Consider the following 72,089-nt stretch of genomic DNA (forward strand, 5'->3'; position numbering starts at 1 on the left):
ATGATAATTTATCATTAAATAAAAACATCAATATTATCGAATACCATTAACTTGATACTAATATAACAAAAGTACATCGTCCACTCATAGTTGAACTCAACGCGCTTTCATATTTTAAAAACGGTCAATAATAGAATCATTGCTTATATTTACAAATACTTCCTTCTCAAAGTAACAAAGTAAACAATAATTTAAGAATGCATCACTAATACTACTAAGCAATTCATCTTTGATCTACTTCATGGATGGGAATGCTCTTTCTACTGTTGCAGTTGCGACAGGTAAAATTAAAGTCAATTTCACAAGCAAATAAACAAGTGAATAAGTCTCCACAAGATATGCCTCAACTAATGCTTTTGCCAAATCACCAATTCCTTTTAAATCAGAGAACCTAGGGTCACCATGTTGCATGTGCCATATGAAAGTGTCAAGTTGGCAACTAAGATCTCGAAGTTTCAATTCAGCAAACTCATCGGGATAATACTTAGCCAATGCCATTATTCTTTCCTTATCAAAATTAGAAAGTGAGTTAGCCAGATTCAAGCTAACCATACCAAGAAGCAAGTTACTACTCACAATATCAAAATGACTATTAAGCTCCAGAAGTTGCAAATCAATTATAGCATAAAAAAGCTCAACACATAAGTGATGTGAATAAGTAACACTAAAAGGCCTATGCTTCGACTTTCCAGGAATATAGAATTCTTCCATCTTAGGCACCAAATTATCATGTTTTGCATAAAATGAAGATACTTCATCCATCAATGATTCCCATCCTTCATTCCCATCCTTCATCTCTCATTTATTGCAACCTTTCCTTTGTGATATCAAGAAATACCATGGCACTGACAATATTTTACTCTTTCTTCTGTAAAGCTTTGCTCAACTCGTTTAACATTATAAACACTTTCAACATTAAGTGAAGCAAAAAAACAAATTTAAATGCTTTAATTTGACTCAAAAATGCTTCTGCTTGCAACCTATCATTAACATCACCTTCACATTCAATCACCCTAAGCACATGAACAATAGAAGAAACTAAAACAACAAAGTTATCCAATATTTTACAATGTGATCCCCAACGAATGTCACCTGGCCTTTGAAGCCCTCGCTCTTGATTTAATCCTTTCTCACTTTGAACTTCACCACTCTCTAGCAATTGCTCCAACAATTCTACTTGATGTTTCCGAAATTGATCTTTACACTTAAAAGAAATTCCAATAACATTCAACACGCTAGTAACTATAGCAAAGAAAGTTTTTACCTCCTTGTATTTTTTAGTAACAGCTACAAACGTCAACTATAATTGATAAGCAAAACAATGAACGAAATATGCCGACGGAGTTTCTTGCAAAATTAAAGCTTTAAAACTATTTCTCTACATATTACTAGCTCCATCATAGCCTTGTCCACGTATTTTGGATGGACTTAATGAGTGTTTCATTAGCGAAGAAAGTACGGCTTCTTTCAACGACATGGCAGATGTATCACTAACGCGAACAAGACCAATAAATGGCTCGTTCACTTGGCTTTTTTTGTCAACATACCGTAAAGCAAGGGACATTTGTTCATGGCGTGAAATTGTCACGACCCGGAATTTCCACCCTCGGGACCGTGATGGCGTCCAACGTTATAATAGTTTTTAGCCATTTTTAACAAATCAAATTAACTAATACCAATTAAACTATAGTAACAGAAATAGAACTGAAATAGAGTGTGAAAAGCCATAAGAACCGCAATATCTAGATACAATCCCAGAACTGGTGTCACAAGTGCACGAGCGACTAGAATAATACAGATAATGGTCTGAATGAAAGTAAAACTATCTGAAATGAAATAAATAGCTAGGATAAGGTAGAAGGGGACTTCAGGGCTGCGAACGCTGAGCAGTTGTACCTCAAGTCTCCAATCCGGCAATCAATCCGAGCAATCTACTGACCTCCGCTAGGACCGACTCTAAAATCTGTACAACATGACCCAAAATCTCACACGTCGTGATGACGCCCATCTCGATACTAGGCAAGCCGACAACATCAATAACCCACAATATCTTTTAAATACTGAAAATATCACAATTAAGTTTAAGAGAAAATCTCACAATTACTAGGTAAAACATATTCCCAAAATTCGATGTCACTGAGTACATGAGCATCTATACATTACAAGTCTGAAAAACCTGATCTATAATAATCCGAGACCAAATACAATAAAAAAGGATAGGGAAGGAGAGACAAGGTTTGTGAAATATAGCAGCTACCTCTGAATCTCCGAAAAAATAAACTCTGTGAAAGAATCAACACCCACTGTGTCCGGGATCACCTGGATCTGCACACAAAGTGCAGGGTGTAGTATGAGTACAACCAACTCAATAAGTAACAATAATAAATAAGGAAGTGAAAGTAGTGACGAGCTTCTCAGCTAAATCCAAATACAGTACTTTCCAACATAAAAGGGTAGGCATGCTCTCAAGTTCAACATTTAAAATTTCATAAAAATTTCATATCAAATTTGACTGAAACAAAAAATAATGTTATTCTAAAATTTCCAAAATAGTGATATATGACAGTGAAATGCAGCAAATAATGAAATCAATGCATCCTCTCAGAGTAACAGTCACTCAGTCCTCCCATTCACTCCAACCTCACAGTCACTCTTTCCTTACAGTCACTCATCACTCAGCACTAGCACTCAGCACTCGCACTCGACACTCGCACTCAGTACTCGGTCCTCGGCACTCGCGCTCAGTAGGTACCTGCGCTCACTGGGGGTGTGTACAGACTCCGGAGGGGCTCCTTCAGCCCAAGCGCTATAACAAGCCAATCATGGCATAAATCAATGAAACATGTTGCGGCGTGTAGCCCGATCCCATAAATATCCTCACAATTAGGCCTTCGGCCTCATTCAATCATCTACCTCTCCAGTATCTCGGGCTCAAGATGTCATAAAAATCAGCCCAAAATGATAATATGATATACCAATAAATAGCAACAGAGACTGAGATATGATATGAAATGAATAAACATGACTAAGTATGAAATTATAATTTGAACATATAATTCAACCACAGAAAATGACCCTAGTGAGTACCAATAATAACATCATTTGTCTAAGCATGATTTTTAATACGAGTCTCAGCTCAATTTTCTCTAACACGAAGATAATGTACAGATATCAACAGATAATTAAACTACACAGTTCCATGGAATTTGACCAAGTCATAATTCCTACGGTGCATGCCCACACGCCCGTCGCCTAGCATGTGCATCACCTCAAAACCAATTACATAACACGTAATTCGGATTTCATACCCTCAAGACCAAATTTAGAACTGTTACTTACCTCAAACCGTGTAATTCTTTATTCTGTTGTGCCCTTGCCACTAGAATTGGTCTCCGAAAGCCTCGTATCTAGCCACAATTAATTTGATTTAGTCAATACCAATTATTGTAATTAATTCCATAAGAAAATACTAATTTTCCAATTAAAATCCAAAATTAACTCAAAATTTGTCCATGGGACCCACGTCTCGGAACCCGACAAAAGTTATAAAATATGAACGCTCATCCAACCACGAGTCTAACCATATAAATTTTACAAAATTCCGACATCAACTCGACCCTCAAATCTTCAATTAAAATCTATGAAGATTTCTACCATTTTCAACTCAATCTTTACCCATTTGAACTCAACAATCTTTCCACAAACCTTATTGGTATGTGTATGTATAAATAATACTCTAACACCCTAGAATCATACTCTTAATCACCCATCTTTGCCCAAACTCGAAATTAAAGACTAGGGGTTAGAACCTTACCTCTTGGGTGAAGATCTTGTGATATTTTCTTGTTGGATTTCAAAGCTTGAACAAGATCTTGATGAACAAAGCACTTGACCTTCTTCCTCTCTCTAGAACACTCTCCCTTCTCTCTAAAAATGTTAGATTTTTACTCCAAAATGAGCTTCAAGGGCTATAAATCGAAGTTAGGTCGGGTCAAAACCTTTGTACTAATTGATCTACCTGGGCACCACAAAACCTTAATTTCCTTAGCAAAAATTCTCCGGGGTCGTTACACATAAGTCAACATATGGTCAACCTTTTCAACTTAAATTCTAAATCTTGGAACTGGGTGTTCCAAATCATTTCAAAGCCTCACCGGACCCGAATCAATTACCCCCGACAAGTCACATAACAAATATAAAGCATAAATTGAGCAGTAAATGGGGGAACAAGGTTGTAATACTCAAAACGACCGGCCGGGTCGTTACACAGACCCCATGTACTATGTAAGTACTGAGTCTAACCTCTACGAAGTAGTGACGAGGCTAAGGCAGGTCACTTACAATAACTTGTACGCAGTATAATAACAATAACAGGAAGGGAATACAGGAAAGTAAGGCAGTTAATTTATGAAAATAAACTCAATCCTCGGAATCGGTAAAACCAGAAACACCACTACTCAGAATCTCGTATGAAAGCATCGAAAGCTAACACTGTACAACAATGAATACAAAACACACAATCCGTTGCGGTGCGCAACTCGATCCCATACAAACACAATCCTCCCTTATTTCACCCATTACGGCGTGCAACCCAATTCCACTGTACAAACACAATCCTCCCTTATTTCACCATATCAATATCAATAATAACATATAAAATCCGTTGCGACGCGCAACACGATCCCACCATATAATTAGAATCAATATCTTATTCCTCCCTTATTTTACCATATCAAAATTACATATAAAATCCGTTGCGACGTGCAACCCGATCCCACCATATCAATATCAATCCTCCATTATTCCACCTGTTGCGGCGTGCAGCCCGATCTATAAGCAAAAATCAATAAATGTAATCAACTCAACAATTCAAATCACATGAATCTCTATGATTAAAGAATATGAAAGCAAAGCCATAAAGGAACCTCGTACTAAATCAAGAAATGCTACAATTAATACTAAGCAACAAGACAAGCCAAATATATGACAATTAAAGTGTACGAGTAAGACAATTAAGGCAAGTAGCAATTAATCATGGAAGCATGAAAGAAACAAACATTTTAATATGATAGAAATAAGTAAGAAGTATCAAGTTAAGACATAGGAGGCAATTAAAGCACGTAACAATTAAGACATGAAATAAAATAATTAATGAAATGAGGGAAAGCATGAAAACATGTATTTTGATGGCGTATATATATCCGTCACCTCACATATATGCTTCTACACATGTAATTCACATAGCACATAGCTCAAGGGTTTATAATTCCCTCAAATCAATGTTAGACCCAACACTTACCTCGCTCCGCAAGCAAATCAAAGCTCATCCAGGGCCTTTCCTCTAAAATCCGCCTCCAAACCAATCGACTCAATAACATCAAATAATGCTAGGGAAATCAATTACAATACATAACGTTAAGATCTTTACACTTTTCTTAAAAAGTCAAAAAAAGTTAACCCCGGGCTCGCTTGGTCAAAACCCGAGATTCGGACCAAAACCCATTTACCCATTCACCCCCCGAGCCCGATTATGTAATTAGTTTCAAAATCCGATCTCAATTTGAGGTCTAAATCCCAAATTTATAAAACCCCCCAATTCTTCCCAAATTCTTAATTTTCTACCATGAAAGAACATAAATTAAGGTTAGAGATTAACGGGTGTTGATGAAAATGGAAGAAGATGGTGAAAAATGGGTGAAATCCCGTGTTTGGGATATTTTAACTCACTGGCATCAGGCCTTCATCGCGTTCGCAAAGGGCCCGGCATGATCGCGAAGCACTGTAGCCCAAATGGCCTTCGCGTTTGCGAGATGTGCTCCGCGTTAACGATGGTTCTTCCCTCCCCCCCCCCGACCAATGCGTTCGCGACCCAGGAATCGCGTTCGCGTAGCACACCAGCCCAGCCTTCCCAGAGTCCCACAAACATTCACGTTCGCGTGTGGGTGGTCGCATTCGCAAAGGGTAAGCCCATCAATGATTCGCATTCGCAACCTATTTTCCGCATTCGTGTAGGGTAAATCCCTTCCTAGCCCAGGTTGCTCTTCACGATCGCAAAGAAGAAAGCACCAGATGACAGCAGAAGCCCAAAAGGCAGATATTTTCCTAAGTTCAAATCATCCGTAGCCTATCTGAAACTCACTCGAGCCCTCGGGGCTCCAAACCAAACATGCACACAAGTCCAAAAACATCATAAGAACTCGCTCGCGTGATCAAAACATCAAAATAACACCTAGAACTGCGAATCAGACACCAAACCGAATGAAATTTTTAATGAAACTTAAGAACATGTAAGTTTTCAATCGGACGTCCGAATCACGTCAAATCAACTCCGTTTTGTACCAAATTTTGCAGATAAGTCATAAATAATTACTGCACTTATACCAAGTTCCGGAACTGAAATCCGAACCCGGTAGCAAAAGTTAACTCACGGTTAAACTTAGGAATCCTTTAAACCTTTAAACTTCTAGTTTTCAACAAATTAAGTTTGATCAAGCTAGGGACTTTCGAATTCGATTCTGGTTGATAGGTTAGTTTGATGTAAGGTGTGAGCCTCTTCAGTTGCAGTGAAAGTTCCCGACTCTCTAGTTTTATCCCCCCTTTACGCCAATGTTCTAATGACGATACGGATCCACCGAGAGCGTCAAAACACTGATCCGCGTTCGTTTACACAAAACGTTGACCGTAGTCAACTCAAATGAGTTTTAAGGCACGATTTCAGATTTTCATCAAATTTGCTCATAACAACTTTCCGGAAAGAGGACACAGACTGCGCATGCAAATCGAGGAAGGCTAAACAGAGCTATTCGGGGTCTCAGAATACAAAAATGAAGGGTAAAACTATAAATGACCTATCGGGTCATCACATTCTCCACCTTTAAAATGAACATTCGTCCTTGATCAGACATAGAAAGGTACTTGGACTGGTGAAAAGGTGTGGATATCTACTTTGCATGTCTGACTCGGACTCCCACGTGGCCGCCTTGATTGGCTGACCTCTCCACTAAACTCAAACTGAAGGATATCTCTTAGAACATAACTGTCGGACTTGCCGAGCTAGAATAGCCATCGGCTCCTCCTCATAAGTCAAATCCCTGTCCAATTGGACTGAGCTGAAATCTAACATATGGGACGGATCACCGTGATACTTCCGGAGCATGGACACATGGAAAACTGTATGGACTGCTGACAAACTAGGTGGCAATGCGAGCCAATAGGCCACCTCACCCACTCTCTCGAGAATCTCAAAGGGTCTAATATACCTAGGGCTCAACATGCCCTTCTTTTCGAACCTCATCACACCATTCATATGTGAACCCGGAGCAATGCCCTCTCTCCAACCATGAATGCAACATCACAAACTCTACGGTTGATATAAATCTTCTGCCTAGACTGAGCGGTGCGAAGTCGATCCTGAATAATTTTGACCTTATCCAAGGCATCCTGAACCAAATATATACCCAACAACCGAGCCTCCCCCGGCTCGAACCATCCAACTGGCGAACGACACCGCCTCCCGTATAATACCTCATAGGGAGCCATCTGAATACTCGATTGGTAGCTGTTGTTGTAGGCAAACTCCGCATGCGGCAAGAAATGATCCCAAGAACCCCCGAAATCCATAACGCAAGCGCGAAGCGTATCCTCCAATATTTGAATAGTGCGCTCGGTCTGTCTATCCGTCTGGGGGTGAAATGATGTACTCAACTCAACCCACATGCCCAAATCACGTTGTATGACCCACCAGAAGTGTGAGGTGAACTGCATACCTCGATCAGAAATGATAGACACGGGCACACCGTGAAGATGGATGATCTCACAGATGTAGATCTCAGTTAACCGCTCTGAAGAATAGGCAATTGCCACTGGAATGAAATATGTCGACTTGGTCAACCTATTCACAATGACCCATATTGCTCCGAACTTCTTCTAAGTTCGTGGGAGTCCAACAACAAAATCCATGGTGATATGCTCCAACTTCTACTCAGGAATCTCTAGCCTCTGAAGCAAACCACCAGGCCTCTGATGCTCGTACTTTACTTGCTGACAATTTAGACACCGAGCTACATATACAACTATATCCTTCTTCATCCTCCTCTACCAATAATGCTGCCACAAGTCCTGATACATCTTGGCAGCACCCGGATGAATAGAATACTGGGAACTGTGGGCCTCCTCAAGAATCAACTCATGAAACCCATCCACATTGGGCACACAAGTACGACCATGCATCCTCAAAACCCCATCATCTCCAACAGTAACTTGCTTGGCACCACCGAGTCGGATCGTGTCCTTAAGGACAAGAAAATGGGGATCATCATCTAACGCTCTCTGATGCGCTCATACAAGAAAGACCGAGCAGTTATGCAAGTTAGAACACGATTGTGCTTTGAAACATCTAACCTCATGAATTGATTGATCAAAGCCTGAACATCTACATCAAGCGGCCTCTTACCAACTGGAATATACGCAAGACTACCCATACTCACTACCTTTCTACTCAAGGCATCTACCACCACATTGACTTTCCAGGATGATACAAAATGGTGATATCATAGTCTTTCAACAGCTCCAACCACCTCATCTACCTCAAGTTGAGATCCTTTTTCTTGAACAAATAATGTAGACTCCAAAGATCCGTGAATACCTCACACGACACGCCGTAAAGATAGTGCCTCCAAATCTTCAGCGCATGAACAATGGCTGCCAACTCTAAGTCATGAACAAGTTAATTCTTCTCGTGAACCTTCAACTGCCGAGACGCGTATGCAACCATCCGGCCATCCTGCATCAATACTGCACCAAGCCCAATACGATATGCATCACAATACACCGTGTAAGATCCTGAACCTGTGGGCAACACCAACACTGGCGCCGTAGTCAAAGTTATCTTGAGCTTCTAAAAGATCAATTCACACTCATCCGACCATCTGAATGGGGCACCCTTCTAGTTAATCTAGTCAATGGGTCAGCTATGGATGTAAACCCCTCCATGAACCGGCGATAATAACCCGCCAAACCCAGGAAACTCCGGATCTCTCTAGTTGAAGTAGGTCTAGGCCTGTTCTAAACTACCTCAATCTTCTTAGGATCTACCTTTATGCCCTCTGCTAATACAACATGCCCTAAAAAGGCGACTGAGTCTAACCAAAACTCACACTTTGAAAACTTGGCATATAATTGGCTATCTCTTAGAGTCTAAAGTATAATCCGAAGATGTTGCTCATGCGCCCCTCGACTGCGGGAGTAGATCAAGATATCATCAATGAATACAATCACAAAAGAATCCAAAAAGGGTTTGAACACCCGGTTCATCAAATCCATAAATATGTTCGGGGCATTTGTCAACCCAAATGACATTACTAGGAACTCATAAGCCCATACCGAGTCTGAAAAGCTGTCTTAGGGACATCGGATGCCCTAATCTTCAACTGATGGTAACCAGACCTCAAATCTTCCAAAACTACTTGGCACCCTGAAGCTGATCAAATAAGTCATCAATCCTCGGCAACGGATACTTGTTCTTGATAGCTTGTTTAACTGCCGATAGTCTATACACATCCTCATCGACCCATATTACTTCTTCACGAATAACACGGGCACACCCCAGGGCGAGACACTAGGTCTAATGAAGCCCTTATCAAGCAAATCTTGAAAATGTTCCTTCAACTCCTTCAACTCCGGCGGGGCCATAGGATATGGTGGAATAGAAATGGGCTGAGTGCTCGGAACCAAATCAATACAGAAGTCAATATCTCTGTCGGGTAGCATCCCCGACAGATTTATAGGAAACACCTCTGGAAACTCATGTACAACAGGTACTGAATCGATGGAAGGAACCTCCTCACTAGAATCACAGACATAGGCCAAATAAGCTAAACATCCCTTCTCGACCATACGTCGAACCTTCACATAAGAAATAACCCAGCTGGTACAATGGCCAGGAGTCACCCTCAACTCTAATCGAGGCAACCCTGGCATGGCTAAGGTCACCATCTTAGCATGACAGTCCAACATAGTATGATAAGGTGACATCCAACCCATACCCAAGATAACATCAAAATCTACCATATCAAGAAGTAGAAGATCTACGCTAGTCTCAAGACTAGCGATAGACACGATCTACAATAATAGAATCTCCCATAAATGTGGGCACGTACACATGAGCACTCAAAGAATCACGAGGCACAACCAGATATGAAGCAAAATAGGATGACACGTAGGAATAAGTACAACCCGGATCAAATAGAAATGAAACATATATATGGCAAACTAGAACAATACATGTGATAACGGCGTCAGATGACTCGGCCTCAGGCCTAGCTGGGAAAGCATAACATCGGGGCTAAACCCTACCACTCTGAACTACGTCTCTGGGGCAACCTCTAGATGGCTGGCCTCCACCTCTAACAGCCTGACCTCCACCTCTGGCTGCCTGACCCCTGCCTCTAGCTGGCTGAGTGGACATTAGAACAACCGGTGCCGGAACCATGGCATGAGAACTCTACTGTGGCATGCCACCTAACAATCTCGGACAGAACCTCCTGATGTTCTAGTACCTCCACACTCAAAACACCCATCCTGCTGTTGTGGAGGTTGAAGCTGACCCGAACGGGCCGGATAACCACGGTGATAGCTCTGAATTAGAGGCGCACTGGTAGAAGTTGTTGGTGCGCTATAGGTTGGCTGCCCAAAATGAGGTACATAAGGACCACGACTCCCTAAAGCACTGTGAGATGCTTGAAGCGCTTACTGAAATGTCCTGGGAGGATGGCCCCTACCAAAGGTACCCCGGCCTCCAGATGAGGCACCACTGAAACTACAAGAATGACGAGGCCTCTTATCTGACACCGGCCCCCTCTCTTGAGCACGAACCATCTCGATCCGTCTAGCAATATCTATGACCATTTGGAAAGAAATATCACTCCTGGTTTCCTTGGCCATCTGTAGCTTGATAGTGTAAGTTAGTTCATCAATAAATCTCCTCACTCTAAACCTCTTAGTAGGAAGCAAGATAATGGCATGGCGAGCTAGATCTACAAATCGAGTCTCGTACTGGTAACAGTCATACTACCCTACTGAAGACACTCAAACTGTCTGCGGTACTCCTCTCTCAGAGTGACAGGAATAAACATCTCTAGAAATTTCTGTGAGAACTTATCCAAAGTAAGTGCAGGCGACCCAGCTGGTCTAGTCAACATATAATCTCTCCACCACCTCTTGGCGGAACCAGTCATCTGAAATGCTGCAAAATTGACCCCATTGGTCTCAACTATACCCATGTTTCGCAGCACCTCATGCCAACAGTCTAGATAATCCTGTGGGTCCTCAGAAGATGCACCACTGAAGTGAATAGGGAAGAGCTTGGTAAACTTGTCCAACCTCAACAAAGCCTCAGAAGACATAGCGGGCCTATCACCGACCTGTGCCACAACAACCGGCTGAACCACGCCAACTGGCGGGGCTACTGGAGTCTGATACTAGGGAGCCACCTGCTCTGGGGTGTGAGTAACGGGAGTATGTGCTCCTCCCCCAGCCCGAGTAACGGCTGGTGCCACCGGGAAGGTACCGGTCTGAGGCTCCACTGCAGGTGTTGCTGCTCGAGCTCTAGGCTGAGCTCTGTCTCTACCTCGGCCTCGACCTCTGCCCCTGGTAGTAGCTGCCACATGGGGCTCCGGCTCCTGTCCTACCGTAGATGCAGTGCGTGTTCTCGCAATCTGCGAGAGAACAAGAATAGAATGGTTCAATCATCAATGATAGAATAAAATCGCACGATGGAAAAATAAAGAAGTGAAATTTTTCTTAAACTCCATAGCCTCTGGAAGATAAGTACAGACATCTCCGTACCGATCCTCCAAACACAACTAAGCTTGATCGTGACTCGTGAGACCTAGGCAACCTAGTGCTCTGATACCAAATTATCACCACCCCAAATTTCCACCCTCAAGATCGTGATAGCGCCTAATATTTTACTTGCTAGGCAAGCCAACGTAAGAATAGTTTTTAGTCATTTTTAACAAATCAAATTAACTAATACCAATTAAACTATAATAACTAAAATAGAACTGAAATAGAGTGTGAAAAGCCATAGCAACCGCAATATCTAGATACAATCCAGAACTGGTGTCACAAGTGCACGAGCGACTAGAATATTACAGATAATGGTAAGAATGAAAGTAAAACTATCTGAAATGAAATAAATAGCTAGGATAAGGTAGAAGGGGACTTCAGGGCTTCTAACGCCGAGCAGTTGTACCTCAAGTCTCCAATCCGGCAATCAATCCGACCAATCTACTGACTGCCGCTAGGACCGACTCTAAAATCTGTACAAGAAATGCAAAGTGTAGTATGAGTACAACTAACCCCGTGTATTATGTAAGTACCGAGCCTAACCTCGACGAAGTAGTATCGAGGCTAAGACGGGTCACTTACAATAACCTGTACGCAGTATAATAATATAATAACAGGAAGGGAATACATGAAAGTAAGGCAGTTAACTTATGAAAATAAACTCAATCCTCGGAAGCGGTAAAACCATAAACATCGGTACTCAGAATCTCGTATGAAAGCATTGAAAGCTAACACAATACAACAATGAATACAAAACACACAATATGTTACGGCGCACAACCCGATCCCACCGTACAAATACAATACTCCCTTATTTTAGCATATCGATATCAATAATAAAATGTGAAATCAGTTGCGGCGCGCAACCCGATCCCACCATATAATTAGAATCAAAATCATATTCCTCCCTTATTTCACCATATCAAAATCACATATAAAATCTGTTACGGCGTGCAACCCGATTCCACCATATCAATATCAATCCTACCTTATTCCACCTGTTGCGACATGCAGCCCGATCCATAATTAAAAATCAATAAATGTAACCAACTCAACAATTCAAATCACAAGAATATCTATGATTAAAGAATATGAAAGCAAAGCCATAAAGGAACCTCGTACCAAATCAAGAAATGCTATAATTACTACTAAGCAATAAGACAAGCCAAATATATGACAGTTAAAGTGTACGAGTAAGACAATTAAGGCAAGTAACAATTAATCATGGAAGTATGGAAGAAACGAATATTTTAATATGAGATAAATAAGAAACAAGTAGCCAGTTAAGGCATATGAGGCAATTAAAGCATGTAATAGTTAAGACATGGAATAAAATAATTAATAAAATATGGGAAAGCATGAAAACGGGTATTTTGACGGCGTATATACACTCGCTACCTCGCATATATGCCACTACACATGTAATTCTCTCAAATCAAGGTTAGGCCCAATACTTACTTCGCTCCGCAAGCAAATCAAAGCTCAACCGGGGCCTTTCCTCTAAACTCCGCCTCCAAATCAATCAAATCTAACCAAAATAGACTTAATAACGTAAAATAATGATAGAGAAATTAATTATAATACATAAAGTTAAGATCTTTACACTTTTTCCAAAAAGTCAACAAAAGTCAACCCCATGCTCGCTTGGTCAAAACCCCAGATTCGGACCAAACCCATTTACCCATTCACTCTCGAGCCCGATTATGTAATTAGTTTCAAAATTCGACCTCAATTTGAGGTCTAAATCCCAAATTTATAAATACCCTCAATTCTTTCCAAATTCCTAATTTTCTACCATGAAAGAACATAGATTAAGGTTAGAAATTAATGGGTGTTGATGGAAATGAAAGAAAATAAGTTAAAGTACACTTACCTATGAAAGGGTAATGATATTTCTCTTCCAAATCGCCTCTAGGCCGAGCTCTAATGAGAAGATGGTGAAATATGGGTGAAATCCTGTGTTTGGGATATTTTAAATCACTGGCGTCAGGCCTTCATCGCGTTTGCGAAAGGCCCGACGCGATCGCGAAGCACTGTGGGCCAAATGGCCTTCGCGTTCGCGAGATGTGCTCCGCGTTCGTGATGGTTTTTCCCCCATTACCATCGCGTTCGCGACCCAGGGATCGTGTTCGTGTAGCACACCTGCCTAGCCTTCCCATAGTCCTACAAATCTTCGCGTTCGTGTGTGGGTGGTCGTGTTCGCGAAGGGTAAACCCCCAGAGCTTCGCGTTCGCGACCTATTTCCCACGTTCACATAGGGTAAATCCCTATTCAGCCTAGGTTGTACTTCGCAATCGCGAGAGTGTCTTCGCGATCGCGAAGAAGAAAGCACCATATGATAGCAGAAGTTCAAAAGCCAGAAATTTTCCTAAGTTCAAATCATCTGTAGCCTATCTGAAACTCACCTGAGCTCTCGGGGCTCCAAACCAAACATGCACACAAGTTCAAAAATATCATACAAACTCGCTCGCGCGATCAAAATACCAAAATAACACCTAGAACTATCAATCGGACACCAAAACGAATGGAGTGTTTAATAAAACTTAAGAACATGTAATTTTTCAATCGGATGTCCGAATCACGTCAAATCAACTCCGTTTTGCACCAAATTTTGCAGATAAGTCATAAATACTGTACTAAACTTATACCAAGATCCGGAACTGAATTCTGAACCTGGTAGTACAAAGTCAACTCACGGTCAAACTTAGAAATCCTTTAAACCTTTAAACTTCCAATTTTCAATAAATTACGTTAGATCAAGCTAAGGACTTCTGAATTCGATTCTGGGTATACGCCCAAGTTCTAAATCACGATACAAACCCACCGGGACCGTCAAAATACTGATCCGGGTCCATTATACAAAATGTTGACCGTAGTCAACAGAAATAAGTTTTAAGGCACGATTTCATATTTTCATCAATTTTGCTCATAACAACTTTCCGAAAAGAGGACACGGACTGCACACCAAATCGAGGAAGACTAAACGGAGCTATTCATGATTTCAGAATACATAAATGAAGAGTAAAATTATAAATGACCTAACGGGTCATCACAGAAATATTCTTGGACTCATCAACTAATATCCCAAAATAATCTCCATCCAAGTCATCAATTATAGCTTTCACGGTTTCTTGTGCATAAGCACTCACAATATCCTTTTGAATTTTTGGCGAAGTTATCATATAATTTCTTATAGCATGTTTTAATATAACTCTATCTACATGTGGAAGCCTAATTCTAAGACATTCCAAAAGCCCTAGAAAAAGGCCTTTATTTTTTGAAGATTTACTTTCATCATGACCTCTAAAAGACAATCCGAAGTCCAAAAGAAACCTTGCAACATCGATTGAGGCATTTAAACAAATTCGATATTCACTTTTTTGTTTCTCAGATTGCCTTTCTAAAGCAGCTTGAATTGATTGAGATTGATTTGACAAGTCTAGTATATTTTTGAAACACTTATGGTGGAGGCTATTTTACTTCACCAATATGTAGAGCAAGTGTTTCGGGACCTTTTTCCAAGCCTTAAAGCCGGTTTTTGTGAAAGAGTCACACATGCTTCCATGAATGTAATCATTTTTGAATAAATAACAACATTAATAAATTGCGGCATCTTTCTTCACACTATACTCTAACCATCTAGAATGCGAATTTTTAAACCAACCCGGACTAAATTGTCGCATCTTCTTCCCGAATAAAGTTTTAGGAAATTTATAATTAACTAGTTGGCAAGGCACTCTTTGGATGTAGTGTTTTCTCACTTCATCCCGTATCTGGAGCTATATCTATCAATGTGTATTCTCTTTCCATGATCAGGATTAAGTGATTTCACATCAAACTTCTCTACAAGATGGGGGGAATTGTCTTTAAAACTAGAACTTGATTGAGAAGAATTAAACCTCGTCAAAAATATGTCCATCTTAGTTCACATCAACAAAACTTCCTACAAAGCAACAATTCCAAGCAAAATAATATTTTAATCTAATTAATCACACTCCTTGTATTAATACTAGAATAGAAATAACACATAATAGAGGAATCACACCCCTTGTATCAAGAATAAAGCAAAGAGAATATTTCTAATAGGGGAATCACGTCCCTTCCATCAAGAACAGAACAAAAAAATATTTCTAATAGGAGAATCACACCCCTTCCATCAAGATTAAAGCAAATAAAATATTTCTAATAGGAGAATCATACCCCTTCTATCACGAACACAAGCAAATATAATATTTCTAATAGGGGAATCACACCCCTTCTATCACGAACACAAGCAAATATAATATTTCTAATAGAGGAATCACACCTTTATATTTTAATATAAGTCATAACTATATTATTATTATCTTAAAGATAGAAGGAACACTTACCAATTCATGAAAAGGTATCCTTGAAATCCGAATACAGCTTGGTTTCAAATCATTCACTTCACTGATATATTATTTCAAATAGCATTAGCACAAAATCTTCAAATACCTAAGAAATTAATTTATTAAGATAAAAGAATTAGCATACCAACTAAAGATTTAACATCATGTAAATGTGCACCATGATTGTTGTCTGCTCAAACAATGAATTCAAAAACTAAAAGAATAGTAGCGAATTCAAAAACTAAAAGAAGTATCCTTGAAATCCGAATGGCAAACACGATTTGGTTTCTTGCAACTTGCAATTAAACAACTCCAGAAAATTAAGTTAACAACGAGAGGAATCTACAGGAGTACTTTACTCATCAATTATTTGTTCAACTTAAGTGCTACTAATTGGAATTTTATTTGATAGTGTTAGTAAAAAGGGATATTTTGAATGGGGAAGAACGTAAACCTGCTCATAACCAATCTAGGTCAACTGCTAATATAGGACAAAATCACACAAATCGGTGAAGCAATATTTGTAAAAAGAAGAAAAACTTACTCAAATAATCAAAAATTTGAAGAAGAGTGTCTCTCACCTGATAAAACTGTGGGATTCGAAATTCAAAGAGATGCAAAGAAGATAGAACTAAAAAAGAAAGTTGAAGTTAAAGTTGAAGGGAGGTAGAAAGGGTTTGTTTCTTGGAGAAAAAAGATTTGTTTAATTGTTCTCTGTTCGACTTCGGACCTTTGAGAGGTTTAAAAAATATTAAGCTAATTAAGTATTAAGTTGACTATTATATAAAAATATTAAACTATAGCTGAATTCAAAAAAGATAATATAAAAAAATAATTCTAATGAATACTAAGTAATTAAATAACTATTGAATTTAAAAATATAAAAATAAAATAATATAGACTATAGGATCCCAAATTCGAACCTGGGTCGTCAAGCAAAAGAAGGCTCTTGAGCACTTCCACAAACTAACTCTTCTGTCCAGCCTTTATGACTCAAGGAGCCGCATAAATTATTTAAGAGGTCCTCCATGTATTAAAGATATATATAAATATATATACAATATTTTTGCCGAGGCCAACGGGTTCCGGTGATCCCCCACCCCTAACGTAGGTCCGCCCCTGGTTGAACCCGTAGCCTAAAGGCTACATCCGCCCTTGGTGATAAAGCAAAATGATGACACGTTGTGGTAGCGGTTCGAAATCCATGAGCACAAAGTTAAAACCTGGGATCAATGGAACCGTGACCGAAGCCGTCCATTCAAATCCGAAAGAAAGGCAACCAGAAGAGCATGCACCCAGAGCAGACTAAATACTTCCGTTATCGAACTCTGGTATACCCGGAGCCTTACTGAGATCGTGGCTCCCATTTGTCCCACTGGGTTTTTCTTACAAGGTTTTTAACGAGGCAACCAAAAGACATATTTCTAAATATGTGTACTTTTTTTCCTTCACTAGAGTTTTTTTTCCATAGGGTTTTTTCCTAATAAGGTTTTAACGAGGCACATTATCTATGGACATCCAAGGGGGAGTGTTATAAGAAAAATCAAATTATGGTGGATGTCTACTCTTCCTCCATGATCTTCTCAAATGCTTAATGACATATTCAATGACATATTTCTATGCTTAATGACATATTTTTCTTCACTTTTCATGCCTATATAAAGGCCTTGTAATAGATAAGAAAATACACACAATTGAAGAAGAAAATCTCTTCCTTCTCTCTATCTCTATTTCTTGTTCATGTTTTACTAAATTGCTTTTATTTCATAACAACATGTCTTGTTCATGTTTTACTAAATTACTTTTATTTTATAACACGTTATCAGCACGAATTGCTCATTTTATGATCTTCTACGTCAAGACTATGTAAATTATAAGCAGACAATGAGATCAAGTACAATGAAAAATGTCTTGGATGATAATACAAAGATAAGTTTTACATCCATCTAAACCCATTCATATTTTCATATCTTTGCATTAACTTTATGTGCAGTATTTAGTTAAAATATTTTTTTCAATTGTATCCACTGAAATAAAGAACTGAAAAGGTATGTCTTTATTTGCTACATCTCTTATAGGACAAATATAATATTCCAACGTATATATATGTTCTGACCTTTTACATACTAACTTTTTACATACTATGATAGATAATTATTAAGGTAATTTAGTAATAATATTTTTACCATCACATGATGTATTTCATTGAAAGCAAAATTATCAAATATGTAGGCGATTTTACAGTACCTTGCAAATTTGGCATTCGAATATACAATCAATATAAACTCATTATAGTTATAATTTATAATAGTCACAGTTATGCATTAAGCCTTAAATATTTTTGCTGGAAACATAAGGCTCATTCCTCCGTATTAGATTTTTTTAGTGAAGTTCTTATAATCTTTGAAATATAAGTGGTTATAGGTTATTTGCATCTTTCCCCTAATTAATTTATTAAAATATAAAAATGATTGTATCATTTTTTTTAAAAAATGGCATATATCTTAACTAGCATTTTTGTTGCAGAGGAACTGTTTTAAGATTGAAATAGTTATATATGTCTTCTTGAAAGTTAATTTACTTATGCCTATAATTATGAAATAATAATATTTTAAAGGCTCGAGTGCAAGCCCTAGTGAATTTTGGCCTATTATGCCAAAGATTGAAGGTAAGACGATGGGTTCAAGTCCCAATGCACTATGTTGATAAAAAGACGTTGGATTCAAGTTCCAACGCATTATGGCCTAGCATGCCTTTATATGGGTAAGGCATTGGGTTTGAGTCCTAATGCACCATATTGATAATAATAATAATAACTAAAGAAAAAATAATATATTTTTCATGAAAAAATATGAAGTTTGTTCCACTTGATTTGCTCCATTCTTGAAGTGAATGTGATAGCAGTGCATGATAAGTCTAAATAAAGACAAATGGTTGAAAAATAAATGTGGGCGTGCGAAAGGCCAAAATAATAATAGTTATCACTATGGTAATTATAAAAAGGGAGAACAAGACAATGTTTACCATCAAATTGGTATGAAAAAAATAAAATAAAGCACGTTGTATAATTATACTCCATTCTTTGAAGAGAATGTGACCTGTGATAAACATTGAGAATGCATACTCATTCCTGAAAGTGAATGTGAAAATATACATGTGATAAAGATTATGCATAATAATGTACTAGTGCATGGTTGGATAAATACTACAACTCACCTCTAAGGGGGGTTTGAGACAAAGAAAGATAATGAATATTATTGTGTACTTACATGAATATATCATTGGTCGCATACATGTGATACGCCAAATATTTTGTCAAGCTTTATGAAAGTTATTAAAAGCAAAATTAAAGCAAGAAATTATTTTGCTTATGATGATTTTGAACATGACAATTATTATGATATGATTCTCTTTGTGAAGGAGACATTCATTATATGGATGGTGTGACAAAAGATCTTGTAGTACAAAAGCAATTAAGAGATCTGAAAGAACTAATTTGTTACTACCCGAATGAATAAAATTGTTCATGACATTAATCTTGTAGTAAGTCTCAAAAGAAATATTTTGATTTACAAATATATTAGCCAAAGTGGTTGGCATATTAAGACTATAAATGAAAAGAAGATTGAATATCTTTATATTACTATAATCATATCGGGTAAATATGAAATGTTACCTGACTTTTCTTCTATTTGTACTACACAAGTATAAGTATGATGATGCAATCACAAGCCATAAGTAAACTAGAGGTTTACTGAAATAAATATTAGTTGGCATGACCGGTTGACCATCTCGGTTCAACTATGATGCGAAAATTTAATTGAGAATTACATTGGCATATATTGAAGAAATATAAGATTCTTCAAGAATTCTCTTCTGCTGCTTATTCTCATGATATACCAGTTAAGATTGGGATTGAATCCCTTGATTTATGGAACGAATAAAAGGTGATAAATATGGGCCCAGTCACCTTCCATGTGGACCGTTTACTATTATATGATTTTAATAGATGCATCTATTCTATGGTCACATGTGCATTTGTTATCAACTTGCAGTTTGGCTTTTGCAAGATTGATTGCTCAAATTATTAGAGCACAGTTCCATAATATAAATTATGATGATTTATCTTGATAATACTGGTTTAAATTCAAATTGGTTTAGCAGAAATTGTATGCCTCCAATTATATCTAAACCATTAGTTATGAGAACAAAATTGCCAAAATAAAATTTGGTATGTGATATATTATTTAATATACAACAGTACTTGTACGCATCTAGCCAAGTTATGATAAGTTCTCCCTATCACAATCGGTTCAGGGTCAGAAACCAAATAATTTCCATCTAGAAATATGAATGTGCTATATGATTTAATTGTTCCACCACAATGCACAAAGATGGATCCCCAAATAAGGCTAGGGATATTTGTTGGTGATCCCAACAATAGGGGAAAAAATAGGCAGCTGAAAAAGTAATGCATGTAATGAATTATTATGAGTACATCTAGATCCTCGTACGAGAAAATGTGAACTTGAAGTTCAAGTGATAATTCATTTGCAAAATATTGCCAGGCGTATTTGCTGACCCAAAACTAAATGTCATATTCAGCTGCTAATGCTTCAAATAAAATAAATTTTATAATGAATAGAGTCTAAGGCATGCATGAAGCATAATAGACTAATCGGTTCCAAAGATAAAATTCCTTGAAGAAGGAGAGGAGCAAATGTTCAAGATGGTCATAATAAGGAGGCTAGTGCTCTAGAAGAGCACCACAACATAACACTTCATAAGACCTCATGGGAGAGGCTCAGGTACCTGAAGATAATAAGATAAAGAGATCTCAATAAGTTATGTCTTTATTGGGTAATAGTAGAACCGATATAAAATAATCGTTGACGATATTGTTAATATAATGTAACGCTCAATATTATTAATATTGACGAGGATCTTGAGCTCAAATCTATCATGAAATTTGGACAGATAAATGATTGGCCAAATGAAAAATACGCAATAAAAATTAATTTCACCTGAAAAATATGAAGTTGGACGGATAGTCCCAACATCTAAAAGTATAAAGCCAGTGGAGGTATAAATGTGTTCTTGTGCGAAAAAAAAAGGTCAAGTCGATAAACATAAAGACGACTTGTGTCACAAAAAAATTTGTAAATATCCTGGCATTGATTATATAGAAACATGTTCTCCTGTGGTGGATGTCGCCATTTCAGGTTTTAATCTGGCAATACAAGAAAAATGTGATATGCGTAAAATGGAAATCATTGAGGATTTAAATTGTTCTGAAGCATATTAAGGTTTTCAAGAAATTTATTAAATAAAGCTTCAAAAATCCTTATACGGGTTGAAACAATCAGGGCGCATGTGGTATAATCGCTTGAGTGAGTACCTGTTGAAAGAAGGGTACAAGAATGAATCAATTTGTCCTTGTGTCTTTATAAAAAGATCTGGATCTAAATTTTTTATAATCACCGTGTATGTTGATGATTTAAATATCATTGGAACTCCTAGGGAGCTTCCTAAAGCAGTAGACTATTTAAAGAAAGGATTTGAAATGAAAGATCTTGGAAAGACAAAATTTTGTCTTGGTCTACAAATTGAGTATATGAAAGATGGAATTTTTGTCCATCAACCAGCATACACTAAAATGATTTTAAAGCGATTATATATGGATAAAGCGCATCCATTCCGACATCATGAAAATAATGAAGAGCTTCTTGGTCCCGAAGTACCATATCTTAGTGCAATTGGTGCACTAATGTATATTTCTAACATTACAAGGTCTGACATAACTTTTCCAGTTAATGTCTTAACAAGATATAGCTCTGCTCCTACAAGGAGATATTGGAATGGAATCAAACACATATTGCGGTATCTAAAAGGGACTACCGATATGGGATTATTTTATGACAATGATTTCAGTCCCGATCTTGTTGGTTATGCCGATGCTGGGTATTTATATGACCCACACAAGGCTTGATCTCAAACATGCTATGTGTTTACATATGGAGACACTGTCATATCTTGGCGATCGACTAAGCAATCAATCGTGGCTTCTTCATTTAATCATGCCGAGATAATTGCTATTCATGAAATAAGTCGAGAATGTATATGGTTGAGGTCTATAATACATCTTATTCAAGACAAATGTGGTTTGAAGTGTGACAAACTACCCATAATTTTGTATGAAGACAATGCAGCATACATAGCCCTATTGAAGGGAGGATTCATAAAGGGGATAGGACAAAGCAAATTTTACCAAAGTTATTTTTCACACATGATCTTCAAAAGAATGGTGATATCAATGTGCAACAGATCCGTTCAAGTGATAATATGGCTGATATGTTCACCAAATCTCTACCGACGTCAACCTTCAAGAAACTAGTGTACAAGATTGTTATGCGAAGGCTCAAGGATGTGAATTGATGCTCTCATCAGGGGGAGTTAATACGCATTGTACTCTTTTTCCCTTACAAGGTTTTGTCCCACTAGGTTTTCCTTGCAAGGTTTTTAACGAGGCAACCAAAAGGCGTATTTCTAAACATGTGTACTCTTTTTTCTTCACTAGGATTTTTTTTCCCATAGGGTTTTTCCCTAATAAAGTTTTAACGAGGCACATTATCTATGGACATCCAAGGGGGAGTGTTATAAGAAAAATCAAATTATGGTGGATGTCTATTCTTCCTCCATGATCTTCTCAAATGCTTAATGACATATTCAATGACATATTTCTATACTTAATGACATATTCAATGACATATTTTTCTTCACTTTTCATGCCTATATAAAGGCCTTGTAATAGATAAGAAAATACACACAATTGAAGAAGAAAATCTCTTCCTTCTCTCTATCTCTATTTCTTGTTCATGTTTTACTAAATTGCTTTTATTTCATAACAACATGTCTTGTGCATGTTTTACTAAATTGCTTTTGTTTTATAATACTTACATAGTTTTTTGCAAAGTTATCATTGTCATTATATCCTCTAAGGATTGTACTTCATTCTAGCATAGCCATATCCGAGATCAACACTCAATAAGAATTGATTTATTTCAATCTTAATTTTATTTTATTTTGTTATTGTTCTTATTTTTATTATATGCACTTTGAATTAATCTGTCTGCTAGTGGTCTAAAATTACAAAATCAATTGTTTGTTCTAAAACTATTTTCTTAGGTTAAATTAAGGATGTCCAATGGGACGAGACGACCTGACCTGGCCCGATCCGGTAAGCGTTAGGGGGACAAGGGTAGGGGTAATGGGACATGGGACGGGACGTCCGTTTGGTCCTGACTACAGTCCAGCCCAGGCTCGGCCCCGGTCTGATGTCCTACCTATTTGAGTTCTTAAATTATAGTCGTTGGTCAAATGCTCGTTTTTTAAAAATAGTCGTTGGCAACGGTAAAAGACGGCTAGTTTAGCCCCCTAATCCCTGAAATATCCCCTACCCCTCCCCCCTCCCCCCTCCCCCTAACCCCCTACCCCACACAAACATTTATTTTAATCTTCAAGTTTATTAAATTATATATTTGGCCCTAATTTTAACTAAAAATACTCTCCATCCTCCTTTATTTTTTCTCTCATATCTCTCTCTCTCTCTCTCTCTCTCTCTCTCTCTCTCTCTCTCTCTCTCTCTCTCTCTCTCTCTCTCTCTATATATATATATATATATATATATATATATATATATATATATATATATATATGGCACCTAACATTTAACTTGTTAGGCAAGCCAACGTTAAAATAATCTTAACCATTTTTAAGCTAATTTAAATTAAGCGGAGTCAATTACTAAAATAAAGTGCGGAAGACCACAACAACCGAATCATCAAAATACATCCCTGAATCTGATGTCACAAGTGCACGAGCTACTAGAATAATACAAATAAAGGTCTGAATAAAAATCAAGTTGTTTGAAAGATAATACACAGCTAAGATAAGATAGAAGGGGACTTCCGAACTGCGAACGCTGTGCAGTTATACCTCGAGTCTCCTTTGGGTAGCTGAATCCGAGCAAGTCTATGGTACGCCGCTGGGACCAACTCCAAAATCTGTACAAGAAGTGCAAAGTGTATTATGAGTACAACCGACCCCATGTACTCCATAAGTGTCGAGCCTAACCTCGACGAACTAGTGACGAGGCTATGATAGGACACATGCGTAAATAACTTGTACAAGTATATACAAATACGAAATAACAATAACACAATAAATAACAATTTATAAATTTGGGAGAGAACATGCGAAGGGGAATGATATAGAAATCTCAGCACGAGAGGTGTCACGTAGCAGCCAATTAACTCATCAACAATAAAATGAGCAGTTGATAATATAAAAATGGCACGTCACCACCCTTCGTGTTTTTACTCTCATTCCTCCCATAAACTGATAAATAAATAAATAAATAAATAAATAAATAATAATAATAATAATAATAATAATAATAATAATAATAATAATAATAATAATAATAATAATAATAATAATAATAATAATAATAATAATAATAATAATTAGCACGACATCACCCTTCGTGCTTTAACTCTCTTTTGGCACGGCATCACCCTTCGTGCTTTTACACTCTCTGAAAATGACACGGCATCACCCTTCGGGCTTTAACTCTCTTTTGGCACGGCATGCCCTTCGTGCTTCTACACTCTCTGAAAATGACACGGCATTACCCTCCGTGCTTTTATACTCACAAATGGCACGGCAACACCCTTCATGCTTTTACACTCTTTCTCACCATGACAATGATAGTATAAATGATAAAAAAAAATGGCACGACATCACCCTTCGTGCTTTTATACTCTTCCTTACCATGAAAATAATAATATAAATTCAGAAGAGTATTTAAATGCAGGGATATACACTTATCAATCAATTCAATACCAGAATACTGACTTCACCTTCCAAAATATTCAACAATAATTAAATAAATAATAATTTCATGAATAATGGTCAAATAATCAATATTAAACTTAAGCAGGAATATATTAATTAAATAGGCAATTATTCTCGATAAATAAATTCCGCCCGCATGCTTTGACTCAACCACAACGCATAATTACTCGTCACCTCACATATACGTTGTACCCGCACATTAAATCACGTAATAAATAGACAAATAAGTCTTACTCCCTCAAGTCAAGGTTAACCACGAAACTTAGCTCGCTTTGCAACCAAATTCAAGAATCCAATAAACCTTTGCCTCGCGAATTCGTATCCAAAATCCTCAAATCTAGTCATAAACAATTCAATATACTCGATACAAATCGTAGGAATTAATTCCATATGAATTTACTAATTTTTCGGATTAAAATCTGAAATTCATCTAAAAAATTGACAGTGGGTCCCACGTCTCGAATATTAAAAAAAACTTATGAAATCCGAACAATCTTTCTGAGAGGAGTCCAACCATATAAAAATTATCAAATTCCGATGTCAAATGAACCTTCAAATCTTAAATTTTCGTTTTTGAAAAGTTTTACAAAAATTCTAATTTCTCCCATCTAAATCCGAAATAAAGGATGAATATAGACATGGATTTATGAAATATAATCACTTTTAGTTATAGAACACTTACCCAATTCGAACCTTTGAAAAACTCCTTCAAATCGCCCAAAAACCGAGGTTTAAAAGTCTAAACGAAATGAAGAAAAATGGCCATTTTCGATTCTTATGTTTCTACCAATTTTTTGCTTATACGACGAAATTGTCGCATCTGCGATATCACTTTTGCGACTGAAAAAGCCGCTTTTGCGAGGAAATGCTGGCCAGGTGAAGCCTCGCATCTGCGGAGGAAAATGTGCATCTGCGCTGCCATCCGCTTTTGCGATCGCAGAGTCCGCTTCTGCGGACGCACGAGTGCGTTCAATTTTCCGCACCTGCGGCTTTTTGCCCAGCTTGCCCAGGCCGCTTCTACAAGTAATTTCTTGCTTCTGTGGATCAGCTTCGGCGGCCAAAGCTTCGCAGAAGCGAAGGCACCAGAAACAGCAAAATTCCAGATTTTGCTTAAGTCCAATTTTTGTTCCAATTTCGATTCAAATCACTCTCGGGGTACTCGGGACCCCGTCCGAATATACCAACAAGTCCCATAATATAATACAGACTTACTCGAGGTCTCATATCATGTCAAACAACGTTAAAATTATAATTTTCACCTCGATTCGAATTTTTGAATTTCAAACTTTTTAATATACAAAACTCGTGCCGAAACGTATTAAACGAATCCGGAATGACTTCAAATTCGGCACACAAGTCATAAATGACATAACATAGTTATTCCAACTTCCAGAATCGGATTCCGACTCCGATATCAAAACATCAAATCCGTGGTCGAACTTTGAAAATCTTTAGCCTTTAAATTTTTAGTTTCCGTTAAATGGTCATAACTTGAATTAGGGACCTCCAAATTAAATTCCGGGCATACGTCCAAGTCCCAAATCACGATACGGACCTACCAAAACTATCAAAATATAGATCTGATTTACCACCAGTTGTGAGTCACATTTGATTTCGATAACCTCGGAATCGAGTCTCCGGGCCAATTCGAGCCCTGCAATCAAAGGTTCGTACTCTACTTCATTATTAGTTAAATGGATTATTCTGATGGCCTGCCTTAAGGTTTCCCCCGAAGGCGTGATTAAAACTATTCCAAGCTCGGATCCTTTTACATTCGAAGCTCCGTCTATAAATAAGGTCCAAACACCCGATGTCGATTCCGACACCATTATTGCCTCCTTGGTTTCCAAAGGTAGTAGTCCCGGACTAAAATCGACCACGAAGTCAGCCAAGACTTGTGATTTAATTGCAGTCCTTGGTTTATATTCTATGTTGAATTCACTCATTTTGACGGCCCATTTGGCTAATCTACCCGAGAGCTCAGATTTGTGGAGGATGTTCTGCAAAGGGAAAGTAGTCACCACAGCTATCGGGTGGCATTTGAAGTAGGGCCTTAGCTGCCGAGCGGCGACTACGAGAGCTAAGGCCAGTTTTTCCAAATGTGGGTAGCGAGTTTCTGCTCCCCTCAAAATTTTGCTAACGTAATAAATGGGAAATTACGTACCTTCGTCATCCTGGACTTAAACCGCACTCACCACAACTTCTGCAACCGCGAGATAGACTAGCAATGTTCACTTTCTTTTGGTTTCGAGAGCAATGAAGGGCTTGATAAGTATTTATCCAGGTCCATCAAAGCCTGCTGGCACTCTGATGTCCATTCGAAATTATTCTTCTTTTTCAGCAAAGTGAAGAAGCGATGACATTTTTCCGACGACCGAGAAATGAACTTGCTCAAAGCTGCTAACCTTCCTGTGAGTCTTTGGACTTCCTTTACATTTGACAATTGATCCGGGATATCGTCTATGGCCTTGATTTTGTTGGGGTTTACTTCAATTCCCCTTTGTGAGACCATAAACCCCAGGAACTTACCAGAACTGACCCTGAAAACGCACTTCTCGAGGTTGAGTTTCATGTTATGCTTCCTCAGGACGTCGAATGTTTCTTGTAAATGATTAAGGTGGTCACGTGCATTCAAAGACTTAACAAGTATATCATCTATATAAACTTCCATGGTCTTTCTTATTTGTTTTTCAAATATCTTATTTACGAGTCGTTGATAAGTGGCTCCGGTGTTTTTTTAACCCGGAGGGCATTACATTATAACAATTGTACCGAAATTTGTTATAAACAAAGTTTTTTCCTCATCTTCCGGGTTCATCTTAATTTGGTTGTACCCGGAATAAGCATCAAATAAACTCATCAACTCGTGCTCGGTCGTGGCATCAATCATTTGATCAATATTTGGCAGTGGGAACGAGTCTTTCGGGCACGCCTTGTTAAGATCTTTATAGTCTATGCACATGCGAAATTTATTGTTCTTCTTAGAAACTACTACTACATTGGCTAGCTAGTCCGGATATCTTACCTCTCGGACCGAACCGATTTTAAGTAAGCGGGTTACCTCTTCTTTGACGAATTTATTCCTGGCCTCGGCAATAGGGCATTTCTTCTACCTTACCGGAGGTATGTTGGGATCCAAACTCATCTTGTGCATGGCTATTTCTGTCGGGATACCTGGTATATTCTCGTGCGACCATGCAAAACAATCAGTGTTAAATTTAAGGAACTCAATAAAACCAAACCTGAGCTCGGGGGTGCAGTCCTGTCCCCAAATGAAATTTTCTTTCTAGAAATTCTTCGAATAATGCCACTTGCTCCAGTTCCTCCGCCGTGGATTTCGTTACATCCGTCTCTTCCAGAACTTGGAAATATCTCGGCACCTGATATTTTTCTAACTACTCTGCTCCTAGGCTAACTCCTGCTAACTCGGGAAAAGGTGCCATTGCTATGTTGTGCGCTCCTTTCCTTTGCTGCTGGAAACTGATATTGCATTCATCTCCCTTGTTGTTGGTTGATCACCTCTTATCTGCTTGATCCCTCCGGGCGTTGGAAACTTCAGCAATTGGTGATATGTTGAAGGTACAACTTTCATCTCATGTAACCATGGCCTTCCCAGGATAATGTTGTATCCCATGTCACCATCTACTACTTCGAAGAGACTTGTTTTCATTACTCCTTCAGCTTTTGTGAGCAGCAAAATCTCTCCCCGGGTTGTCACACTTGCAAGGCTGAAACCAGCGAGGAGCTTTGTTGCCGAAATAATACTTCCGGCGAGTTTAGTTTGCTCCAACACTCTCCATTATATGATATTAGCCGAACTTCCTGGATCTACTAGAACATGTTTAATCTTAAAATCTAACACATTGAAAGAGATTACCAGTGCGTCGTTGTGTGGTAACAGCAATCCGTCTGCGTCTTCCTCCATGAAAGTGATATCGTCTTCCCGGAGTCTTTTACTGTGAGTTATCGATATTTCGTCTCATTTGCTGCCGAAAAGGTGACCCCGTTAATCTCATTCCCCCCGAAGATCATATTGATCGTTTGGAGTGGGGGTTCTTCTACTGCTTTCAGAAGTTCCACGTTGTCTCTGTTACGACCATAATTGTTCTTGGCTCGGTCACTCAAGAATTCTCTGAGGTGACCATTTTTCAATAATGTTGCCACCTCCTCTCGGAGGTGTCGGTATTCCCCTGTCCGATGAACGTTCGTCCTATGATACTCGCACCATAAGTTGGGATCTCTCTGACTGGAATCAGATCTCATAGGTCTCGGGAGTCGTGTATTTTTAATGTTTCTCATGGCTGACACCAACTCCACTATACCGACGTTGAAATTATATTCCGATAACTTGGGGTAAGAAGGATTCCGAGACCCCGATGTCTCTTTATCTTGGAGTGATCTATTGTTTCGACCACGATTGGTCCCTCTATCAGCGATGAACCTATTTGCTGCCCGAAAAATTTTGCAACGGCCTTCGGTCCGCTCGTAGGGCAAAACCTTGTACCGGTTGTGTACATTTGTCCAAGTTGTTGCTTGAAACTCAAGCAAGCTCTCCTTCAGCTTCTGGGAAGCGTCTGAACTTCTTAGATTCAATCTTTTGGTGAATACTTCGGCTGCCCATTCATCCAGGACGGCGGGGAGTAACATTCTTTCCTTCTGGAATCGAGTAACAAACTCTCGTAATAATTCAAATTCTCCCTGTGCGATCCTGAATATGTCGGCCTTCCGGGCTTGCACTTTTCTGGCCCCGGCATGAGCCTTAATGAAAGAATCCGCGAGCACCTCAAAGGAATCTACGGAATGATCGGGTAATAATGAATACCACGTTAGAGCTCCCCTCGTGAGAGTTACTCCGAATTTCTTTAGCAACACAGTTTCAATTTTGTGAGGAGCCAAATCATTTCCGTTCACCGCCATTGTATATGTAGTAATATGCTCCTGTGGGTCTGAAGTTCCATCATACTTTGGAATTTCAACCATTTTGAACCGCTTCGGGATTAGTTCCGGTACGCACTCGACTTATACGATAATTGAATATAATTCTTCGAGTTTGGGCCTTTCAATACTGGTGGCGCGCCCGGGATTTGATCCATACGGGCGTGTACTTTCCCCATGAACCACAAAAATTCATCCTTGAACAGATCGTTATCGTTGTTGAGACCATATCTGCTTCCCCCAGCACCATCGGAGCCAACTTCACCCCTGATAGTGTTGTTGTCGACTCTCTACATTATTTGGTCTGCGGGAACAACGGGAGGAATAGGAACTAGTCTGTTTGCATTATTCGACGCACCTGATAGGGCCTGCTTCAGTTCTGTCATAACCTGATCCTGTAGCGTGAGATGGCCTAGAATGATTGTTTGTTACTCTTGTAGGACCCTCACCGCATCCGCTACATACTCCTTATCAGCATCATCGGGAGTTGTCTCCCGAACCTATCGAGGGTACTGCCTGTCATGCACCAGCGTGGCGTCATTCCCTCACTGCGGGTGTCATTGATTAAATACTTGAAATGAGGCTGATCCCCTCGAATTTCAGGTTTGTGTGTGTTGTTAACAGTGTTATCTGCCATTTTTCATGATTTTTTTTTCTAAGACAAAGTAATCAAAACGCGTTAGTAAAAAAGGCAAGGATCAATTTAATTGCACGGTTGTCTAGGCCTCACGGTGGGCGCCAAACTGTTTACCCGTAAAACGGTACAGTTAAATTTATACGTGGTTTCTAGACAAGTGAACTAATTTGATCCTGAAATAATACAATAATTGAAGAAATATATAATACTTAGCCTTGAAATATGGATGAAAACAGTAGAGATGACAATTCCGGGAATTATTTTTCCGGGCACATCGATGATAAGATCAAAAAGCAAGAAGTAAAATTGTATAAAGTTTTGTATAGAATAAAGTGTAAGTTTTGCCACAAAATTCGTGTCCTCTACAATGATAACTGAGCTCACTATTTATAGTTATCTCTAGGGAATGATGTCCTAGGATCATGTTCTCCTTAAATATCAATTATGAGGGTCACTGATGAATACGCAACGGTGAACATAAAAGTCAAATTCTCTGTAACGGACCGTCATTGTTAATGCTGCAGAATATTTCCTATTAAATCTTACCGGGCGCAGAGCATTTAATACGTCTTTATGAACGTTATCTTTTCGTGACAAGAAAAATAACTGCGTTCGATTTTCGATTATCCATGTCTTAGGTTTCATGTGTCCTCCCTTTAGACGAACATAACATGTGTCATATCATATTTTACCATATTCTCTCATTTTCCACAAAAAGGCTCCATGGTAAAAGAGAGACGACCACTTAAGCACTGACCGGAAAAGATTCATTCAGCTATTCCCTTCTCTTTCCTAACCCATTTCCCTGCATTTTAATCTCTCCAAACTCCTCATAAAACATCATAAAATCAGTTAAGATAGAACCATTAACAGAAAAGGCAACAGTGAAAGGACTAATAGAGCTTCCGCCAGAAATACTTCTCCGGCAACTGATGCTCTTTTTTTCTCTCATCCCAATATCTCTCAAAACCCTCAGTTTAGAAATTCCCAGTCAAAAACAACTTTCAATTCACGATAAAACACCCATCAATGCCAAATTTGAAGCTCCACAAAATAAATTGAATGCAACCTTTAGATTAGAGCAACTAAATTTCCTCCTTTAAAATATTCCTCCGGTAAAGATTTATTTTAGCTTTTAGTAGAAAAAAAGGAGATAAAGCAAACAAAATAGTTGATGCTCCAGGTTGACTGTGACGGAAATTTGGAGAATGGACTTTGATGCATAATTGGGCCAGGGGCGGCCGGACCAGTTCCAAATTTTAAGAGGGCCTTAATTTTTTTATTAATAAAAAATATTTTATTTTTATTTGAAGTCTATTTTTTTAACTTTTTTTAGATGTAAATTTATTATTAATTTTTTATAATCTCTTTCTCCAAATAAGTCTTTTTCAATTAACAATATAGTTAATTCATTTAATATCTTTGAGACATTGTTGATCTTATGTAAGGTTTTATTAATTTTAATTTTGAAACACTTTTTTTCCGGTGAAGCAACGGTTATAGGAGTTATTAACATTATTCTATAAGTAATATAGGCATTTGGAAAATAATCAAACATTTTTATTTGATTGAGTATATCAATTAAATTGTTATCTTCTAATTGTACTATTTTTCTTAATATTTTTTATTTAGAAAATAAATCTAAACTATCAATATCGGGTTGATTATCATGATTTAAGGAGCATTCAAGATGAAGGCGATATTTTTTCAAATTTCCATCAACTAGTGATCTCAGTTTTTACCGCTAAATATATAATCAAAAATATTTTTATATGCCTCTAATTGTTCAAATCTATTTTAAAATAAAAAAATAACCATATCTACTATTCTCTCCAGTCCATAATAAGTGATTTTTTGGCTTTTATTTTGTTCCAAATTAAGTGTCCTTTTATATAATCGAGAAAGAATTAACTTTATTTTTTCAAAATTTGCCCCAATTTACATATCTCAATGTGTCAAGTTAACAACATATAAATTTTAATAAGGATAATTCGGTCAAAATATATTTTTGTTCTAGGGGTCAGTATTTTCTTAAGGGGCACATCAAAGGTTAAAAAGTCATTTATTATGGACCAGAGGGAGTATGTATAAAAAGTAATCAATTCTAAAGGACACTTCGAGAGATTTTGAGATTTCACTATTCACATTCTTCTCAAATTGTTTCTTCCTATATATTACACGTTTCTTATGAAATTCGGGTTCGATATTAAGTTCAAATGCAATTTCCTTGGCAGAAACCAAAACAGTTACAAATCCTTCATCTCTTTATTTGTTAAATAAAGAAATCAAATTTTTTCACTTCACATAACTTTTTTTAAAAAAAATTATATATAGCATATTAGGTGTAAAAAACAAAATGGGGCCTCCACAAATGTGGGGCCTAAAGCAGTTGCTTTACTTGTTTTATGGACGGGCCGCCCCTGAATTGGGCAATGGAGGTTTAACTAAGGAAGAGAAAGAAGAAAGAAAAAGAAAGAAAAACGAACAAGAAAAAGTCAAAGCAAAATGAAAAAATAATTAGATATGGGATAGTTTTTTTGTTCTCGCGCGCTATGATTGAGTACAAAATATTATACTGGCACAACTCAAAAGGTGATACTTATTACAGTTTAAACAAAGATAATAGGGTTATACGATCCCATAAAGTATAAGGGTGCATCAGAGATAACCCAAAGGGCTAATTATATATTATCCCATTATATAAGCTAAATACAATATGTTGCGCTTTATACATGTGCAAATTTCCCGTTTAAGAATGCATCCTCATCCTCTTTCATGGAAGATTTGGAATTATTTTGTGGTTTTTGAAAAGTTATTTTATGTTGAAATTAAGGATGGCAAGTGGGCCGGTCCAGGCCCGGGACCGGTCCGAGACCGCAGACCAAACAATCTTCTAGGCCTGAACCGGTTAGAATCGACTAAGTGGGCCTGGTCCGGTCTTCTGGGCCGGTTCTTCACTTTAGGACCGCTAGTCCCGGGACCATTTAGGACCGGGACCGGAATGGTCTTGGCGGGCCCAAACGGTCCCAACGGTCAAAAAACAAATTAAAAAAAAATTTGGTCGTTTAGGCATTTAAAAAATAGTTGTTGGGTCTGCCAAAATAGCCATTTATCCCCCCCCCCTCCCCCCCTCCCCTCCCCTTCCCCTTCCTTTTAACCCCAAACTCTTTATAATTACACTTTTTCCCTATTTTCAACTATAAATACCCTCATTCTTTTATTTTTCTCACAAAATCATCAAAACCCATATCCCTGGCCAATCTGTTCCTCCTCCATTGCCCCCGGCTCCCCGACCCAAACCCCATATCCGTCCTACACCTGCTATTCTTGATAGTGATAATAGTTTATTACAATTTACTAAGAGTCAATTTTGCCATAATGTAGAACCTGGTGAACAATTAGACCATGAATTAATGAATGCTCTTTATTCTAATTCAACTATTGATGAAAATGATGAGGAGGAAATAGATTTTGATAAAACTCAACCGGATGACGATACACCCACTAGTCCTGCTCCTGAAGTTAACCCAACAAGTGATAATCCAAATAATACTCCGTCTGATACTTTTGTTACTGCCCCTACTTTTTCTAGACAACGTACCAAACTGACAGAAACATTTATTGTTTGGCTATATTTTACTCAACTAATTTCACAAAATAAGGTTAAGTGTAAAACTTGTAGCAAGGAGTTAGCGGTGATTACCAAGCTTCTTTTCCGCCACAACCAACGAAAATTCCTCCGGACCTTAATGGATTTATGAAGTTTGTAAGAGATACGATGTAACTTGTATGAACAAAAATTAGTATGTATTATATAACTTGTATTTTATCTCTTTACAATATTTTTGTCTTTAAATTTGAATTAAAAAATTTAGGTCACAATTCTATAATAAAATTTATAAGGAATTGCCTTAGATATTTTTATTAACATCTCTTTTTTCTCTAATTTCTATAAAATTTCAAAAATAAAAGTATCCGTTGGGCCCACTTAGCCCGGGACCATTAAGTTCGTGGGCCCTGTCCCGGACCGATTCCTACAAAAAGACCACCAGGACCAGGACTGTTTGTCCCGTTTAAATTGGGCCCGGCCCGTTTAAATTGGGCCCGGCGTTGAAATCGTATATATATATCTTAAGATGTATATATAGTATATAAATCGAATATAGCTTATATATCTTAAGATGTATACATAGTATAGTATAGTATATATATATATATATAAGCTTATATATATATATATATGTATATCGAATATATCGAATATAGCTTATATATCTTAAGTTGTATATATAGTATATACTATACTATACTATAATATATATACATCTTACTATATATATTATATATATCTTAAGATGTATACTATCGAATATGACTTATATACTATGTATATATAGTATAGTGTGTGTATATATATATATATCTTAAGATGTATATATAGTATATCTTAAGATGTATACTATAGAATATGACTTATATACTATGTATATATAGTATAGTGTGTGTGTGTGTATATATATATATATATATATATATATGTATATATACTATAGTATATCGAATATACTATGTATATATAGTATAGTGTGTATATAACTATATAACTCTCTCTCTCTCTCTCTCTCTCTCTCTATATATATATATATATATATATATATATATATATATATATCTTAAAATGTATATATACACTATAATATACTATATATATACTATAATATATATACATAGTTTATAAGTCATATTCGATAGTATACATCTTAAGATATACTATATATACATCTTACTATATATATATATATATATAGAGAGAGAGAGAGAGCTTATATATCTTAACATGTATATATATCTTAAGATCTACTATACTATACTATATATATATATAGTATATCTTAAGATGTATATATAGTATATTTTAAGATGTATACTATGTATATATAATATAGTATATATATATTTTAAGATGTATATATAGTATATAAATCGAATATAGCTTATATATCTTTATTACTATTTTTTTCTCTAACTTCTATAAAAAAAAAAATTAAAAATAGAAAGTTTCTGTTGGGCCCGTTTAGGCCCGTTTGGACCCGGGACCGGCCCACTTAACCCGGGCCCGTTAGTTCGTGGTTCCGGTCCCGAGATGGTTCCAGCAATAAGCCCGCGAAGTCCAGAACCATTTAGGACCGGACCGCATAGGACCGGCCCACTTAGGACCGGGCCCGGCCCACTTGACACCCCTAATGAAACTGCACAAAGTTCCACCAAACTGCACAACATTCAACAAAAATCCTGACATAAACTGTTACCATGAGGCAGCAGCACTTCTAGTCTAGTTTTAACTTTTAAATATCATGCAGTTAACTTTGCAAAGATAAATACCACAAAGCCCAGCCATATTGAAACCCAACTAGCGCTTACAAAGCAGACCAAACAAGAATCCGGTAATTGCCTAGGTACTGCCGGCGTTTCGTTATCCGGCAAGGGAGTTCGGCCAAAAATGATCTACCTTCAACTAAGAAGAGAGAAAAATTCCCTCTTTTCAGTCTCTAAAACCCTTCATGTACTAGATCAGCTGTATTGTAAAATCAGAAGGCAAAAATAGCCATTCCGTTGTTGCCTAATTTTCACTAGAGCTTATGAGTCTTTGCCTTGTATTCATTTCTCCAAACTTGAGGAAGATGACGCGGTCGAGAGATATGGCAAAGACTGGAGGAAGATGAAGTCTTATTGACTTCTAAATTTAAAAAATGCATGGAGACTAAAATTGTTTAATTTTTGAATACTTAAAGGATTAAAACTGATAAATGTATATTTAAGGGACCATCATAAACCTACCTATAAAGTTAAGGGACCATTTTTGTCATTTTCTCCGATCGAGAACTACGAACTTTTCTTATAAGAGTAATTTATTCAAAGGTCACTTCTTTGCGAGACGGAGTTGATTCGGGTGAACTCAGTAACTTTGATTCAAATCATGTGTTTATCTTAAAAAATTTATTAAATATATATAAATTATTAATTTAAAATCTAATAATTTAAAAAAATTAGACTCCTAAATTCATAAACTTGAAATACTGGTTGAACACGTGCTTTCTTGTACCGAGAAATAACGAAAAGAAACAAAAAAGCTTATGTTTGAATTACTCCTACACATAAGCTCACGCTTCCAAGAAAAAGAATCATCCTGCTCGATAACATTGATATTCCTACAACCCCTAAACTCCAAACACTTTCCTATATTTATTTATGAAAACATCCTAGTAACTGCTAATAAAGCAGCAGATTTAATTTTGAGCTCCAAAACTTTCAGCTCTCCTCTTCAATGGCCACCTTTACTTTCTCTTTCTTCTTATTTCTCTCCCTCAGCCTCTTCCTAGTATCAGCTCATACTTCTCTTTATCTCTCTCCCTTAACATTTTCTCAGAATTACCAAAAGATGCTCACAAGTTTCAGAATTTTCATTTACACCCCTCTTCAACCCATCACGTTTTCTACTCCCTCAGCTTCTATCTTCTACAATTTCCTCGTTAACAGCCCATTTCTCACGCAAGACCCGAACCAAGCTCACCTCTTCTTCGTACCCTTCTCTCCTGACACTTCCACGCGCTCTCTGGCGCGTCTTGTTCGCGAGCTCAGAACCAAGTATCCTTACTGGAACCGCACGCTTGGAGCTGATCACTTCTTCATCTCCCCTACAGGAATTGACTTCTCTTCTGACAGGAATGTTCTCGAGCTCAAGAAAAATTCAGTTCAGATTTCCGTTTTTCCCACTATCTCCGGTAACTTTATCCCTCACAAGGACATCACTTTGCCTCCTGTGAACCCTTCCTCACTCGCACTGTCCCACGCGCCGGTGAATGAGGCTCTGTCGTTTCTGTGTTATTTGAAATGGGACGGGAAGACTGAGTCAAACTTGGTGAACGAGTTGAGGTTGGACCCAGAATTTGTCATCGAATCTGAGCCGTCGGATCATCATGTAGGAAGAGTCAAGAGTAGCAAGTTTTGCTTGTTCTTCTATGACGCTGACGTGGCATGGATGGCAGAAGCAATGGCGGCGGGATGCGTGCCGGTGGTAATTGTCGACCGTTCAGTTCAGGATTTTCCGTTGACGGACGTCTTGAGATGGTCGGAAATGGCCCTGTTGGTCGGCAACCGCCGTGGGGCTGAGGGATTGAAGGCCGTGCTGCGCGGTGTACCTGAGTATCGATATGAGCGCATGAGGGAATTCTCTGTAGCGGCGACTCACCATATGGTGTGGAGCGCGGAACCTCAGCCACACGATGCTTTTCACATGGTGATGTATCAGCTGTGGATGAGACGGCACACCATCAGATACGCTCGGAGGGAAGATGCTTAGAATTGAGAACTTTTCGCTTGTAGAGTAGTGTATCATTAATCATACTATAGTCCTGATTAGTGATCAATAAATTATGTGTATTTTAGAATGATTGGTAATTTATTTATTACTCCCTTCATAAGAAAGAATGATTGTAGTGAAATAAATTATTTAGTACACTTGAAGAATGATCTTTGAAAGTCATTGTTTTAAAAAGTCAGGTACTGACTCACTGTCTGCTAAAGGATTAAGTCATTTTTGGCAGATTTCCTTTTTTTTTTTTTTTGTCAAAAAAATATTTTTTTAAAAATTTAAATTATTTGGCCAAAATAAAAAAGTACCTTCTGAGCATCCGTAGAAGCTTCTGGTCTAGGGAGAAGCTACGAATTCTAGTTTGTTCCAAAAAATAAAAGCAGAAAGTTAATTTATTCAAGACAAAATTAATCTTACAATAAATTTATATTTTTCAAATTATTTTTTATTAATTTAATTTCTTTTCTTTTCCTTTTCCTTTTTCTTTTTATTTCTGCTATACATTTATTCTCTTTTTTATTTTAATTGTATTTTTATTCTCTTTCTCCTATTCCTAAGAGTAGATTTTAAATTTATATTGAATGATGTATTTTGACATATTTAATTTATCATGTAAATAATAAGTAATACTAAGCACTCAATATTATTACTTTGGAATAACTATATTTTTATATTAATTAGAATTTTTAATTTATATTTTTACTTACATTTTATATTTTAATTGAATTCTTTTCTAATAAATATTTAATTTTTTTTTTCTAAATAATACTAATCGTAAATTGAACCTTTACTGTCATTTTTCGTAATTTGATACTTAAAAGTGCTTTTTTAAAAGATTGACCAAACACAATGAGTTTGCAAAAAAACAATACTCAAACGAATCGGTCAAACACAAATTACTTATTTTATAAAAATACTTTTGAATAAAAGCGCTTTTCAAAATACTTTAAGTGTTTTTGGTGACATAAAGTATTAATGAGATGAGTCAAATTTATTTAACAAACTTTGTATGTTTTTAGGCAGAATATCTAAATACTAAACTTGGCACTATTTAAGAAACTAAGGGGTCGTTTGGTACATAGGAAAAGGAAAATAATTCCGCAATAAAATTTGGAATTAACTTTATCCTATGTTTGGTTTGGGGTATTAGTTAACCTGCGGATAACTTTTACACTAAGGGGTCGTTTGGTTGGAAAGAAGTTATCCCGGGATTAGTTATTCCATATTTTCATGGGGATAAAAAATACTACAATTTCGGAATAATTAATCTCGCGATTAATTATACCGTAATTTTCTCCCAATCAAAAAAGGGATAAACTTTTCTTAAATTTAATCTCGGAATTAATTATTCATTATCTCTCATACCAAACGAGCCCTAAAATAGTGGAATTAGTTATCCCATATCCCACCACTGTACCGAACAATTCATGATGCCATAAAAGAGATAACGAGCATATATTTGATCTTTTCCTGATTTTTGTTGAATTTTCTTTTAGGTAACTTCACTGCGTTTCTCTTTGAATTCTGAGGCAGCTAGGATTTTTATATTTGTATTTCGTTATTTTCAGGGATAAAAAGCGACTAACAATCTGATAAACTAGAAGTCGTCTTGTTGCAACCTGATAGCTAGAGAAGAAAAACATTGAATTTGATTTTCTTTGAATGATTCAAGTTCATGTAATGGGCTGTTAATTAAATAGTCCAAAGTCTAAACCTTTTTAAAGGATATGTCGTATGTTTGAGCATATTGTTTACAACTTCTTGTGCGTAGCGTATCATCTCAACAAAGTGACGATATTCGCAAACTCAGTGACGTGAGAGTAGAATCCTAGCATTTTCAGGCTTTAGGAGTTAACTTAGGACTGAGGATATTATGCCTCCGTATGTATATACAGGGGCGGATCTATGTTGTAGGGAGGGGTGGTACGTCCAGGGGTGGATCTACGTGTAAGAGACAAGTGGTACACCGCCTGCAAGCTTTAGCCGAAACTATGCAATAGTATTTATACATACATGTATATATAAAAGAAATATATACAAATAATTTAAGTGGCACCCTCGTTAACAAAAGGGTTGGAAGGTGGCACTGACAAGGCAGTATCATTTTCACCCCAATGGTGGGGTTTGAATCCATGATCCTTTGTTTCTTCTCTCTTTACTTAATTGCTCTTTTTTATTTATTAGTAGGTCCTATTTATTTATTTATTGCTCTTTTTATTTGATCTTATTAATTTCTTTTGAAATTTCTTTTCTCCCTTTTTTCCTTTAAACATTTAACAGAAGATGTAAATAAAAATTCTTTCAAAAATTTATTCAAAGAAATCTCCATTGTTGCACTTTTCTAACTCCTCCGTGATTTATCAATGGATAATGAAAAATTAATTGTTTTCTCTAAGACCACAACTCTTGTAATCTATTTGCAGAAACCAAAATAAAAAATAATCTTGAATAAGTTATTGTTTTAATCAATGATAAAAGTTTATTTTGTTGTGCTCTAAAGTAGGACAATTGTATATAATATCGAGTGAGTTAATTATCATAAAAAATATAAATTGAAAAATGTCCGTAAACCTACTTAATGTTTAGAGTGCTTATTAGTATAAGTTTTCGTCTTAAGTATCTAAAGTGATAATGAGCTTTTTTTCTTGTACAAAATACATAATTCACTTGAATTTTTATGTTTTTTTTCCAAGTTATCATAATTATTATGTAATTTTTTTGCTCGTTCGATTTGTTTATATTAACTCCAAAGATGAATAATGCGAACCGAAACCCAAATTGACCAAAATCGATTAAATTTATACCCTATTTAGACAATGTAAATTGTAATATGGCTACGTTAAAAAAATTTGGCACCCGAAACCTCTAAATCCAGGATCCGCCTCTAGATACGCCACCCGCAAACTTTGGTCGAGATTGTGGTTATATCTCTATATAGTAGATTATGTATAAATATTAAAGGTGGCACACAGAATGCTAAAGTGGCGCAAGGTGCCACTGGCTAGGGGCAAGGAATTCCTCCCAAATGACAGCCTGTAATTTGCTCTTTTGGCTTGCCTCAAATACAGTTTCGTTTTCACAATTGTTTTTGTATTTTGCTCTTTTGGCTTGGTGCAAATACACTTTTTTTTTTTTTTTGTAAGAATTCCTCTTTACTATCCTTTATTAATCCTAGTTGGCTGTTTTTTAATTAATTCTTGACTTTTTCTCGCTATTTTAAATACTAGTCTTAGTAAGTGCTAAATTTTAAATATTACATAAACATTAATAAAAATGTGTTTAAATAGTAAAATATAATTAAAAAAAGGTTTAGATTTTGAAAATGATGAATGTGGATTATATTTCTTTTAAATTTGCAGTGTTATTTTGATCTTTCACCAAAAAGAGTGACTATTTGCAAATATAAGTAATGATGACATTATTGACCGCGTCTTCAGATTTTGAAACCTCGCCGAGGAGGATTGCAAATGAAAGATCTATATTTATGATATTAGTAGTGTTTTGAAAGTTTTATGCTTTGTGCAAAATTATCGTAATTTTTTTTTTCAAGCGATTTATTTATATAAACTGAAACGAAGAATAATCCGAACCGAAGCCTAAAATGGATCAAATTAACCAAATATTTACCCTATTTTGACCGTACAAATAAAAGTGACGATATTCGCAAACTCAGTGACGTGAGAAGAATCCTATCGTTTTCAGGCTTTAGGACTGAGGATATTATGCCCTCATAATTTTTTTTTTTTTTGAAGGCACCATCATAAATTGTGTTAACTCCATTGTTTCTGAGCAAATACTAATTCAGTAAATATATAATCATGAAGTTGACATGAGCTAGGTACCAATTATTTATCTAAACAACGGCTTTGGGTCCTCCAATAAATGAGTATTAAAATTTCTGCACAGTGCCAAGTTGTTGTCACAATACCATTTAATGCATGTGTATTCCTAATTTTGGGATAGTTTATTTGATAATTTGAAATAGGGGTGTATATAGGTCGGGTTGATTCATATTTTTTAATTATCAAACCAAATAAATAGTGACGGGTTTTAAATCTATAAACCAAATCAAACCAACAAAGTCGGATTTTTCAATCTCGTTTTTTCTCGGGTTTTTTGGTTTTACGGATTTTTTTCGGTAAAGTCTTCATAGCACAAAATATGTAATTTGTACTCCAAATATTTCTTCAGTCCTATTAGGATATAACTATATAATATATTTTCAAGAAAATAACACAATTATATGAGATAAGTCATAGTATTGTACTAAAATATTCAATAACAAAGATAATAAAATCGCATAATATAAATATTGATAATTAATAAGCCATAATAAAAATGAACATAATCTAAAAGTACTATATAAATCATGCTAAAATAAGTACATCTAATAAGTACTATTAATTACATGACTAAACACTAAGAAAAAAGATAAACTAAGTTATGCAATTTCATTATAAACCAATGCAAAACTAAAAATAGATATCCAACACTATTGTCATTTCTAGTATTGAATTAAATTTATTTTGTTAGCATTAGTATTGATTTGAATTTTATTTGAGTTACTATATTTACGGGCTATAAAACTTATTGGATCATTCAAGAATATTAAGTCCAAGCTTGAAATAATATATTAAAAGATAAAATTGTAAAAAACAATTAAGAAATATTTATAAATTATATTATGCTAAATATTTATATGTATACAATATTTTTTTTTATAAATGTAATGTTGGGTTGGTTGGGTTTCGGTTTGACTTTTTTTAGTTAAAACCAAACCAAACCAATTATGGTCGGGTTTTTTTCCAATACAAAACCACATTTATCTATTTTTTCGGTTTGACTCGGAGTATCGATTTGGTACGATCTATTGATTTTCTTTGTACAACCCTAATTTGAAATATTTAACCCCGTCATAAAATGGTCGCTTGACTAATAAATTTTTTGATAGTATATTAAATAGTATATACATTAAGTTATATAGGATAAAATGTGCAATAAGAATATTTAAAGACAAAAAGATCATACTAAAGTAAGTATCTCATGTATAACGATATTCTCATTATTAATCGTTGCATACCAATTCCATCATTAATAAACTCTGCATAAATAATTCATGTATTATAATCATCATGTAATTAGTATGTGAATTAAACAACCCAGTAATTTCGCATTTGAAGTAACACCCTCTTTTTCAAAAACTTGATACCCAATGACAACCTTTTTTTATTTTTCACCTAATGTTCGGTATTTGTACTGGGTCCTGAAATCAGGGTTCACATCACGTAATGCCCGTTAAAGAAGAGAGCGTTCCATAGTAGAATATTTTCTAGGAAATCTTACAGGAATATATCAAAGAAAGACACTATTTACCAACAATTAGCCATTTTAGTCATGCTACCAAAAATAGCCAAAAAATAACTACCAATAATATACAACATTCAAAATATATAAGCAAAAAAAGATTTTATTTTCAATGGGTATTATTGCGATTCATTGAAACACATAGATGAGACAATATACAATATTTGACGAAGTTTGAAGGCGAGTTAGACTAGTTTGGAGTCAAAATTCATTACCAATAATATAAAATATATTTTAAAAAAAAGGGGTAAACGGGATTTTTTTTCCAATGGGTATGGTTGAAATTCGTTGAAAATATATAGATGAAGCAATATACAAAATTTGAGAAAGATTGGAGGTTATTTGGACTAATTTGGTATCGAAATTCGTAGTTAAAATCGATTTTAAAAGATTTTTTTGCGACACATGTATCAAACATGTATCATGTATGTATCTCACACACATGTACATGGATATATACATGTGGTACACATTTGATACACATATGATACATATGTGATACACAAATGATACACAATGTGATACACATAACATCTTTTTCCATGTTCATCTTCTACATCGAATTTTCAATTCAAACCACCTCAAAACTCATCAAATCATCTCAAAATTGAGATTCAAACTCCTTAAGTTGTATCCAATCTATTTTAATAACACCCATTCAAAGAAAGCAAAAAATTGACTTTTTTTTAATGAATTGATCAATTTTTGTAATAAGCTACTTATAGGCGGACATAACTGGTAGCTTCCCTTTCACTTTATTCATAAGGTTCAAACCCGAGACCTTTTATAAAATTTTAAGGCATCCTATCCATAATATCACAATCGATCGTATAAACAATAACAATTACAAAAATATGTAAGCAATTATATCTCATGTCAGAAAACCCTACTATTAAGAGGGTTGCAAATCAAATGGTATAATTCAAATCAAACACATTGTAAAAAGTAACAGTGTCTATATAAGAGGAAAAGTGAATACGAAAAACTACTCTATTATTGATCTGAAAGATAAAAAGCTTAAGATTTCACGAATGCTGAGTCGAAAGACAAAAAAGAATAGTAGCAGTAGGTATGGTGATCTTTTCTGTAGATTATTTTTCTACTGTGTAAATTCATGTAAAGGAAATATTATTTCCTCTATCTTATGTTTGATAAAGTTAAGTTGATGTGCTTCTCACCTTTGTTCAGAACGACTTTTTTTAAAAATAAATTTTATATTTTAAAAACAAAAACTTCAAGAATAGTATAATCCACCTTATAAGTCTTGCCACCTTGGGAAAGTTTTAGTGGCTTGCCTTTTCTTTTTATTTTTAAGGTTCCCAAAAAGCACTACCACATTATAGGGACTTTAACCATAAAATTCATTTAATTTGAGATTATCATGCAATTACTTATTTTATTTAAAGACATAAAAATCTCTAGTTTAAGATTTATGTGATTATAGCATGGGCTACCTGATCACGTCCAACTCTAGTCCTATAAAGGATAAACGATCGCTGCAAATATAATCCGGTCTAAAAGTCCGGAGTGGAATCCCACATAGAACTAAGGCTTAACTACAGTTATTCAATATCGCTAAGAAACACAAGTCCAAATAATTTTCTAATTATGAAGATTATAATGTTTATTTTTAACTAATTATCTAACAAATACTAGAAAGCAGTAAAATTATCAACTAATGAGGATAAAGTTGGAGACAAGATAAAGGAAACCTAGAGTTATGATTTCCCCAATTGTCGAAATCCTTCCCGCTATGCCTCCTATAATTTCGCCTAAGCATTCTCTACCGATCGTGAGTACTTCAAGTGTCGTAATTCTCTTTCGAGCAACTACCACAATTTACTAGACATATTCTTCCGAACTACGCTAGCTGGCACCAATTCACCGCTCACTAAGATCGCACCAAGGTTTCGTTATTCTTAATCCCACCTTTAAACCCTCGATATTGATTCCTCACATACGTTAGGAGTGATGTTGTTCAATAACTACCTAAATATGTACCATTTTCCAACCAATACATAATAAATAGGCACAGTCAATTGAGAGCTCTTCAATCAACTGAAATAAGCACGTAGTTAAACAAGTAGAGAAATTCAAAGGCTCGATTATATAAAAACGTAACAAGAATTCATCCTACAAAAGGTTCCATCAAAACCCTAGATAAGAAATTAGTTATTCATGCTAGTATGTAAAAATACAACACTAGAATTCATAACAATGGAAAAATAGGAAGAAAGAGGAAAGAAACGTGAAGTTGAATCCTTCTCCTTACTCCAAGCGTGTTCTTGCCTCCCCACAATATTTTCTCCCTCCAAACTTTGGCTAACTCTCATATTTATATGATTTAGGATTGAGTTGGGGTGAATTTGGCTTCTCCTAATTCGGATTGGAGAAGCTGATTTTTTCTGCTCCGATCCCGGTCTGGCGAAGCGAACCTCGCTTCGCTGTCCAAGATTTTTCTCTTCAGCTTTTATTTTGCCAATTTTTCTCCCATTTGATCCTTTTCCGCATAAGTTTATTCCTACACATAAGAAACATGTAATGAATATATTTTCACTTCAAAAGCGGTGTGAAGTCCCACAACTCACACAAGAAATAACACATAAACACACTCAAAACATGCACTTTTCGTCCCTTATCACCACCCCACACTTAAACTCTTGCTCGTCCTCGAGCAACTTAAAATTAAGCGCATAGGCAAGAAATACCTTTCAAAACATACTCAAGTATCACACCAATGACAATAGTTTATATCCACGCATAGAACCCAGCATATGCACTCTTCATACATTTTCTCAAGTTTTAAACTTATGCCAAGATTATTTAAATATTCATGTGACTCTTTTTAATATCCTCGCCTCAAAACTTGACTCCAATACATTGCACACTATGACTCGCTCCTTGTGCCAATTCAAAAATCAAGGTCTTTACCAATCCTTTGCAAATCATGTGCCCTCACCAACACACCATAGAGAAAGTAGTCCACACACTCAATATAAGTTCAAGTATATTTTAAGGACTCTCAAAATCGGAAGAATTTTCTCACTTTCACAAAGAAACTCTTATGCCACTCAAGTTCGTATCATAGGCTTGCCTGTAGTGTAATACTTGACTAATATAAGCCTGCAAAGTCTAGGATCAAGTAGAACTTTATAGGTTGTAATGTAGGCTAAGAGACATGTAGGATATATTTGAGAAAATAGTGACTAACCCTCCTAAGCACTTTAATACAGTACACTTCACTTCTAAATACTTTCTTTTCATGACCAATTCAATGTTTTTCCATGAAATCATACACATTTAATTCCTTTTTCATTAAGTATATCAACATATAGATACTTACTAGCCCATACAAAGATATGAGAGGTGTTATTCATTTTTTTCTTTCACTCTCCTTAATTTGGTATTTTTGGCAAGTACCTTTATTTAATTTATACAAAACTGCACCTTGTCGGCCTCTCTATGGTTTTCCTCAAAAGCTACCCAATCTCTTTCTTTACTCTTCTAGCTACTTAAGTACTTTCGGAGGTAGAGGTTCGACAAGATTGATTAAGAACAAAGAGGATTCGGCTTGTAATGTGGTTGCCAAAGAAAAGGTTTATATGCTCAAAAGGGTTGACTAGGATAATATTAGCATTGATAGGCAAATAAGCTAAATAGTCAATCAAAGAAAGCCTATATCACTTTCCAAACTTACAAGACTTAATAATTTCTCTTCGACTCACACACGGGGCAAGTTTAGACTAATAAGGATGGCACAAAGTTCACCAAAATCTCACCTCATACAATGCACACAACTCACTTAGGATGGCTCGGACCCGATCCTCAAGTTAAAGCAACTAGTACAGTCATCATATAATTTAAGCACACGAGAATTAGTCATAAGAGTCGAAAGATGAGCCTCGGTATCAAAATAAAGTCACATATATTATCAAGGCATATAATCATAAGTATCACGAAGAAAGTACTCATCGCAAATTCTCCAACTCTAAGCCCCGATATAAAATATGTCAAAAATATAGATATTCAAGTTCTCCCCATTCCACTATAATTTCTAAAAAAAAAAAAAAAAAAATCTTTTTTTTTGTTCTTTGGACTTTAAACCCTCAAGAAAACTGTCTAGGAAGTCCATCATCGGGAAAAGTCCAAAACCTTTTGAAAATTTTACCTACAAGAAAAAAACTACTACCCGGTCAAAGAGTCATTCATTGGAAAAGAACCGTGGCCATAAGAAAAAATAAATTTCTACCTATTTTTATTTTATTTTTTTCCAACACAAAAAATAACACAACTAAAATAGCATAGGAACACCCAAACAATCTCTTCACCCCACACTTAAAATTGTGTATTGTCTCCAATGCACACCCATAAATACAAGAGGGTAAAAGAAACTCCCTGATAGGCCAAAGGCCGAAGCATTAACAACTCATGCTCAGACTTCTCCCAAACTTGATTCTTTGTGCGGACACCCCACACTTAGTTTTAATCATCTCACTTGCTTTTGCTTTCTTCCAATGGCCTTGCTTCCCATGCTCCTAGAGAAATAAAAAACAACACTACAAGAATGATACAATAATACAAAATAAAAATAAAAAAATAAATAAAAGAAAGTAGTAAAGTTGGGTTGCCTCCCAACAAGAGCTTGATTTAACATTGCGACATGACGCAAAACACTTTTTGCCTCCACCTTGAGCTTATGAATTGAACCCCAAGTTTTGATTCAAGCTTATGATTATGCGCTTGGGGCGGTACGAATATTTTTGAGACAAAGTTTAAATAAATTTTTATGCACTTTTTGGATCTCGACCGAGGAGTATCACCTTGCCTAGACGGCCTTAAAAATTTCAAAATATAAGGTTCATCGACCTCTGCCCTTGACTCCGTTTTATGCTCATACGGATCATTCTCATTTCACTATCAGAACATAATGTAGAGAAGTGTTTAGAATGAGATCCAACACGCTCAAATACCTGAACTTCAAGATTTTCAACCACCTCGATACAAAATACACTAGAGTCAACTAAATTAGTATCCTCAATGTCCTTGCCTGACTCTAGTATCATTTCTTCAATATTGACATCATCAAATTCTAGCTGGTTAGAGTGTTGGTGTTCTACTCTAGACCCCTCCATTGGCACCTCAATTTCTGTCTCTAATGCACACTGCTCCTGGCTACAATCCATAATATTAACTTATTGAGCATTAAAAGCTTCAACTAGTTGACTCACTTGAGCCTCCAAGTTGCGAATAGTAGTCTCCTGCCTTTGTATGCGCAGTTCTTTCTCATTATTTTATTCCACAAGGCACCTTAGCATATCTTTTATCTCCTTCAGGTCAACTTTTCCTGGTTCTTTGTTCCTATTAACTTCACAAGGAAAAGTAGTACCATCATAATAAGGGGTTGGGGGAGGATAAAACATATAAGCACAACCATAAAAATGACCATCTTGACCACCACAAACATCACATACATTCCACACATAATATTGAGTTGGTGCACATAACTCGCTCTCGGAAATATTTTAACAACTTTGCCACAGGTGATTTCCTCCACAATACGCATAAGGAAGATCAATAATAAAATTACCAATATCAAAACTCCCATAATTCTACAATGCCATATTTCTCAAATTAACAAATAAAACTAAAACTAAAACTAAAAAATCAAATACTAGAAAATAAAATAAAAGTTCAAACTTGAAACCTAGCAATATATACACTTACAGCTACACCGTTAGTTCCACGGCAACTGTGCCAAAATTTGATTACGTACAACTCTAGTCCTAAAAAGGATAAGTGGTCGCTGCAAATATAATCCGGTGTAAAAGTCCTGAGTCGAATCCATAGAGAACTAAGGCTTAGCTATAGTTATTCAATATCGCTAAGAAACACAAGATCAAATAATTTCCTAATTATGAAGATTATAATATTTATTTCTAACTAATTAACTTACAAATAATAGAAAGTAGTAAAATTATCAACTAACGAGGATGAAGTTGGAGACAAGATAAAGGAGGCCTAGAGTTATAATTTTCCCAATAGTCGAAATCCTTTCCGCTATGCCTCCTATAATTTTGGCTAAGTATTTTCTACCTATCGTGAGTACTTTGAGTGTCATAATTCTTTTCCGAGCAACTACCACAATTTACTAGACGTATTATTCCGAACTATGCTAGCTGGCACCAATTCACCGATCACTAAGATTGCACCAAGGTTTCGTTATTCCTAATCCCACCTTTAAACCCTCGGTATTGATTCTTCACATATGTTAGGAGTGATGTTATTCAATAACTACCTAAATATGTACCATTTTCCAAGCAATACTTAATAAATAGGCACAGTCAATTGATAACTCTTCAATCAACTGAAATAAGCACATAGTTAAACAAGTAGAGAAATTCAAAGGCTCAATTATATAAAAACGTAACAAGAATTCATCCTCCAAAAGGTTCCATCAAAACCCTAGATAAGATATTAGCTATTCATGCTAGTATATAAAAATATAACACTGGATTTCATAACAATGGAAAAATGGGAAGAAAGAGGAAAAAATATGAAGTTGAATCCTTCTCCTTACTCCAAGCGTATTCTTGCCTCCCCAAAGTCATCTTTTCCTTCAAAAAGTGGCTAACTCTCATATTTATATGGTTTAGGGTTGAGCTAGGGCAAATTTGGCTTCTCCTAATTCAGATTGGAGAAGCTGTTTTTTATGCTCCAATCCCGGTCTAGCGAAGCGATCCTCGCTTCGCGATCCAAGATTTTTCTCTTCAGCTTTTCTTTTGCCAATATTTCTCCTATTTGATACTTTTTCACATAAGTTTGTTCCTACACATAAGAAACACCTAATGAGCATATTTTCACTTTAAAAGCGGTATGACCTTCCGCAACTACACAAAAAATAACACACAAACACACTCAAAACATGCACTTTTCATCCTTTATCACTACCTTTATTCCATTATTTATTTTTTATGCTAAGTTACACAATTACTGTAATGACCCGACTGGTCATTTTGAGAATTAGCATCCCTTTCGGTGGATTAAGGTCTCGAGTAGCATTGTATTGTGTATTATGACTTAAGTGTGTGGTCGAGTTAGGATTTCGGATGATTCGGGATAGATTTGGAAGAATAATTCTTGTTTTAGAAGCTATAGCGAAAAGAGTTTACGAGAGTTTGACTTTTGTGTAAATGACTCTGGAATGGTGGTTTGATGATTTCAATAGCTCCATATGGTAAGTTTGGACTTAGGCATGTGTCTGGATTTAAATTTAGAGGTCCGTAGGTTGATTTGATGCATTTTTGGTGAAAATTGGAAAGTTGAAGGTTTAGAAGGTTGAGAGGTTTGACCGAGAGTTGACTTTGTTAATATAGGGTTCGGATATCGATTTCGGGAGTAGGTATAACTCCGTTGTGTCATGTATAACTTGCATGAAAAATTTGACGTCATTTCGGGTTGATTTGATATGTTTCGGCACAAATTGTAGAAGTTAAAAGTTTATAAGTTCATTAGGTATTATTTGAGGTGCGATTCGTAGTTTTGACATTGCTTTATGTGATTGGAGGCCTCAAGTAGGCTCGCGTTATGTTATGGAACTTGTTGGTGTGTTCAAACGGGGTCCCGGGGGCCCTGGGTATGTTTCGGACGGGTTTCAGATCATTTGGATCATGTTGAGTGTAAGGCCCCGTAAAATTTTACCTAAAACCCGAGGTTCGTGGTGCCGAAGTAGGCTTATGTGTTGATGATGGTTGGACTTTTTGGGTTGAACAGTGCGTTGAGGAGTTGGATTTTTTTTTAGAAGTGCAGGGCATTTCTGCGGCCCATTCTACGGTCGCAGAACTGATCTGCGGACAGCAGATCTGCTGCAGACTGAGGCAGAAATCTAGGCAAATGTTTGGACCATTATGCGGTCCATTATGCGGCCTCATAATCATTTTGCGGGCCACATAACGCATCGCAGACCCAACACAAAATATTACGAAGGGAAGTTCTGCGGCACATTATGCGACCGTAGAATAGGTCTACGGACTGCAGACCGGTCGCAGAGTAAGGCAGAAGTGCCCAGTTCCGGAGGTCCAATATGAGGTCCATTTTGCGGACCACAGAAGCATTATGCGGTCGCATATGCAACCGTAGATCTGTGTCGGGGCTTTATTTTTTAAATATTTTTTACCCGACCCTATTTTGATTAAAAGCCATTGCGGCTCGTTTTGAAGGCGAAAACCTATCATGTTAGAGAGAAGAGGGGAGTGTTCTATAGAGAGAGAAGTAAGCCCCAAGTGCTTTGTTCATCAAAATCTTGTCCAAGCTTTGAAATTCAACAAGAAATTTCACAAGGTCTTCAACCAAGGGTAAGATTTTAGCCCTAACCCTCAATTATGAAATTTTGTTTGGGAATAGGTAATGGGGAGGAAGGTTTTGAGGATGAGGGTTGTGGTTTATGCATGCACATTCATTAGTTGTGGTAAGGTAGTTGAACTCAAATGGGTAGACTTTGGGTTGTGGGGTGAAGGAAATCCTCCATAGGAGAAGCTAGTAATAATAATGCCCACCTAGTGTTTGATAAAATGCTCACATGAGTTGGAAACATGAACCCCTCCCTAATTAATGTTCAATTTTTCTATATCTCTAAATAGATCAAAGTTGCTAGGATTCGGAACCGTGTAGTGAATTAAGGAAAGCTCAAAGTGAGGTATGCTGGCTAAATTCTTCTCTTAGAATTGAACCCCACAATATCCTTGTAAGTCCCGTGATGCTCATTATAAATTGATTATTCCAAATAAGCCTTGTGTCAAAATAAATATGCGTTCAATATGTATTCCAAAGATTCTTGTTATGTTGAGTCACTTTTGAGAATGTGTTTTAAGTATGGGCTGTGTGTTATTACGTTATGAATTAAAAGCGTGATTCTAATGAAAGCTATCATGTCAATTGTGTAAGAAATCACATGTGCCTAAGACCCTAAATTGCTCAAATATGTGTTTAAAGTCTTAATTTGAAAAGCCTTGTTGTTGATTATCCATGATGATATCTGAAAGTGAAAGAAGAGAACATGAAATATGATGTGCGACCATCGTGCCAAGAATGATATTGCGTCATGGCCATGGTGCCAATGAAGTGAATGATATGAAAAAGATTACGAAATAAGTGGTAAATCCTTTTAATAATAAATGCCTTGGGAGTATCGTTTAGCCACCGAGGAAGTGTAGGTCGGAACAACCTAACCCCGAAACTACGTGACGGTGTAGGAGTAATTGAGGGGTAAATCCCCGTGCTAATGTGATGAGATTGTTTCCCCTTATATGGGATGATATTGGTGTGTTGAGATGTTTCCCCTTAAATGGGATGAGATTATTGCTAGCGAGATGTGATGTGATGTGATGTCGACCCACACGGCATTGTGAGGAGACGACTTAGTAGATCGGGCTGAGATCGGACGCCATGCCGCACACATGGTGGTATTGTGAGTGTATGTCTAAGGGTGAGACGGCTTAGCCGGTCGGGCTGAGATCGGACTCCATGCTAAAACACGGTGGTGTATTGGTGTTAAAGATCTCTTAACTTAAATTACTGAAACTTACTTGAAATTTACCTTTCCCCTAACTTGACACCTTGATATTGTTTGAGTCTTTTATTGATTTCATGGTTTATTCTCCATTTACTATTACTCATTCTATTGAGAGGGTGTTTAGTTTTACATACTAGTACTATTCCATATATACTAACGTCTGTTTTACCGGGGGCACTGCTTCTTTAATGGATGCAGGTAGTTCCATAGCATGTGGTATTGATCAGTGATCGCAGCACACCCTCTCCTCAGCTGACTTGGTGAGCCCCACTTCATTTTAGGGGCCTGTATCTCTTATCCTTTGTACATAGCGTTTTGAGGTATAGCCGGGGCCTTGTTGCCGGCACTGTCATAGCACTCTTTTGTTCATACGAGAGGCTCTGTAGATATAGTGTGGGTTGTATATGTTTTTGGGAAGGTTAAAACTAAAAATGTTGTAATTGTATCATCTGTTCCACTTTAACTATGATTGTACAATGTACTGTTTTGGAGATTTGTTAATGACGTAACTAATGGAAATGAACCAGTGTTATTCACATGACTTCTTACTGTCTAATTAATGAAATGTATTCTTCTCTTTATTCATGGGTGAGACGACACTGTGCAGGCTTGCAAGATCGGGGTAACTCTGTTGAGCGCCGGTCGTGCTCCCCGAGGTCGGGGCGTGACATTGAGTGAAGCTGGTTTGGGCAGGATCTAGTGTGGTCGCACCTGCAGACCACTAGGCACAGGTGTGATGATCGCAGGTATGGAAGAGAAGGAGCGCAGAAGCGGAAGCAAAGCTAAAATGAGTAAGCCACAGAAGCAGATGTTTGCACACATCTGCAACCGCAGAAGCAGAACTCTAAGCGCAGAAGCGCATTCTCTGTCGTAGAAGCGACTTTGGCTGAGGCGAGACATTTCCACAAAAGCTGATTATTTTCCGCAGAAGCGGCCATCGCAAAAGCGACCTTGTGACCGCAAAAGCGGAATCTCTGGCAAAAAGGTTATAATTCGAGGGTTTGCCCATTTTTATCATATCTTGAGTTGTAGACCTCGGGTTTTGACGATTTTGGAGGGGTTCTTCATGATTTGTATTAGGGTAAGTGTTCTTTATCGGATTTGATTATTTTTCATGATTCCATAATTGTTTTTATCATTAAATTAGTGATTTGAGTTGGAGAAAATGGAATTTTTTGTGAAAACTTTCAAAAATGTAAAATGATGATTTGATGTCGAAATTGGATAATTTTTGTGAAATCTTGCATACCTTTGTGGGGAGGAACTACCCTTTAGGACTTGAGTCGTTTGTGCTATTTGTGTCATGTGAAAGCCGTGTACGCGAGGTGACGAGTACATACTCAGGCTTATATGTGAAAATTGACCGGTTCAGACTCTTAAACATCTTTCATGTACTTATTTGGAATTGTTATCACATGTTATATCTTTTATTCATCATGTCTGCTATCACATGCTTTATTTGAAGTTGTCGTTGCATGTTACATTCTTTACTTGTCGAGTTTGCTCTTATATGATTTACTTGGAGTTGTTATCACTTTTATCATTATGTGATTTCTTTTATTGTGGAGTTACTCTTAGTTGAAATTGTTGTCACATGATATCCTTTTGTTGCCGGGTTGTTCTCATGCATTTAGACGTAGTACTAGTTCGTGCCATCTCCTTCATTGTTAGCCTATCCGTACACTAGAAACCAAAGTTTGCCATTTCATAGAAATACTTTCACTATTGAGTTTATCCTTAAACAATTAATTTGAATTGAGGTTATCGAAAGTCATTCATCTATTTTAATTGAAGTTGTGTTTAAATGGGGTGTTGTTCCTTGTTGAGTTACTTTCCCATTTGTTTTGTTGTTACTGAGATTCTATACACATTGTGTTGAGTCGTGGGCTATTTGTTATGGAAATATTGATATTGTTGGACCTTTGAAAAGGTTATGTCTTATGGGCACTTGTGGTACGAGTTGATATGTCATATTGTTGTGATGTTAGCACATGTGAATTGTTGTGTGGTTTGGTTTCTGTTATGCGGAGTATAAGGGTGACATTTCACCATTGTTGTTATGCAGGGCATAAGGGTGACATCTCACTGTTGTTGAATGTACGGAGTGATAGGGGTAGCTATTGTGTTATTGTACGGCGATAAGGGTGGATATTATATAGAGTTATACGGGTGGCTAATGATATTATCAGGGGGGAGTGATACGGGTGGCTATCGGTGAGATAAGGGTGGCAATGTCAGGGATGATGTGTGATGTCTTAGGGACATTGTGTTGGTGTTTTTCGTGTGATGGTGTGTTTTTCTTTGTGTATGTCATACACCTTATGTGACTTGTTTTGTTACTTAGATGAGCTACTTGATGTCTTTGATATTACTTGTTAACTTGGGCTGTAGTACAACACTCGCACAAGCATACACCATAGCATGCCACTTATACTAGGCGAGGAGTATGAAACTTGACATTTATTGATCATGCCCATGTGTTCTTGTATTATTTGTTTCCGTGTTGATATTGAGCCTGTGACCATACCAGGCGGATTATGAATGTAAGCATATGACCATGTAGGGCGGATTGTGATATTGAGCATGTGATCATGCCGAGCGAATTGTGATTGTAAGCATGTGACCACGCGGGCGGATTGTGATTGTGACCCTGTGATCATGCCGGGCGGATTGTGATTGTGAGTCTGTGACCATGCCAGGTGGATTGTAGATGTGAGCCTAATATTATACTAGGCGAATTCAGATACTGGCACGTGAGTTGTCCGTGCGGTTGTGATTTAAAATATGGGCACAAGGTATTGTGGGCATATGATAGTGGGTTGAGACCCGTGACTATGAGATGCGGTATCTCGAGAAATTTTTGTTGCGAGACTTGTGTTAGAACGACTTTATTAATTGATTGTCATTTGGGTTCCTTATTTGGTTTCAGTGGTATTTTTACGGTGTTCTTATTGCTTTACTATTTATATTACATGTTGAATTTGTGGCCATCTACTAATTTCTGCTTTCCATTATTAGCTCTATACTTCTATACCGCACAGGTTATTTTTTCTGGTGAGTGTCTTGACTATTACCTCATCACTACTCTACCGAGGTTAGTCTTGATACTTATTAGGTACTGACCATGGTGTACTCATGCTACACTTCTGCACATTTTTGTGCAGAGCAAGGTATTGGATATATCGGACTCGGGCAAAGTTAGCTTGTTGGTCGTGAGGATTCAAGGTATAGCTGCTTGGTCGTCGCAGTCCTTTGGAGTCCTTTCCTTATATTGTACTGTTAGCTTGTCATTTGAACAATATTGTATTTCGATCTTTGAGATCATTCCATGTACTTAGATAGAGTTTGTGACTCTATATTACCAGTCTTGGGTGGCTGTTATGATTATTACCGCGTAGGCTTATTTCTCTTTTATTTTGGTATTTATATTAAACTATGTTTCAAATTATCATTTTTAAAACTGGCTTAATCGTTGCTAGTAATCTGCTTACCTAGTCTTAGAGACTAGGTTCCATCACGACGCCTGTAGTGGGTTTTTAAGTTATGACAAGTTGGTATTAGAGCTCTAGGTTCATAGATTCTACGAGTCATGAGCAAGTTTAGTAGAGTCTTGCGTATCGGTACGGAGACGTCTGTACTTATCTTCGAGAGGCTACAAAACTATTAGGAAATTCCTCGGCGACCCAGAGATCGCGGAGTCCGCGCCCGTGCCGAAAGTGAAGAATTTCACTTCTTTTATTCCAGTCGTGCATATTTGTTGATTTCTAAGTTTGAGCCTTTGTACCTCTGTTCTCTCACAGATGGTGAGTACACGCGCTACCAGATTTGCTGAAAAGAAACTCGCGTCGCCTGCTAGAGGTGCGCAAGGTCAGATCCGAGGTAGAGGTCGAGGAGAGGCACGCGCCTCAGCTAGAGAACCTGTTAGAGTAGCAGTTGAGGAGCTGCCAGTAGCTCTGGTTAGGGGACAGGCACTGGAGGCACCTATTGTTACCCCCGGACTTCAGGAAATTTTAGCGCAGTTCCTGAGCATGTTTGGTACATTGGCTCAGGCAGGATTGATCTCCGTTGCACCAGCCACTTCGTAGATTAGGAGAGTAGCTTAGAATCTCACCACCCATACTCCAAAGCAGCGGGCTCACATTAGTCAGGTTCCGGGTATGGTGCCGGTACAACCTGTTATTCCGGTTCAGCCTGAGGTCAGGCCAGGGGCATCAGAGGAGGAGTAGAAGAGGCTTGAGAGGTTCAAGAGGTATAGTCCACCTACTTTTAATGGCACAACTACCAAGGATACACAAGGATTTATAGAGAAGTGTCATCGTATTCTCCGTACGATGGGTATTGTGGAGGTGAGAAGAGTTACTTTTACTACATTTTAGTTGTCGGGAGCCGCGTATCAGTGGTGGCGGGTTTATGAGGAGGGTAGACTAGCCGACGCAGCATCAACCACTTGGGTTCAGTTTTCATAGATGTTTTTGAGGGAGTTTGTTCCCCAGACCCTTCGGGGTGTGTGGCACACAGAGTTTGAGCAGCTGCGTTAGGGCACCATAATGGTGTTAGAGTATACAATCAGTTTTAGTGAGTTATCCCGTCATGCACCTACTTTGGTTCCTATATTTAGAGAGCGAGCCTGTAGATTAATTGAGTGGCTTAGTTATGATCTTAGATTCTGCATGGATCGGGAGTTGCAGACTGATACTCCTTTTTAGTAGGTGGTGGACATTGCTAGGATGTTAGTGCGTGTTCAGGGTGAGGAGAGGAAGGATAAGGAGACCAAGAGGTCTCAAGATTCTGGAGGTTTCAATGGATTCTACTCTTCAGCTATGACCCTTCGTGGCAGAGGCTATGGCAATCGGCTAGTCCAGTCCCCACTTCAGACTACTCGTAGTGCTCTAGTTAGTCAGGGTACTCATGTGGGACAATCATCTTTTAGTGCACACCGGCACAGGGTTCTTATAGTAGTTATTCCAGTAATCTGGCACAGACTCAGTACGAGCATCCACGCCATCAGAGGGGTTGTTATGAGTGTGGTGATACTAGGCATATCATGAGAGATTGTCCCAGACTCGGGAGGGGAGAATTTCATTATAGCACTCAGGCTACGGGCTCCATTCCAGTTGCTACTCCACATGTACAACAGCTAGGGGTGGAGGATAGGTGGGTAGAGGGTGCCCTAGAGGAGGAGGCCCAACCCGTTGATGTGCTTTCCATGGTAGGGTTGAGGTCGCTACACCAGATGGTATCATTACAGGTATGGTTTCGATTTGTTATAGAGGAGCATCATTCTTATTTTGATTCAGTTATGGTTATCTGGGTGAGTCCTCCTATCTCGCATCACATATGGGTGAGTTTCATGATTTTGTACTCTGCTTATGTGTTTACCCCTATTGAGAGATTCTATAGTGGTATTCCGTTAGTTCGGGTTTGTGCAAAATATTACGAAGTGGGTAAGTTGTTAATACGCATATGGGGTGACATTGAAAGTATGGTCGTAACTTTCTAGAGGCGCTTATCATTGCAAGTGCCAATTTCTCTAAGTGTGGATATCTAGCTTATGCTTCTCCTAAGGTTCGACTTATGTAATAAATGGAAAATTGCGTATCTTGCTCTTCCCGAACTAGGACACCACTCACTGTGATTTCTGATACCGCCAGGTATAAGAAAAGTTTTTCGTCTACTTTCAGAGTGTGAAGTAGTGGTAGGCTCGACAGATATTGTTTCAGTTCCTTCAGTGCATGTTGGCATTTCGGGGTCCAAGCGAAATCGTTCTTCTTTTTGAGTAGGGAGAAAAATTTGTGACTTCAATCTGATGATCTCGAAATGAATCGGCCTAGGGCCGCAATTCGTCCCGTTAGCCTTTGCACAGTTTTTACACTGTCCACGATAGTGATATCTTCGATAGCCTTGATTTTATCGGGGTTAATCTCGATTCCCCGATTTGATACCATGAAGCCGAGGAACTTGCCTAAACCGACCCCGAAAGCACATTTTTCGGGGTTGAGCTTCATGTTGTATTTCCTCAAAATCTCGAATGCTTCCTGCAAATGGGTCAGATGGTCCTCTGCGCACAGAGACTTAACTAGCATGTCATCAATGTAAACTTCCATTGGTTTACCTATTTGTTCTTCGAACATTTTATTTACTAGGCGTTGGTAAGTAGCCCCCGCTTTTTTTAGCCCGAAGGGCATCACATTATAACAATATGTTCCATATTTAGTGACAAATGAAGTTTTTTCCTGGTCTTCCGGGCTTATCTAGATTCGATTATACCCGGAGTAGGCATCGAGAAAAGTGAGGATCTCATGGCCGGCTGTGGCATCGATCATGCGATCGATGTTGGGCAGCGAAAAAGAATCTTTGGGGCATGCTTTGTTTAAATCCTTATAGTCCACGCACATTCTAAGTTTGTTTCCTTTTTTAGGCACTACAACTATATTGGCTAACCATTCGGGATATTTCACCTCCCGAATGGACCCTATATTGAGAAGTTTGGTTACCTCGTCTTTTATGAATACGTGTTTTACCTCGGACTGGGGTCTTCTCTTTTGCTTTACCGGTCTGAACTTAGGGTCCAAGCTCAGCCGATACGTCGTTATGTCCGGTGGAATCCCTGCTATATCTAAATGGGACCAGGCAAAACAATCAATGTTATCGATAAGAATTTGAACAAGTTTCTTCCTGAGTTCGGGACTCAACCCCATTCCTAGGTATACCTTTCGTTCGGGCCAGTGCTTGATTAGTGTGACTTGCTCCAATTCCTCAATTGTTGATTTGGTGGCGTCGGAGTCATCGGGAATCGCGAAGGATCGAGGGACCCTTAGATCATCATGTTCTTTTACGGCTGGTTGTTCTCCGTACACTGTTTTGACTCCTCTCGATGTTGGGAATTTGAGGACCTGGTGTAGGGTCGAAGGTACAGCTCTTATGTTGTGGATCCATGGTCTTCCGAAAAGAGCGTTGTACCTCATGTCGCCTTCGGTCACGTGAAACTTCATTTCCTGGATGGTTCCGGCCCCGTTTATTGGTAGAATTATCTCGCCTTTGGTGGTTTCACATGCCATATTGAATCCGTTTAGAACTAGGGCGGCGGGTACGATCTGGTCTCGCAGGCCGAGCTGCTCTACGACCTTCAATCTGATGATGTTGGCCGAGCTACCTGGATCAATCAACACACGCTTAACTTTAGTTTTATTCATGAGTACGGATATTACCAGTGCATCATTATGAAGTTGTACGAGCCCTTCTGCATCTTGATCATTGAAGGACAAAGTTCCTACGGGTGTGTAATCCTGAGTTCGAGATCGCTTTTCTCTCACAACCGATGTTTTAGTGCGTTTGAGCACCAATCACTAAGGGGTATCGGCATAACCGGGCTACTTCCTCTCTTAGTTGCCTACAATCTTCCGTTCTGTGGCCATGGGTGCCATGATATTCACACATTTGACTGGGATTCCTTTGGGCAGGATCGGTCTGCATGGGTCGAGGCCATCTAGTGTCTTTGATACGTTCGATAGCAGACACAATGGTGGATGCATCAACGCTGAAGTTATATTCCGATAACCGAGGTGCTTCTATAGGATCGGCATATTTATCGAAGCCGCTCTTGCTCATAAGTCCCCGAGAATTTTGCCCTCAATCAACCCTTTGATTGTTCCGAGCAGTATTGCGTGTTGAACCGTTATTCATCCGATCTGCGACGTACGGTTGATATCGGTCTCTGTTCGACCTTTGTTCTATGTCAATCTCCCGTTGGTTTTTAGTAGCTGTCCTGTTCTGATGCATGGATTCAGACGGAGCTCCTAACTGGTCATCTTCGACCCTAATTTTCGAGTGATATCGGTTGTGTATATCTGCCCAAGTTATTGCTGGATACTCGACCAAATTTTGCTTCAGCCGACGCGATGCTATCGAACTTTGCTCGTTCAACCCTTGGGTGAAAGATAGGACGGCCCAATCGTCTGTGACCGGTGGCAATTCCATGCGTTCCATTTGAAATTGGGATACGAATTCCCTCAGCATTTCATTACCCCTTTGCTTTACTTTGAAGAGGTCTGATTTCCTTGTTGCAACCTTTATGGCACCAGCATGTGCCTTTACTAGGTACTATTGTGGTGTACTCATATTACACTTCTGCACATTTTTGTGCAGATTCAAGTACATATGCCCGTGCCAGACGCTAGTGATCATTCAACTATTTTCGGAGACTTCAAGGTATACCTGCTCGACGTTCGCAGGCCTCAGAGTCACCTTCTATTACCTTCTCATTACTGTTTTTCCTTTTATCAGATAGTGTTGTATTAGAGATTTTAGAGCATCATATAGATATTATGACTCAGTTCCACCAGTTTTTGAGATTATGTTGTCGATGTGCCATTTTGGAGTTATTATGAGCTTAATGGTTTATTTTATTATCTCAGTTTTGTTAGTTCCGTTAAGCTATCAGTGAATATTAGGCTTACCTAGTCTAACAGACTAGGTGCCATAACGACATCCTAAGGTGAGCAATTGGGGTCGTGTCAAGTTGGTATTAGAGCTCTAGGTTCATAGGTGTTGCAAGTCATAAGCAAGTTTAGTAGAGTCTTGCGGATCAGTACGGAGACATCTGTACTTATCTTCAAGAAGCTATAGAACTGTCAGGAAATTTCACTCATTTGATTCCTTATCATGCAAATTGGTTGACTTCGAAATCTGAATCTTTATCTTTATATTCTCTCACAGATGGTGAAGACATGCACTGCTAGATCCGATGATCAGACATCTGCGCCCTCTGCTAGAGCCGCGTGAGGTCGGGGCTGGGGTAGAGGCCGGGGAGAGGCACATGCTGTAGCCAGAACACCTGTCCGAGCAGCGTCTGGGGAGCCATCAGTAGCTTTGGTTGGGAGACAGGTACCCGAGATGCCTGTTGTTGCCCTTGGACTTCAGGAGACCCTAGAACAATGTTTGAGCTTGTTCGGCACCCTAGCTCATGTGGGATTGATTCCCCTAGGGGAGGAGCTCAGACTCCCATGGTTCATACTCCAGAGCAGCGGGTCCACATTGATCAGGTTCCGAGTGTCATGCCAGCACAACCAGTTATTCTGGTTCAGCCTGAGGTCAGGCCAACGATATCTGAGGATGAGGAGAGGAGACTTGAGAGGTTCAAGAAGTGTGATCATCCTACTTTTGATGGCGCAACTATCGAGGATGTACATGGTTTCCTAGAAAAGTACCACCGTATTCTACGCACCATGGGTATTGTGGAGGTGAGAAGAGTTACTTTTACTACATTTTAGCTGTCAGGATCAGTGTATCAGTGGTGGTAGGCTTATGAGGAGGGTAGGATTGCTGATGCAGCCCCACTCACTTGGGCTCCGTTTTCAGAGATATTTTTGAGAGAGTTTGTTCCCCAGACCCTTCGTGATGCTTGGCGCATAAAGTTTGAGCAGTTGTGTCAGGGAACTATGACAGTGTTAGAGTGTGCTATCAGATTCAGTGAGTTATCCCGACATGCACATACCTTGGTTTCTATAGTCAGAGAGCAAGTCCGCAGATTCATCGAGGGGTTCAACTGTGGTATTAGATTTAGTATGGCTCGAGAGTTGGAGACGGATACTCCATACCAACAGGTGGTAGAGATTGCAAGGAGGTTGGAAGGTATGCGAGGCCGTGAGAGAGAGGACAAATAGGCCAAGAGGCCTCGATATTCGGGAAGATATACTGGTGCATGCGCTCTTGTTACAGCCCGTCATGGTAGAGGCTATGTGAGCCGCCCAGTTCATTCAGCACGTCTAGCTACTGGCGGTGCTCCTGCTATTCCGAGTTCTGAGGTTAGAAGTGACTTATGTTACTTATTACGGTAGGTTTTGATGTGGTTTCTGGATGGGTTTGTTATAATTTTTAATTTAGGTGCTCTACTGGTATGGGAAGTCTGTTACATGTTGTGATTTTGCTTTGCGGAATTGAATTAGTGGAAGGTTATGGTTGGTATGATGTGTATTCTACTTGTGATTCAGAGCCGAGGATGGGATCTTTGCATTTTCATATGATTTGATATGTTTGAACCGAGCTACGTGCCGCGGTGGGGTTATATTAGGATGAGATCCTTATGATTAGTTCATATGTTTTGATTCTCCCTTGTAGAATTTAGTATGGTACTGATAAGGAGTTGTGCCTATCGGGCTTGTTTGATAGTTCTCTCATGTGTTTCTCTTTGCATATTCATTCATATTCGCATTGTGCTTGTTGGGTTTTAGCTTGCGAGGTGTGTGCCCAGGTGGCGTTAGATGTGACTTGTTGATTTCAGTGAATGTTCATGGGATCTTTATGTTTATTACATCGTTGTTAGTGTTGTGAAGGTTTGAAACAGGGTTCTAGTTGATATGAGGTTAATTGTCAGTGATGTATTTGATTATGGGCAACTATGGTGGTCAGAGATATTGTTATGGGCATATGTGTAATGTGTTACGTCGTGTGGTTGTGCCTTGTGGGTGTAGGCATGAGTTATTGCAACTGGTTGAGGCTGATATTATATGTTGATGTAGAAATCAGGTCTTTGGGAAATGATCGGATAGTGAAAATTTGGTTCTAAGGCTTATTAGTATGGGTGGAAGGAATAATTTTCAGTTGTGATGGTGTTGTTGGGCCTATGTGGATTGGGGTGACGTGGGATCACCCACAAGTATATGTATGGTGAGTTCATTTAGTGATTCAATGACTTCGGAATGATTCTTGGCACATTCAAGGACGAATGTTCGTTTAAGATGGGGAGAATGTAATGACCCGACAAGTCGTTTTGAGAATTAGCGTCTCGTTCGGTGGATTAAGGTCTCGAGCAGCTTTGTATTGTATATTATGACTTGCGTGTGTGGTTGAGTTCGGATTTCAGATGATTCAGGATTGATTTGGAAGAATAATTCTTGTTTTAGAAGCTTAAGTGAAAAGAGTTGACCGGAGTTTGACTTTTGTGTAGACGACTCCAGAATAGTAGTTTGATGATTCCAATAGCTCAGTATGGTAATTTTGGACTTAGGCGTGTGTACGAATTTAGATTTGGAGGTTCGTAGGTTGATTTCATGCATTTTTGGTGAAAATAGGAAAGTTGAAGGTTTGGAAGGTTGAGAGGTTTGATCGGGAGTTGACTTTGTTATATTGGGTTCGGATATCGATTCCGGGAGTGGCTATAACTCCGTTGTGTCATTTGGAACTTGCATGCAAAATTTGACGTCATTCCGGATTGATTTGATATGTTTCGGTGCGAGTTGTAGAAGTTGAAAGTTCATAAGTTCATTAAGTTCGATTTGAGGTGCAATTCGTAGTTTTGACATTGTTTGATGTGATTGGAGGCCTCGCATAGGTCCGCGCTATGTTATGGAACTTGTTGGTGTGTTCGGACGGGGTCCCGGGGGCCGTGGGTGTGTTTCGGACGGGTTTCAGATCATTTGGATGATGTTGAGTAAAGCTGGTTTGGGTAGGATCTGGTGTGGTCGCACCTACGGACCACTGGGCGCAGGTGCAGAAGAGAAGGAGCGCAGAAGTGGAAGCAAAGCTGAAATGAGGATGCCGCAGAAGCAGATGTCTGTGTGCATCTACGCAATCATAGAAGCAGAACTCTAAGTGCAGAAGCGCGAGCGTAGAAGCGCATTCTTTGTCATAAAAGCAACTCTGGCTGAGGCGAGGCATTTCTGCAGAAGCGGATTATTTGCCGTAGAAGCAGCCGTCGCAGAAGGGACCTTGTGACCGCAAAAGCAGAATCTCTGGCAGAGAGGTTATGATTCGAGGGTTTGCCCATTTTATCATATCTTGAGTTGTAGACCTCGTTTTTTGGTGATTGTGGAGAGGTTCTTCACGTTTTGGATTGGGGTAAGTGTTCTTTATCCAGATTTGATTATATTTCATGATTCCATAATTGTTTTTTATCATTAAATTAGTGATTTGAGTTGGAGAAAATGGAAATTTTTGTGAAAATTTTCTAAAATGTAAAATGATGATTTGAAGAATGAATTGATGTCAGAATTGGATAATTTTGGTGTGGTTGGACTCGTATCGAAATGGGTGTTCGGATTTTGTGAATTTTGTCGGGTTCCGAGGTGCAAGCCCAGGGTTGACTTTTTACTTTTATTAAAGATCGGTGATTTATTATCTAGAATTATTTCTTATGGTTTCTATTTATGATATTAAGTTATTTTGGCTAGATTTGAGCCTTACGGAGACATAAGAAGGTCATTTTAGAGTATCGGTTTAGCTTCTTTGAGGTAAGTATCTTGCATACCTTTGTGTGGAGGAACTACCCTTTAGGACTTGAGTCGTTTGTGCCATTTGTGTCATGTGAAAGTCGTGTACGTGAGGTGACGAGTACGTACTCGGGTTTATATGTGCAAATTGACCAGTTCAGACTCTTAGGCATCTTTCATGTACTTATTTGGAATTGTTATCACATGTTATATCTTTTATTCGTCATGTCTGCTATCACATACTTTAATTGAAGTTATTGTTACATGTCACATTCTTTACTTATCAAGTTTGCTCTTATATACTTTATTTGGAGTTGTTATCACTTTTATCATTATGTGATTTCTTTTATTGTGGAGTTACTCTTAGTTGAAATTGTTGTCACATGATATCCTTTTGTTGCCGGATTGTTCTCATGCATTTAGACGTAGTACTAGTTCATGCCATCTCTTTCATTGTTAGCCTATTCGTACACTAGAATCCAAAGTTTGCTATTTCATAGAAATATTTTCACTATTGAGTTTATCCTTAAACAATTAATTTGAATTGAGGTTATCGAAAGTCATTCATCTATTTTAATTGAAGCTGTGTTTAAAGGGGTTGAGTTACTTTCCCATTCATTTTGTTATTACTGAGATTCTATACACATTATGTTGAGATGTGGGCTATTTGTTGTGGAAATATTGATATTGTTGGACCTTTGAAAAGGTTGTGGCCTATCGGCACTTGTGATACGAGTAGATATGTCGTGTTGTTGTGATGTTAGCATATGTGAATTGTTGTATGGTTTGGTTGTTGTTATGCGGAGTATAAGTGTGACATTTCACTGTTGTTGTTATGCGGGGCATAAGGGTGGCATCTCACTGTTGTTGAATGTACAGAATATATGTGGCTATTATGTTATTGTACGGGCGAAGTGATAAGGGTGGCTATTATACAGAGTGATATGGATGGCTATCAGAGTTATACGGGTGGCTAATGATATTATCAGGGGGGAGTGATACGGGTGGCTATCGGTGAGATAAGGGTGGCAATGTCAGGGATGATGTGTGATGTCTTAGGGACATTGTGTTGGTGTTTTTCGTGTGATGGTGTGTTTTTCTTTGTGTATGTCATACACCTTATGTGACTTGTTTTGTTACTTAGATGAGCTACTTGATGTCTTTGATATTACTTGTTAACTTGGGCTGTAGTACAACACTCGCACAAGCATACACCATAGCATGCCACTTATACTAGGCGAGGAGTATGAAACTTGACATTTATTGATCATGCCCATGTGTTCTTGTATTATTTGTTTCCGTGTTGATATTGAGCCTGTGACCATACCAGGCGGATTATGAATGTAAGCATATGACCATGTAGGGCGGATTGTGATATTGAGCATGTGATCATGCCGAGCGAATTGTGATTGTAAGCATGTGACCACGCGGGCGGATTGTGATTGTGACCTTGTGATCATGCCGGGCGGATTGTGATTGTGAGTCTGTGACCATGCCGGGCGGATTGTGATTGTGAGTTTGTGACCATGCTGGGTGGATTGTGGATGTGAGCCTGTGATCAAGCTGGGCGGCTTGAGATATTTGCACGTGAGTTGTCCTTGAGGTTGTGATTTGAAATGTGGGCACAAGGTGTCGTGAGCATATGATAGTGGGTTGAGACCTGTTACTTGTGACTATGAGATAAGGTATCTCGGGAAATTTTCATTGGGAGACTTGTGTTAGAACGACTTGATTAATTGATTGTCATTTGTGTTCCTTATTTGGTTTCAGTGGTATTTTTACGGTGTTCTTATTGCTTTACTATTTATATTACATGTTGAATTTGTGGCCATCTACTAATTTCTGCTTTCCATTATTAGCTCTATACTTCTATACCGCACAGGTTATTTTTTCTGGTGAGTGTCTTGACTATTACCTCGTCACAACTCCACCGAGGTTAGTCTTGATACTTACTAGGTACCGATCGTGGTGTATTCATGTCACGCCCCAAAACCGAGGAGCGCGACCGCTGCTCAACCAAGTGAACCCGACCGAGCAAGCCTATTAGATTTACTTCTACCCAAACTCATCCATGAATAAAGATAATACGTATTTTCATTAATTAGACAAAAACATGACCATGTCTACAATACCAATTCATTACCAATAGTTTTCATCGTTTTTAAAGTCTCAAATAGGACAAGTAATACAACCACAACATAACATAGTTTGTCTTTCCCAGCACCAATACACAACCCACACTATGACTATGGAGCCTCAATAAATTAAGAAGAGTACAATGATAATGCCGGCAATAAGGCCCCGGCTATACCTCAAACAGAATACACAAAGAACAAAAGATACATGACCCTGGGATGAAGTGGGGCTCACCAAGTCAGCTGGGAAGAAGATGTACTGCTATCACTGATCAATATCTCATGTTTTGGAACCACCTGCATCCATTTAAAGATGCAGCGCCCCCGACAAAAAGGACGTTAGTACCGTCGAATAGTACTAGTATGAAAATCATACACCAATTTAAGAATTCGGAAATACAATATGAATATGATGAATCAGAGCGGCAATAGAATAATATAGATAACCGTTCAAACCAGAGCAAGCTTATTAAGAGCTATCCATAACATTTATAGGATTTAAGATGAGATCCTTTGTAACCATCTTTACACAAAGTGGCCCCGCCGCCTCACCCAATGTATGCGGTAAAGGTGTAAGCATAATACCACAACTCTACTCGAGCGGCCCTACCGCCTCACCCCAATGTATGCGGGTGGAGGTATAACCACAGTACCAAGAACCTACACAAAGCAGTTATGCCGCCTCACCCCAATGTATGCGGGTGGAAATGCATTAACAATACCAATACCTACACAAATAGGCTATGCCGCCTCACCCAAATATATATATGTGGGTGGTGGTGCCACAACAATACCAAAACTATACACAAAGCGGTCATACCGCCTCACCCCAATGTATGTGGGTGGAGGTGCAATCCCACAATACCATAATCCCTACACAAAGCGGTTATGCCATCTCACCCCAATATATATGGGTGGAGGTGTATCACAATCACAATCTCTACACAATTTTGCATAATAACTTCCACATAAATCACGACTTGAAATTATAACATGTGCATACACAATCCATATTTTGGAACACATCCTCAATTTATAATGCAATATGATAAGAGCATTTGAAACATGAATTGAACATATATCTTTATCACAAAACTTATCGGAATACTCAATTTGTCATCAACATCTTGGAACTTACTAGGATAATGGGGATTCCAATTCTTAAAGAAGAGTTTAGCCAGCATACCTCAATTGAGCTTCCTTAAACTCTAAAATGTTCCGGAATTCTTAGCAACTTTAATTTATTTTAGAAATACAACAAATTGAACCAAAATTAGGAAGAAATTATTGAGGAACACCTTCTCACTCTAGGGCACGCTCTCTCACTCTAAAATGTCAGATTTTAGCTCAAACATGGCCCAAAGGTTGTATTTAATGAAGTAGGGTCGGGTTTTAAAAACCCAAAAATAGAGCTCCGGAACAAGGTCTGCGATCACATAATCGATATGTGGACCGCATAATTTGGCGTCCAAAACTAGGCATGACTGACCTGGTCTGCGATCATTTGACCTGTTCTGCGGTCGCATAATACACCGTAGAATTGGTCTGCGGTCGCATAATGCGCTGCAAACCTGGTCTCCAAACCTCCTTTTTCCTGTCTCACTCTGCGACCATTATGCGGTCCGCAAAGTGATTCTGCGACCGCATAGTGGGCCGCAGAAATGTCTTCTTTTGTCGAAAATTTTTCTTTACTCTCCGGTGCATTGTTCAACACAAAATATCTGAGCCGCGGCGAGCAAGCTCACCGCTAAGAATTTCTATAATCCTCAACACGTAAAACCAATTCGGCACCACGAAACATTATTTTCTTTTGCAAAATTTTACGGGACCTTACATTCTCCCCCACTTAGGATCATTCGTCCTCGAATGAGGGTCATAATCTGTTATTAGCATGTTATACAACTCAGTTTTTCATACCATACACTAGCAACCCCAAATTTGACTAACTCCCTAAATTTCCAAAAAATTTTGCCAGAGTTTCCCTTGTAACTAGGCCTATCCACCTGTCAGAGAGCCCCAGAAACACATCCTAACAACATATACATAATCCAAAGACATAGCATAACACAAAACAATACCAATTGTGGCCTCACAAGCAATATATTTAGAAATAAACACCTTTACAATAACTAAACAAATGATACAAGAATCCATAGGCGACAATTTTATAGAAAAAGGTCATATATTTTATACAAACAAGTAAGGATACTTCTTTTTCATTTCTTCTTCGGCCTCCCAAGTAGACTCTTCAACTTGCTGGTTTTGCCACAACATCTTCACATAGGCAATTTCTTTATTCCTTAACTTTTGGACTTGCCTATCAAGAATGGAAACTGGAATTTCTTCATACGATAGTTCTTCATTAACCTTAATGGTCTCAACCGGTACAATAGCTGACGGATCTCCAACTACCTTTTTCAACATAGACACATGGAATACTGGGTGCACTAATGACTTCTCAGGTGGTAGCTCAAGCTTGTACGCCACCTCACCGATCCTCTGAATGATTCTATACAGTCCGACATACCTCAGACTCAATTTCCCTTTCTTACCAAATAGCATTACACCTTTCATGGGGTAAACTTTCAAGAATACCCGATCATCTTCTTTGAACTCTAGATCCCTACGACGAACACGAATTGCTATGATGTTCATGCGTTGTTATCTCACAGTGTTGGTGTAATGGTAGGGTACTTGTCTATGTGTCGAGGCAGTGAATGACTTGAAAGGAGGATTTGTTAGTGCATGATTTAGAGGTTCAACACTTAATTCCAGCGGAGGAAAGGCAATCGGACTATAGATGTCCAGGTTTAGGTGATGAAGTGTCATCGTCCTTGTTCGAACGTATTAGGGTTCCCCGGTGTTATGGTCTTCTTTGATCTTTACCTTTGGGGTAGGGTGTTGTGAAATGGTGCCTGAGAAGCGGTTGTCAGAGATAGCAGGGTGTAGCGGTTTAGAATCGAATTGGTATTTCTAATGTTGATGGCTCGAGAAAGATGATCTTCTAGGAGGTTTAGAGTTGGTATCAATTCATTAGTTCCGGTGCTACAGCTATGGATTTGATTTGAGGCAATATTTGGGTAGCGAAGTATGAGGAAGGACCTGGAGGGAGGTGTCTCGTAGTGGTTGAATTACTAGCGGGCCGAGTATGAAAAGCGGAGGTCGAGAAGTTGCTTAAAGGAGATGGTTTAACCGAAGTGGGAGTGACAGAGTAGCATATGGATTTTGTGGTAGGTAGCTATGTGCCTTGAGAAAATTTTAGAGTGATTAAGGAATCATGGTGGACAGTGACTAGGTCTACGGATTTTATTTGGGCTGGTGGCTACTATACTGAGGCAGATTGAATATGGCAGAGAGGAGTTTGCTTGAAATGAAGAGCGGTAAAACATGACTTCGAGTTTGGAACGTATTGTCGGACTTTCAGTTGATGTCAATAGGGAATGAACACACTTGTACAGTTGGTGGACGAGCACGGGCTCAGGAGGGTCTACTGAATTCGTGGTAGTTGTACCTAGTGCAACGTCATTGAGAGGGGTCGATAGGGAATTCCACAGGTGGGCTATCTCCTGTGAGCAGGTTGGCGATTATGTGATTTTGATGAAGTTTCTATGAAGATTTCTACTTACTATCTAGCGAGAGGTCGAACAGAAAATTGTGGCTGATAATTCAGGATATTTTATGAAACGTTTAACAGGAGGTTTGAGAATTTGGCGGGTTAACGGTGCGAGATCATGGTGATTGGGAAGGAGGAATCGTTGTGGGCTCTACATTATGTGATAGTAGCTTAAAGCTAAGTGGGAGAGCCTACCGTCTACGATTGGATCATGTGGTTGTCTGCTTGTGCAGCTTCTGATTATCGGTGCATTGGTGGATTATTTATGACTAAGAAAAAAAAAACATCAGGGGTAGTTTGAGCAAAGGATTTGATGAATGTGTGTTATATTTTGCCTTATCGATTCATGTGCAGTTTTGGGAAGACTTTGAGTTTATGCTTCTTGTGGATGTAATGTACAAGGAAAAGAATCCAGCTGGTTGCTTCTTTGAGAGTGTGTTCGTGTGCTAGCAGAGCGTTGAAGTTTGGCTATATTCGTGATCAGGTCAGAGTGGGTGACTCTCAACAACGGTACTAGTGGGTTCAAGAATTAAAGTGCAATGCCTAAGGATTTCGGGACCGTTGTGTAGTTAAGGAGTGAGTTTGCGCAGTGGATGGCGAACAGGACTTGGAATGTTTTATGTTATCATCGGGTATGCAATGTAGTATTAGAGAAAGGGGGGAAATAGCTTCGGATTCGCGGAAGTTCTTGCAGAATAGGAGTAGTAGTTGGAGATGCTATTGTGCACTTGAGAAGGGTATGAGATGATTCATGGGTATTGAGACAATGTGGTCTCGCGATTTGGGTCACTCGGGATGAGTGTGGATTGAGTTCGTTATGTTGTGAATGGAGCTATTATTATTTCTAAGTTAGGTCAAGAGTAAATTGAAGAATTTAGGCCGGTTAGTAATGGTTGAATCTGTATGATTGTGGCAATGATCAGTTCCTTCGACGTGTGAAGCTATACATATGGTTTGTGGTTGTGCGTGCGGGCTTGGCAGCCACCATACCCTTATTGATTTGGGAGGTATTTGATTCGAATGGCCTTGTTGTGTAAATGGATTTCGGAAGAGTCATGGCGGTTCAGATCACGACTTGAGGTTTGAATTTTCTGCGGTTTGGGAATTCAGTTGCATGTTGCATTGG

The 72,089-nt window shown here is 38.0% G+C and overlaps 3 protein-coding genes and 1 long non-coding RNA gene across 4 annotated transcripts; 1 reads left to right on the top strand and 3 right to left on the bottom strand.

Annotated features, from left to right (window-relative positions):
- Positions 1 to 234: 234 nt before the first annotated feature.
- On the bottom strand, positions 235 to 795 carry LOC142180045 (uncharacterized). The gene has a single exon (XM_075250963.1). The coding sequence runs from the start codon at positions 793 to 795 to the stop codon at positions 235 to 237; it is 561 nt and encodes a 186-aa protein (XP_075107064.1).
- A 61-nt stretch (positions 796 to 856) lies between these two features.
- On the bottom strand, positions 857 to 1,564 carry LOC142180046 (uncharacterized). The gene is made up of 3 exons (XM_075250964.1): positions 1,390 to 1,564; positions 997 to 1,287; positions 857 to 906 (listed from the first exon to the last, which is right to left on the bottom strand). Exons 1-3 carry the CDS (start codon positions 1,562 to 1,564, stop codon positions 857 to 859), a joined length of 516 nt encoding a protein of 171 aa, XP_075107065.1.
- Positions 1,565 to 12,123: 10,559 nt separating this feature from the next.
- LOC142180218 (uncharacterized) lies at positions 12,124 to 17,511 on the bottom strand. The gene is made up of 3 exons (XR_012708381.1): positions 17,141 to 17,511; positions 16,218 to 16,323; positions 12,124 to 12,320 (listed from the first exon to the last, which is right to left on the bottom strand). It is a non-coding gene; the product is annotated as an uncharacterized LOC142180218 (long non-coding RNA).
- A 19,259-nt stretch (positions 17,512 to 36,770) lies between these two features.
- Positions 36,771 to 38,229, top strand: LOC107798457 (putative glycosyltransferase At3g07620). The gene has a single exon (XM_016621460.2). The coding sequence runs from the start codon at positions 37,031 to 37,033 to the stop codon at positions 38,063 to 38,065; it is 1,035 nt and encodes a 344-aa protein (XP_016476946.2). The 5' UTR covers positions 36,771 to 37,030; the 3' UTR covers positions 38,066 to 38,229.
- Positions 38,230 to 72,089: the final 33,860 nt, after the last annotated feature.

Source organism: Nicotiana tabacum, chromosome 4 (genome assembly GCF_000715075.1).
Source record: "Nicotiana tabacum cultivar K326 chromosome 4, ASM71507v2, whole genome shotgun sequence".
NCBI classification, from domain to species: domain Eukaryota; kingdom Viridiplantae; phylum Streptophyta; class Magnoliopsida; order Solanales; family Solanaceae; genus Nicotiana; species Nicotiana tabacum.

What these genes read in the sequence shown, in the direction of transcription:
- LOC142180045 (XM_075250963.1), bottom strand. Translation starts at nt 795, where the DNA reads ATGAAGGATGGGAATGAAGGATGGGAATCATTGATGGATGAAGTATCT.
- LOC107798457 (XM_016621460.2), top strand. Translation starts at nt 37,031, where the DNA reads ATGGCCACCTTTACTTTCTCTTTCTTCTTATTTCTCTCCCTCAGCCTC.
- LOC142180046 (XM_075250964.1), bottom strand. Translation starts at nt 1,564, where the DNA reads ATGTCCCTTGCTTTACGGTATGTTGACAAAAAAAGCCAAGTGAACGAG. An exon ending in ACAAGGCTATGATGGAGCTA is followed by an intron (nt 1,288 to 1,389) that starts GTAATATGTAGA and finishes TGACGTTTGTAG; the next exon opens with CTGTTACTAAAAAATACAAG. An exon ending in TAGGGTGATTGAATGTGAAG is followed by an intron (nt 907 to 996) that starts GTGATGTTAATG and finishes TAATGTTGAAAG; the next exon opens with TGTTTATAATGTTAAACGAG.